The 72,089-nt window shown below is 40.3% G+C and overlaps 1 non-coding gene across 1 annotated transcript; it reads right to left on the bottom strand.

The window, feature by feature from the left end:
- Positions 1-37,990: 37,990 nt before the first annotated feature.
- On the bottom strand, positions 37,991-38,097 carry LOC138806757 (U6 spliceosomal RNA). Its single transcript, XR_011365976.1, has one exon. It is a non-coding gene; the product is annotated as a U6 spliceosomal RNA (small nuclear RNA).
- Between the last annotated feature and the right edge of the window lie 33,992 nt (positions 38,098-72,089).

Here is a 72,089-nt window from a genome sequence, read left to right as displayed (position 1 = left end):
TGAGTGCAGGGGCCGCACACAGAAGAGACTCTCTACCTCTGCTGTCACTTGTAAACTACTGTTGTACAACAGTAAGCAGCAACACATACATTTCTGTTCGTGTTATTTTGAACTCCATGGGCTTTGTCAAGGTAGGTAAAAATAAGTGAAGGAAACCTTTCCTTTTCATTTATTGGTTGTGATTGTAATGGATCTATCTTGCTGAGGACTTAAATCTCACACTCCTGTCATTTGAGTTCTCTCTGAACTACTTTTCAATTTGTTTTCTTCTTAGGACACACACACATACACACACACACACACACACACACACACACACACACACACACACACACACACACACACACACACACACACACACACACACACACAAATATCCTGAAGAATTTTAACTAGTTCATCAGACAATAGTTTTATTACCAATTCTTCTTGTCCACAGCAATTGTATCATCTACATAAGACAAGAGAATTACATTAGGCCACTGGCTTAACTTGACTAACAGGTCCCTGTGTCAACAGTCAGCCCTCCTGAAACCTGGGCACACCATGTCCCATGCTAGATTTGCCATGTGGTACTGGTGGTGTACTGATGGGTAGCACAGGCCCTGTTCTGGGTCCTCACTCCTGTCCCAAGGGGCTTGCATATTGCATGAAGACTTTGTCACTGTGCTCCTCTCCTCGGCTGGCTCCTCACCAATCTTTTCTTTCCTGTACCTTCCATTTTGAGTTCTGGCTTACACTATGAGCCCAGCCAACTTCCAACACACCTGATGAAGTCTCCACATCAAACTTTTGGTAACAAACATTTAAGTTAGAATGCACATATAAAGATTTGGCTTGGGTTTGCTCAGACCCCATGGACAAGTGAAGAAAAGATGGTTAGCTGTGGATGTTCCAGGTAGTGACCTTCTCAAAGTACTGACAACTCTATAACAGGGACTTCATACAAGGATGTTTCTGATCAAGAAACCTGAACAAAAAAATATTTAAAAGATCTTCACAATTCATTGAGGAAACAGAAAAGAGAGGTTAGGGTAACATGTTTCTCAAAGGAGCAAGAAAAATGTACACCTAATACTATGCTAATTATGGGAGGAAAAACAGTGGCATCTATCTTGGCTCTAGAAATTCTAAATTTAGGTCAACCTTTGTGTTTCTGTAAAAGAAGACAGTACACTTGTTCGAAGCCACATTATGGAAGATGGAATACTGCAGTGTTTATTACACAGCTAGAAGTCTGCATGCAGCCTGTTGTAAAAATGACTTGTAGTCCACAAATAGACAGCTTGGAAACAGGACAGAAAGGAAAAAAAAAAGAAGTAAAACAACACCAAGAAACCAATCAGCACAAAAAGAGTGCTGAATTGGCACACTATGATGACCAGAGACAAGCCAGGAGACAGGACACAGGACATGATCACAGAGACATGTACCATAGCAGCTAGTGCCACTGCTGGTCCAGCCTAAATAGGGCCTAAGCAGGGGGGAGGTCTACAGGAAATTCCCAGTCACTGGACTAAGAGATTGAGTAACATATCAACCAAATTCTCACCCCTGCTTCCAGGGAACCAGCCACACCTATCAGTTGGGTGGCAAGTGATGAGGAAGGTATTCCTTGCCCCTGCATGAAGACAAGATGCCAGACCCCACCATCCACCATGTGTCCAATAGGGCACCAGCCAAACCTGACCTCCTTACTTAATATGATTGAAATATTAAGTCAATTTATAAAATGTTACAGCTTCCTTATAATTTTGTAAACAGTTCAAGAATTACCTTTTGTAAAAGCCATTTTTCTTGAGCCCCATCTCTGAAACAATAATTCTCACATTCACCAAAAATTAAACATTCTTCTTTTGAATAGTTTATTTCTTCCTTCTTCCTCATTCCTTCCCTTCCTCTTTCCCTCTCTCACATCACTCCTTCCTTCCTTCTTTCTTTCCTTCTTTCTATCGTTCCTTCTTTCCTTCTTTCCTCTCAGGGCCTAGAAGTGATGCTGTAACTCAAGTGGCAGATGGTTTTATTTTTTTGTTAACTTCAATTTTTGTGAGAGGTTGATCAATATCTTTGTGTGCTCAATTATTTCCCCTAATATCCTATCCACTTTGGCCCTCTATGAGATAAACACAGGTGCGACACATCATCCACACTGGTGTTTTGTAATAGCTTGCTCAGCAGAACAACTAAATAGGCTAAGAGTGAATCAATCACAAGTTGCTCATCACCAATGATTAATTAAAGAAAAGAGCAAGCACTGAAGAGACTTTGGGGTTCTCCCCCAAGGCACAATGCAGATTCTAGTCTTTATTAATCTATCATATTTTTAAATAAATATTTTATTTTAAACATACTGTACAGATTGGTTATACCATTATGAGTTAGGTCATGAATACATTTCCTTTTGAGCATTGTTACATCTCTGAGAAAGACTTTACTACTATGTATGTACTGCAACAAGGACTGTCTTCCTTTAGATCTTTCATTCAAAAACTGAACTGGAATAAGTAAGTCATTTGTACTATAACACATGGATCACACATACAGAGGAAGACTTAAGGGAGCAGTAGAAATATGGTTGTTCTCATGTTCTTGCCTCCAATCATAACAGTATTTACTTATCTATTGTTCCCATAAGCATGTTGGAGATGATCTGAATCCAGTCCCAAAGGGCTAGAGCTCATATTTCTATAAAGAGTTTATCAAATAACCTTGACACACCATTCCTTAGTATAAAAGACACAAGTGAATTATTTCAATTTCTTAATTCCTTGTCGAGACAGGTTGTTTCTACATGCTTTGGATAATATTGAAGGACACCATCCACACTCAACATAATGACAAATGTTGGTTCAAAGAGAGCTGAAGAATGAAGAATGGTTTCCCATCACCCATAACTTACCTCTGCCATGAAGAATTTCTCTGTATAATTTACAGAGGTTTTCTGAGAAAGATTTTCCTACATTGGGTTTCTTTCCTGGATGAATATTTTAATAATTGCTGAAGATTGGCTTCTGGTTGAAAGACTTCCTCTCATGTTTATATTTACAGAAATTCTGTCATGTGTCCAGGTCTCTGATACCGGTACAGATTAGACTTCTGGCAAAATGTTTTCTATACTCATAATTTCTCTCCTGTGTATGATCTCACATATGATGAGGACTCAGTTCTGATTGAAAGTCATTTCACATATGTTCTATGCACTACTTCTTTTTCTCCTATGTGAGTCAGTTCTCTCATGAACACTGAGATATTCCTTTCAGGTCAAAGACCTTCCACATTTGTAATATTTTTAAGATTTCTCTGCTGTGTGTGATATGAACTTGGATCTATGAATACTTAGTATAGGACTTTCCACATTTGATATATTTGTATTTTCTCATCTGTGTCTGTCCTCTGATGCAAACTGAGTTAGGAATTTTTCTTGAAAACCTTTCCATTTTTTCCTACATATTTTTTCTCTCCTCTTTGTGTGTGAGAGTATGTGTCTGTGTTTCTGTGTGTTTTGGGTGTTCTGTGATGCACTCTGAGCTGTGTCTTGTAGTTGGAGGACTACACATCTGCTATATCATAAGGTCTCTATCCTGTATTGGTTCTGTATTGCAATTTCAATTTTCTTACAGATCAAAGACTTTCCCCATTTGGAACAATCCTAAGTTATTTCATTTGTGTGAATCAACTTCTGTGTGTTAAACTGTGAACTCCAGGTCTTTCCACACTGGTTGCATTCATAAGGTTTCTCTCCTTGTATTCTGTGATGGATGTTATGGTTTGCCTTCCAGATGAAAGAATTTCCATGCCTACTACATACATAATATTTCTCTCTGGTGGGTTTTTTTCTGATGGACAGAAAGGTGTATGTTCTGGGTGAAAGAATTTCCACATAGGTTACATTCATAAAATTTCTCTCCTGTGTGTGCTCTCTGGTGGACAGTAAGGTGTAGCTTCTAGCTGAAAATTTTCCACACATATGACATTCATAAGGTTTCTTTCATGTGTGTTTTCTGATGGACAGTGAAGTTTTACTTCCAGGTGAAAGCCTTTCCACACATGTTACATTAATAAGGTTTCTCTCTTGTGTGTGTTGTCTGGTGGCAAGTAAGGTATGACTTCTTGGTGAAAGACTTTCCATACGTGTTACATTCATAAGGTTTCTCTCCTGTGTGTGTGTTCTCTGGTGGCGAGTAAGCTTTGATTTCTGGATGAAACACTTTCCACACAGGTTACATTCATGAGGTCTCTCTCCTGTGTGTGTTCTCTGGTGGCTAGTAAGATATGCCTTGCAGGTGAAAGACTTTCCACAAATGTTACATTCAAAAAGTTTCTCTTTTGTGTGTGTTCTCTGGTGGACAGTAAGGTATGCCATCCTGGCGAAAAACTTTCCACACATGTTACATTCATAAGGTTTCTCTCCTTTGTGTGTTATCTGGTGGCTAGTAAGATATCCCTTGCAAGAGAAAGACATTCCACAAATGTTACATTCAAAAGGTTTCTCTTTTGAGTGTGTGCTCAGGTGAACAATAAGCTTGGATTTCTGGTTGAAATACTTTCCACACACGTTACATTCAAAAGGTTTCTTTCCTGTGTGTGTTCTCTGGTGTCTAGTAAGATATGCCTTGCAGGTGAAAGACTTTCCACACACGTTACATTCAAAAGCTTTCTTTCCTGTGTGTGTTATCTGATGGACAGTGAGGCTTGACTTCCAGGTAAAGGACTTTCCACACAAGTTACATTTATAAATTTTCTCTCCTGTGTGTGTTCTCTGGTGGGTAGTAAGATATCCCTTGTGGGTGAAAAACTTTCCGCAAATCTTACATTCAAAACGTTTCTCTTTTGTGTGTGTTCTCTGGTGGACAGTAAGCTTTGATTTCTGGGTGAAACACTTTCCACACATGTTACATTCATAAGGTTTCTTTCCTGTGTGTGTTATCTGATGGACAGTGAGAGTTGACTTCCGGGAGAAGGACTTTCCACATAAGTTACATTCATAAATTTTCTTTCCAGTGTGTGTTCTCTGATGTTTAGTAAGATATGCCTTGCATATGAAAGATTTTCCACAAATGTTGCATTGAAAAGGTTTCTCTTTTGTGTGTGTTCTCTGGTGGACAGTAAGCTTTGATTTCTTGGTAAAAGACTTTCGACACACCTTACATTCATAAGGTTTCTCTCTTGTGTGTGTTCTCTGAGGGACAACAGGGTGTGTCTTCTCAGTGAAAGACTTTTCACATTGTTTATATTCTTCAACTACAGAAGACACATGAGGACTATAGGCAGCACACATCTTACCAGGTTCACTGAAAACACCCATGTTCTGACATCCAGTGACCTTTTCTATCCTCATCCCTAAGGAGTTCCCATTAATCTTAATCAGTTCTGACTTCTGTGTGGAGCTCAAATGAAAACTTTTTATAAGTCTCACTTTTTCCTCCCCTGGGTTACTATTCATGACTGCCACTTCAGAGCGATATTTATTGTGACTTTCCTGACAGGTGCTAATCACATCCTCCATTACTGGGACATCTAAAATGAATAATAGAAAAATAGACAAAAACATACATGAGACCCACAAATTCCTTACGATAACGATATTTCCTCACATTCTGTTACTAGATTTTCAAATATCAAAGCATTGCTTTATGCAGAATATATACTTTTCTCTGCAATGCAGTAATTAAGAAAGTAGTACTGACATTTTACAATGCAAAATAATGTTTTTCTGTATTTCAGATTATTATATGTTGTCCCAGGAAATATTTCCTGAAATTATTCATCTCCATACTCTTAATGCTTCCATTCTGAATTGCCCTCTATGCCCAGCACCACTGATAAGAAATTGTCCCCATCAGAGGATAGCAGCCCTAGCATACTCCTATTTTCCTCCTACCTGCATAATACTAGTTTAAAAGAAAATGAGGTCTCCTTTCTACATTTCTTATTCTCTTTTTCTCTTTATGAATGACTTCTCTACAGAAAAACGGAATTGCTAACACTACCTACACTGGCACACCAAATTCAGTGTGTCTCCACATGAATTCTGGATTGACAATTCCTTGAGACAAAGGATCACCTAGTTCTCTGCCACACATGACTCAGGGGCACTAGGAATACTACTGCTCTGTACCGCTGAATATAAACAGACCCACTGGGCTCTGGATCCATCATCACCATTCAAGATGCTTTAACTCACCTGTAAAATTCTTGTCTGAGGCTTCTCTTATCCATGGTTCTGCACCTTGCTCCAGCTTCACAATCAACTCAGGTTTAGGATCACAGTGCCCTGTGAATAAGAAATAGTGGAGAACAATTGCTCTTGCTGGTTCATCATTAATGTAAGGTCACAGATATCCTGTTCACAAGGTTGCTCCTAAATCTGGTTTCTCAATTGTTTTTGTGGTGTCCGTCGAGTTGTGGGGCCTGAACTCTGGGCCTGGGAGCTGTCTCTCACCTCTTAAGCACAAGGCTAGCACTCTATCACTTGAGCCACAACACCAATTCTAGCTTTATTTCCCTGCTTATGTGGTGCTGTGATATCGAACACAGAGCCTCAAGCATGCAAGGCAATCACTCTACCCCTGAGCCATCTTCCCAGCCCATGGTTTCTTTATTCTTAATAACTCCATGGTGGAGTTTCCCCCAGCTTTGAGTTTATTGTGTCCATTGTGTGGCTTGAACTCAGCTCTTTTGCTCAAAGCTAGCATTCTACCTGTTTGAGTCTTGCCTACGATTCTAGTTTTTGAATGGTTACTTGGAGATAAGAGTTTCATGGTCACTTTACACAGTTGCTGGCTTCAAACCAAAATCTTCAGATTTCAGCCTCCAGAGTATCTAGAATTCCAATCTTGATGCACTAAACTCTGTGTCAAGTTTGGCTTACAAATACACACGTTCACCTACTGATTTCCAGATCATACTGTCAGTAGTAATGTATATTCTATCTAGACTGTAGATCCACCTATAATAATTACCCCAAGTCTGGGAAGTCAGTTTCCTATTATTGGATCATACTTTAGAACTTTTGTACAACTATTGATTAGAAATGTTAAAGATTGAGAATAAAATTAGCTCTTGAGTTACATATAATGAAGTTGAAGTTTCCCTTACAAAGAAATGACACTTCCCATGGACTGGAATCTTTTTTAGTTTTTTTGTTTGTTTGTTTTAGAAAATGATATGGTTCAAAGGCTTACAACTTTAATCCTTCATTGACGAGGTGAGATCAGAAGTGGCAGGCTTGAAACCAACCTGAGCATGGAAACCCAGAATATACCCCCAAAAAAAAGCCAAAATGGAGTTGTGGTTCATGCAGTAGTGCGAAAGGCAAACACCACCAAGCACCCAGAACTGAATTTGGCTGGCTTTTATACTAGCAGTTTTTTACCTGGGAGTGGACTGGAAGATTATACCTAACTAACATAAACAGTCAAATGTCTACTAAAATAAAAGCACTTGATCTTCCAAATAAAAGTGACCTTTGCTCACCCAAGGACATGAGGTTGCTATAGGTCTCCAGCATCACATCTCTGTGAAGGGTTCGCTGACCAGGATCCAGATCCTGCCACTCCTTCCATGTGAAGTACACAGCCACATCCTCAAATGAGATCAGCTTCTGTAATGGCACATTTCCATCAAGAAATTAGACCTAGGTCATGAGAATTCCAATCTGGAATTTCATTATGCTGCAGGTATGCTTTTGTCTTACATAAAATGTTTGCAGCTTGCTGTGTTATCTGTTCACTGGGAGAATTAAATAGCAAATTAGAAATATTGGACAATATATAAACCTGGTCATTAAAACACACAGATTGGCAGGGCACTGGTGGCTTATCCTCCTAGTTATTCAGGAGGCTGAGGTCTGAGGATCTAGGTTCAAGGCCAGCCCAGGCAGGAAATTCCATGAGACACTTATCTCCAATAAACCACCAGAAAACTGAAAGTAGCACTGTGACTCAAGTGGTAGAGCACTCACTTTGCCCTGAAGAGCTGAGGGTTAACAACCAGGCCCAGAATTCAAGCCCCAAGACCAATAAAAAATTACAGTTTCCCTAATGCATGCAAACACATTTCTGCTGCTAGCAATAGAGACAAGGTAAAAACTCTAAGGAGACAATAATCTGGCCTGACAACAATAAGTCTAAGGAGGTGTCTGAAAAATTATATTATCATTTTTTGATAAAATTTTTGTACATATAAGGGTAACAATGAATTAAACAAATATTTTTTCTGCATTTACATATACTGCTTCATCCTAAATCCTATTTAGACTTTCTATTAACAGGTACTCTCATCAGCAAGCAGAACACATTCAGGATATGACATGGAATACAGAACATAGAACATTACTAGACCTATGAGAAGCAGTGTCCACATAAATATTAAAAAATACTAACAATACTCCAGAAAATAGCTAATGATTTATTTTTCCCATATAAGATTTAATTGAGTTCACACATAAAAATATCCTAGGTTAACCATGTTTGGTTTAAATACTAAATATTGAAAAGTGGTCACAGATACCCTGATATTTACATCCTATGTAAAAAAGAACTGCTACCATGAGGTTTTGTAAACTTTGCCTACATTCTACAATACAAAATATATGTGGGAGGGGAATAAAATATTCTTTACAATATTTTCATATTAATAGGCTTCATGGAAGGTGGAGGAAAATGTATAGAAGCTCAAGGAATACTCAATATGACAAAAATGATGAAGATGCACAAATGCTCCAATGTGTCACATATTTCTGAGTCATTTCTCCAGTAGATCCCTAAGGATATATTTCTACTTGTGTTAGTTAATAGCAAAATTCCTCAGAGATCCAAATCAATTCCTGAGAAATCATCCGTGAGATTTTGCAACAAGTGATATTTCTAATAAAGAACACCTTGTCACTGTATTTTTTTTTATCAAAACCAGTTCCTATCCTATACTGGCAGTGAATTAAAATATTCAAAAGTAGTGGGAAGGAAAGACAAAACAGAATACCACATCAAATGAAGTTAGTCCAAAGATAACACAATCAGGAGAAAACTGATTTTCTTGTAGTTTATAAGCTGGGCGAAGGAAATACTTTTCTGTGGGGAACTCTGAGGTTGAGCAAGGGGGAAAAGGTTTGAGAGGTTGGAATTCGAGCCTGACCTCAATGAGAACACTGAGAGCTGGCCACAGAAGGGTTAAAAGAGAATTCTGGAGAGGGTTAAGAGACTGGAGGGCAGGCCTTTTCCTTACTGTTGGAAAGATAGCATCTGAAACTGAGCTGCTATTCACCTTCAAGGCTAGGTAAGGTGAACTTCATGTCTGCATTTTCTCTGGGCACCACTCTTTTGTCTCAGGAGAATAAGGAAACATGTTTTCCTCACAACCTGTTGTGGCTCTGATTGTACTATTAATATAGATACTTCATTTTTGCATGTTATCTATGGTAATCTTCCCTGTGTGCACTCAAGGAACTATGCTTGCTTGCTGGCACCAAGGGACCAAGTGCCAGAGAGCCTTGGAAGCCTGGTTTTCCCTAAGTCTATCTGTTTATGTTTTTGTGATTTTCTAAGTTTGTTTCTGGAATCCTGTAGAACTCTCTAGGCAACAATTTTCCTATATAATCGGTAAGAAAAATGTCAAACCTAAGAGCCATGTCAGCAAAGTAAAACTGATCACTAAGAAAAACTAGCTCCCAGATAGATCATTTGAAGAAAAGAAAAAACTGAGAGACATATGGAGGAAAGAGAAAATGAGAAAAGTAAGAAAAAATGATAGAAAGATAGATACAAAGAGAGAGAAAGAGAAAAATAAACAACACTAGTGAGTAGAAAATCAAAAATAGACAGATAAAATAGAGGAAAGAAATTTTGTGAGGATACTTTAGAAAACAAACAGGAATTTGTAGAAAGACCATAAAGTTTAGCAACAAATATAGCCTAAGTGTCAAGTAAGACCAAGACCATGAAGTCGTCCAAGTACTATATATGGAGAGTAATTTAAGTACATATAGGTTAATCATTCCTTAAGAACACATGAAGGTATGTATGACCACACTATTTCAGCAATTCCAGGAAAATTTCATTGAAATAGTTTAATGTTGCTCATGAGGATGTGATCTGTTTACAAGCTATCCTTCACCTTCCATAAGAAGTAACCTGCTGGGTGTCATTACATCACATAACAGATTTGATTACATTTTATGACAACATGAAACCTAGACATTCTGAAGCCAATCTGCATTCAACTTAGAAAGAATACAACCATTTAATCTGCTAAACCTACAAGCAATCTTAATCTGATAATCTATAAGCCATATGAATATGTTCCTGGGGCTGAATCTGTGTGTTTGGACTTGTTTTAAATTCTTGAACATCTTTAGGTTCATATAATGGAATAAAACCAAATGAGAAATAAAAAAACAACTCACCAGAGATCCATTCATTCTGTCTTGCTGCTGACAATGAGCAGAAGATTCTGGAAGCACGGCTGGGATACAAGACAAATGATGTATTCAGAAATGAATCTGTGAGACTTTCGGCCCAGAATTTCCCCTTGCAACATAATGGGCTGAAAAACGGCAAAGACTTCTTATAAGTGAAGAATCTTTAATGACTCAGGCAGAGCATTAAAGTCTACAATAACTACAAATCCAGTCCATTTCCTGGTAGATAGATATTATTAAACCAACTAATTTCTATGTTTATGTACATACTACATATAAAACTGAATGTTCCTACAAAAAATATTGACTAACTGAAAGCAAAAACATATCACATTGCCACTAAAAGTAATTATTACTGAATATACTTCAGGATGTATGAACTGCTTTTTTAATGCAAAGGTATCCTAGGAATCCATTGGAATTTGTTTTCTACCTCATTCATTTACATATATAAACATGATGGAAAGCATGTATGATGTAACTCAGTAGTTTTCACCCAAAGTTACAGAGGAAACTATGTACAGAATATATTTCTTGTGCTATACTATTTCAATAATGGTTGTCAAATGGCACATTTCACTGTATCATTGCAAACATATGCAATGATTTGCAATTTGCCATGTAACATGCTTTGGCCAAAGGAACATGAGTAAAAATGAGGTAAACCCAGGTTTGAGAAGTCCCTAATGTTCATTTCCCTAAACAGTCTTGGAAAGAACCTTGACTATCCTAAAGATACAACATAAAATACTCCATATAGGAGTGACACACCTGAAGATAAGCAAAACCTACAAAGCATACAACCTTGAGTAAGACATATTACCTCAAGTTTTCTTCTGTGATTTTTCATTTAAGGCCAAATGTCCCCGACCAACACTTTCTGAACTAGGAGGCACAGCCAACACATTAGAGCTAGCATTTACAAATCCATAGATGGGACATTTAAGATAAGTTTCAATGAATACATACTAAAAATTATAGTGGTAACACAGGCTGAATAAATTAGAAAGAAGAGGATTAGGGATTACTATATGAATAGATATTTTCAGTCATAACAATTACCCCACCTTCCCAAACCACTGTCTCAGGTACCTTCTGATAACTAGCCTCTGGGTTATTCCTCAAGCCAGCTCATCACGACTCCTAGAAATCAGCTTAAATCTTGCAACAACACAAAATGATTGAGAGTGATGTAGGAAAGAGTACCACGTGAATCTGGTGCTTAGGGAAGTAGCAACAATTTTTGCATAATGCAAGGGAAGCTAGCAACATCTTCCCCTTCCTGTGCTTTTCTGCTTCTTCCCTTTTGGGCTTCTCAGAATTGAAAAGGTCTGTCCATTTAGGAAGGAGATTCTTATTCATAGGGTGCTTTGCTTCAAACATTGCTAGGCTTCATTCCTAAAAATCCAGGACCAGCACTCACTACTCCAATATCCCATGTACAACTGTCTCTCGAAACAGGATGGTGAACAAACACCTGTGAAGTTAAGCCAGGAGATTAAAACCTCAAGCCAAAAAGATTAAAATATCTCTAGGAGAAACAACACAGAAGCCCTAAATACAACTTCCATGTAAGAGGACTCAAGGCAGGCACACACCTCACAATTTCACTAGAATTCTTCCTGTACTCCTCTTCCACCTGGGCAAAGCAAATAAAGTCACATGCATTAATAGAAGAATCCCTTGATCTTGGAGTACAAATGCACAGCTTTTGGGCTCTCCTTGTCTGCAGAATCACCAAGCTTGCTCTCAGACATTTGGGAACCAGATTCTTGCAGTTCAGGGCCCAGAAGCTAATGGCAGCACAAACTCCTGAACCTCAAGCAAATTATCAATCCCAGACTGGAGAAAAGCGTGGAGGGGAAAACGGGTGCTTTGGCTCAAGAATAAAGCTCTCCTCTTGAGCTGACGAGCTCAGGAACATTGCTTGCAGGCCCAGAGTTCAAGCCCCACCAATTACCAAAAAAAAAAAAACAAAACCAGAAAAAGAAACCCCTTGAGGATAGACTCCAGCAGCAATCCCACAGTTCCTACCTGACAGCAGTTCCAAAGCTTGAGATTCCTTCAAGTTACTGCTCCCAAGCTCCACTGCACAGAGCTGTGGGCCGGACTCCTGGCTCCCACCTATGGAAGGCCAAACTTTACTTCAGGGCACTTCCAGCAGCAAGGCAAAGGGAAAGAATCCAGAAGGGGCCGACTTAATAAGCCCAAGGTGGGCGTGGAGACGCATGTGCAAAAGGATCTCTGCGCCACTTCCGCCCTCCAAAAACAAAAACAACTCAGGACTTTCAAACCAAAAGCCCTCCAAGGAGACTACAATTCCCATAATGCTCGGCGCCACCTTGCTTCACCTCTGCTCATTAGAGTGCTTGGATGCATTGGGACTTTTCTCTCCTCGCTGTGGGAGCTAAGGTGAGTTTCTTCTTCAAAACCACTGTTTCCTTTGTAAAATATTGTAAGACCAACCAGAAAATGGATATATATGGGGAGAATTGGATGCATTGACTTTTTGGTACTTAGTTCTAATAATGAAATTGAGGTTATGAGACTGTGTTTCTCATACCTTTCTTTTTGTTCTATGCAAGTGTTCTGCTGAGTGTAAATTATATCTCTGTTTTGCTTTACATTGTTTAATACCTCCCCTCTCATCTTACAAATGTACTCATAGACACTGAACTTATACCGCATTTTCCATTAGTGTAATTTACACACTGGCATAGAATAAGAAGATGGTTATGTGGATATGCCTCATAATCCTTGTGTTGATTTAAGTTTTGCAAAATCAAACAATTAATTCTTTCAGAAAATCCCCAATTCTATCTATTAAATGAAAATGAGTTTTTGGCTGTTTCTGAATTTTGCTTTTCATTTAAGGGTTTTATGTTTTTTCTTTTTCTGTTCATCCTGAGGCTTCAACTCAGAGCTTGGTCACTGTCTGTGAGCATTTGCTGTGCTCTACTTGGATTTCCTTTAATAATTTCTTCAGGTAACTAGTGAAAAGTTTCCTCACAGGGATTCTTAAGAGCATGGCACATTTCCCTGCTTTTCCTACAAAGAAGTGGTTAGGGGGTCAGAATGAATGCAGGTGAGTAGAAGAGTGAAGTTTAGGCTAGGCTATGTTGATGTGAATCTTAATCATTTACAAACCAGTCTGCTTTTGTCTTCTCATTTTGCATGTGAAAATCTCTTTAGAATTCTTACCTCTTCTCTGATCCTAAAACTTCCTCTCAGTAGCTTTAGGCTACATATCTAGGGGACCTCTGACTTGTCTTCTCAGACCTTATCCATTAAACTGTGGAATAAATCTTTGCCTTCTGCCACAGTCGTACAGAGCACAATTAAGACTTCTGTGGGCCAACGGGATAATAATTAAGGAGACAGAGAGATGGCTGATGGCACAATTCTGCTATATTTCTCAAATGCTTGTGTAATATTGGTCTACGCCCACTGTGCCAAAAAGTGCAAACAGCACACACCTTTCCTCATTCTACTTCAATCTATCTTTTCCACCAAAGCCTCCCTTCACTTAAAGCCCCAGGCCAAACAGCTACAACACACACTTCCTCAAACCAAGAAAGGGCAAGGACTTGCAACCCTGAGGGTGGGAGTCAATGGCCCTGAAGCCTTTGTTCACAGTTTGCCTGCTCCTGGCAGGCACCCCAGAGTCTGCAACAGTCTCCCTCTCTCATATTCAGAGATCCTATACTTGTCTCTTAAATATTTATTGTGATTTTTGGTGATCCTTTACATACAATATAATTGAGATGGTTTGTATTGGAAAGTTTCATGCCTGGTTTTAGGTCTCCAGTGTATAGGTTTTCTATATCTCCTTTTTGGACCTAAATTATTCCTCATGAAAATGGAAATCAAAGGGCATATTTGGATTTATAGACTTCAACTTAAAAGCACCTCTAATAATATAAAGAAAATTTAATTTCATTCAAAAAAATTAAATTCCTGAGAGGCAAGGAGAAAAGGATCAGAAAGAATTGGAGTACTTCCAAGACTACATGTGAACTGTAGTTTTCATTGTTCAAGCCTGTATTTCTGGTGCATTTACTTATATTTTTATCCTTTTTTTTTTTGGTCGTTCATGGCACTTGTACTTTGAACCTGGGAACCATCTCTGAGCTGAAGTACTCTACCATGTGAGCCACAACACACTTCTGGATTTCTAGTGGTCACTGGAGATAAGTGTCTCACACATGTTGGTGGCCAGGCTGACTTTGAACTGGGATCCTCAGGTTTCAGCCTATTGAACAGCAAGGATTACAGACATGAGGAACCAGCACCCAACTTGCATTTCTTGTGTTTTATGTCCCAACCCTGGGGCTTGAACTCAGTGCATGGACACTGTCACTGAACTTCTTTTGCTCAAGACTAGCATCCTGCTACTTGAGCCACAATTCCACATTTTGCGTTCCTGTGTATGAGGTAGTGAGGACTTGAACCAGGGATTCATGCATGCTAGGTAAGCATACTACCACTGCTTGGGCCAGCCACAACACCAGCAGTGTTCCAGAAGAACAAGGGGATGATAATGGAAGAGACAGAGACCAGGCCAATGATGAATCTCTCTTTATTTCTGCAATATCTTTAGCTATAGACACTTTCTATATCTGTCTAGTTCTTGCATCACATTGTTCTAGGACTCAATGTGGCAACAACTGCAGATCATATGCATCCTTCCTCATTCTCGGTCAACCTTTGTCCACCAATCTCCTACAGGTAAGGCCCCAGGCCCAGAAGCTAAAAGGAACACTCCCTCCTAGGAAAATGGCAAGTACTTACAGCCCTGAAGGTTGCAGTCCATGGTTGTGGAGCTTTTGCTCACAGTTGACAGTCCTTGCACCTCTGAGTCTGCAACAAGTCCTCCTTTTTATTTTGTAAATTGAGCAAGTGTCTATCAGCTTGAGCCTAGAAAATGCAGCAGATCATACATCTCAATAAGAATGGAAGAAAAAGGAATACAAAAACAAGAAACAGGAAAATGCCTAAGAAATGGAAAAAGGATTGCTATTTCCCAGGTTGAATCCCTACAGATAATGGAGAACTGATGCAGCTAAGTCTGCAGGGTGTGCTACCTATAGGGTGGAGTGACCAATATCAGGTTTCTGACCCTGTAGCTGCCTAATGTCTAAGCTTAATTTATCAAAGGAGGGCTGTATGTGTGGCTCAGTATGGCTCAGTGGTAGAACCCTTGCCTTGCATGCATGAGGTCCTGAGTTCGATTCCTCAGCACCACATAAGCAAAAAGAAAAAAGCAAGAATGGCACTGTCGCTCAAGTGGTAGCCCGCTAGCTTTGCAGCACCCAGGCCCAGAGTTCATGCCCTATGACCAGATCCTCCCCCCCAAAAATTATCAAAGGTCCAGATTCCTCAAATATGTCACTGGATATTGGCCCATATCATATTGAGGGATAACACAGACGTACTAACCATTAGCATGTCACATCATTTTTAACCGTGTCTTTAGCACATCTACTTGATTATCAATATACATCATTGCTGTTTCCAAATCATAAAACGTATCACAATCTTATCCAAGCCCACCTGCATCCCAGGGCATCAGAAACATATCAAGCCAAACTATTAACATATTGTGTTGTATATATGGTTTGGATAAGGTTCACAGCAGAAGCAGTAGCACTAGCAAGAACATTTAGGGTAGCAAAAATGCTGGCAACCAATATTCCAAAAAATCTGCAGCAATGGCTAAGAGCCTATAAACCTCAATAAAAACAGAGACCCAAACTGATTATATCATAATGGTTATATCAACTGAACAAGCAACATAAGTTAAGGTGATTGCATAGTAATCTCAGAGTATTTATGCAGTTAGTGAGAACACAATTGTTCCTGATAGAGGCATCAAAAACTACCCCACCCAGCCGGGCGCTGGTGGCTCACGCCTGTAATCCTAGCTACACAGGAGGCTGAGATCTGAGGATCGCGGTTCAAAGCCAGCCCGGGCAGGAAAGACCGTGAGACTCCTATCCCCAATAAATCACCAGAAAACCGGAAGTGGCGCTGTAGCTCAAGTTGTAGAGAGCTCTCCTTGAGCTGAAGAGCTGAGGGACAGCGCCCAGGCCCAGCGTTCAAGACCCACGACCGACAAAAAAAAAAAAACTACCCCACCCTTGAAAACCATACCTAGCTCAGCATGTATGGATACATAACACAACATTGCACAGTAACTGATACAAAACCATGAAACAGGACATGTCTCTGATACAGAGGTATGGGATAGAGAGAGGCATTAGTCCAAAGGCCTCAGCAGCAGCCAGTTGCAGATGTCAGGTGAGCTTGTCAAAACAGGCTGACAAACATGGGGGCCAGCAAGGTACCACTGATCACGTCACTCCTTGAGCCCAGTTATGCAGTGCATACTGGGAGACTTCCACCAGTACAACAATAAACAAGATGTGAAATCCACAGGCTCTCCATAATCCACATGCCCTCCATGGTGGTGCATCATTGCAACCACAGGAATCTCCGGGCATAGTGGAACCCATGAGGGGTGCACCACATCTCCTGCCATAGGAATTCTAGAAGTGTTATGCATGAGCTCCATGTTTTCCATTCATTCACCTTTTCCTCCAGAGGACATCAGAACCATAATTTATCCCTGAATACCGTACCATACTTGTACCTTCTACCTCAGCATCTGGAACAGTCAATCATTGAGATGAATGAAGGAAGAGGATATAATATCTGTATAACAAATAATGAGACTTACTCTGTGAGCATTGAACAATTCAAAAATAATGTAGGAAGTGAATTCTATTTCTACTAGTACAATGAACATAATACTTAGAAATGAATGTTTCAAAAATGTACCCTTGAACAATGAAAACTATGTGACACAGCTAGTCTAGGAAGCACCCATTTATACCGGATCCTTATCTCTTTGCCTCTCAGGAACTTTTAACTTTTACAGAAAGAAAGTATTATTTTTCCTTCATATTTTATAGTTGCTCCAAAGTTGACGTCTATATATCCAAATGTGCCTCATGATCTCCATTTCAATGAGGAATAGCTCAGGTCCACTAAAAGAGGCATGGAAGGACCCATGCAATGGAGGACTGAATATCAGGCATGAATATTTCCTACACAATCCTTCCCAATCATGATGTGTGGAAAGGATCATCAACAATCACAACAAATCCTTAAGAGAAAAGCTTAGGATGTCTGACATGAGGGAGGGAGGCAAAATGTTTATTCCACAGTGTAATGGATACAGTTGGGAAGACAAGTCTGAGGACCCCTAGCACGCAGAAACTTCTAGGATCAGAGAACAGGTAGAAAATCAAAACAACAGGATCTGCAAAACAGAAAAGTAAAAACAGACTGGTTTGGATCAAGTTATCAAGCTTCACATGAACATAGACCTACCCTGAACTCTATCTCCACCCACATTCATCCTGATCTACCTAGACAACCATTTTTGAAAGAGTCTTGGAGGAGGAGTACCATTTTGTAAGAAACCCCTGGGAGGAAACTTTTCACTAGTTTCCTGAAGCAATTAATAAAAGAAAGGCAAGTACAGCACAGCAAATGCTCACAGACAGTGCCCATGCTCTGAGTTCAAGCCACAGGACCAACAACAAAAGGAGGGAAAAAATTATTAAAGAAAAGGCAAATTTCATATGCCAATAACCAAAAACTCCTTAAATTTTCATAGAGGGAATTTGGGAGTTTCTGGGAAAATAATGGGAAGAGTTTGACCAATGTATTCAATTCTAAGATTATAAAGTATGTCTACCTTAAAATTCTGCTATTTTATTCATATATATGTGTATATAAAATATATTATATATTACATATACATATATGTATTAGGGAAGGGGAAAATAATTCCAGAACCAATCAGCTCAGTGTATGGAAATACCTGATCTTGTGGCTTGAACTCTGGGCCTGAGCTGCATCCGTGAGCTGTTCTGCTGAAGGTGAGCTCTACACCACCTGAACCACAAGGCCACTTCCGTATTTTTGGTGGTTAATTGGAGAGAAAGCTCATGAATGTTCTTGCCTGAGTTGGCTTTGGAGCGGCATCCTCAGATCTCAGCATCCTTAGTACATAGGATTACAGGCATGAGCTACTGGCACCCAGCTGCAAATACCTTTTTAAAGTGAGAGGGGAGATATTCAAATTTTGAAGGCAAAACAGTGACCTAATTTATATTCAGAGGAACATACTTTTGAACAAAAACAAAATCAATAACCATGGAATCTCATAACCTCAATTACATTAATAAAACTACGAATTAAAAAGCCAAATTATCTAATGATCCTAATACATTCCTTTGTTTTGGTTGATCTCACAATGTTTCAGGAGGTAAACTGATTTTTCAAGAAGAAACTCACCTTAGTTCCCGCAGCTGGGAGAGAAAGGTCCCCATGCATCCATGCACACTTAGGACCAAGTGTCTGGTGCCAGTCCAAACCCTGTAACAAGCCCACTTCCTCTAGTTGAATGCATTGTGTTATGGGAATTGTAGCTTCTATTGAGGCACAGATCCTTTGAAAGAATGGAGGGCTGCCGGGGTAAGGCGCTTGAACCTGCTTGGCCACTGTTGATGTTTTTAGTTTGTAAATTCAAGTTTCTTTCCTTTTGCCTTGCTGCTGGAAGTGCTCTGAAGTACAGCTTTGCATTCTATAGTCAGAGCCAAGAGGAAGAAGCCCAGTGTCTCTTCTTCAGAGGAACTTGGAAGCTGTAACTTGAAGCAATCTGAGTCGCCAGCCAAAGTCTGCCCTTACCATCTTTCCCCAGTCTGAGGTTGAGGATATTTTTTGGCCTAATGGAATTGTGCTGCCATTATCACTTGTTCCTGCAGGTGCAAGAAACTGGCTTAGAATCCTCTGGTTCTCTAGACAAGGAGAGTCTAGAGACTGAACCTAGAGATTCTGGTACTCACCCATGTGGCTTTATAAACTTGGTTTTTGTGCTTTGAAGCCAATGAATGGTAAACATTCCTTGAATATGTCTTATATAAACATAGTGATCTTCTTTTCACCCTCTGCACTTCCTATGGTGTTTGAAAATTTCAAAATGCACGTGGCACAGATATACTCCAATTATTGTGTCCTTTCTTGACAAATTACAATTTCTCCATTAATATAATTAGTCTATTTTACATCAGTTAAAATGAGAGAGACTGGCTGGGCAGGTGGTTCAGTGGTAGAGTGCTTGCTTTGCATGAATGAGACCCTGAGTATGATTCCTCAGAACCACAGAAGCAGGAAAAGTTGGCAGTGCACTGTGGCATAAGTAGTAGAGTGCTAGCTTTGAGTTTAGGAGCTTAGGAACAGTTTTCAGGCTCAGAGTTCAGGACCCACAACCAACAAAAAAGGAGAGAGAGAGAGAGACTTCCTATCCATGTATTCCAATTTAATTGTTAAAATATAATTTGAATACAATACAATGACCTTGATATATGTGTGCTTGTCCTGATACTTGAACTCAAGGTCTGGAAAATGACCATGAAATTATTTGGTTCAATGATAATGTTGTACCACTTAAGCCACACCTCCCCTTCCAGCTACTTTGGCTATTTTATTGGAGATAAGTCTCAGACATTCTTTTACCAATGGCTTCATTTTGTGATCCTTGTAGGGATCCATCATGTGCATCCCAGGGGACCAGAAGCAAGCACAGGAGAAAGATTATTATAAGGTTTACTAGAAGGACCATATTTCCCAGGAGAGGGAGCACATGCATGTGTCTGTCTTCAGGTAGCCACAGGAGCTGGGGGCAGGAAGTTAGGTAGGTGCATGCTCAGCTAGGTGTGGGTAGAGGGAGGGAGTGGTCAGCAGTATGGAGGGAACTCTAGGTCTGGGAGGAGCTTGTCTTGGTGGAGCTGAGGAGCAAAGGTGGGGATAATATTAACTTTCCTCAGATCTCAGTCTTCTGAGAAACTAAGATTACAGCCATTAGACATGAGAGCCCAGTTACAATGTCCTCTTTTAAATTCAGATTATATTCTAATAAAATAAGATGAAATAGAAAACTTGACAATTTTAAGGCAGATTGTTCAGTCACTAATGTGGATGAGGACAGTCCAAATCCCCAAACACACAAAAATATCCCACTTTGAAATGTGTAACACTCCTCATCTTAAGTATTGTGAATGTGAACATTTAGGCTACAATAAATACGTTTTAAGTTTTCTCTTTTTTGGTGGGGGGTGTCTAGTCGTGGGGCCTGAACTCTGGGCCTGGGTGCTGTCCCTCAGTTCTTCAGCTCAAGTCTAGCCCTGTACCACTTGAGCCATAGTGCCATTTCTGGCTTTTTCTTTTTGCTTATGTGGTGCTGAGGAATGCAACCCAGGGCCTCTGGCATGCAAGACAAGCATCTACCACTGAGCCACCTTCCCAGCTGCACTTTAATTTTTCAAAGAAAGAAAATATTCTTATGATGTAGAAAACCCCAGTACTAATGTGCAAACACTTCTTTTAAAAGATTCATATTGTGTTTCCTATCAAAAACAACCTCACTGAAGTAAACAGAATAAAATTTTACTTTTTGTAAATGTCACTGTAAAGTTCATATATTTTATATTAACAATTACCATTGTGGGTAAATGTGGCAAAAAAAAAAAAAACAGAACGCAGGATAAAAGAATTTCCTGTGTCATCAACCAACAAGTATAAGCAAAAGCACATCCCTATATAAGTTGTTTCCTTTAGATTTTATGGATCTACATTTTGGTGTGTATTTTCTGTTAATATTGTTTAGTAACACAAAAGTTTAGTCTTCTGTGGATTTGTCATTACTGGATACTTTAATGTTCTACTTGATTCAGGAATGTTTCTTCTCCCAAAAGAAGGCTTTATGCTTTTCCAGCCCACCTATCATGTTCTGAGCAGGAACTTCTAGGGTAAAATCACACAGGTTCTTTCTGACTCTCATTTGGCTTCTCTCCAAGCCATGGTTCCAGAATCTTTATTCATTGTCAACAGCAAGAAAGAATGGCAGGATCTCTGATGAGATTCTTTTACTTCTCACTGATTGACATTCCATTTTATGAATCTAAGTGTTTACAAGATTGAAGACCATTAAAAAAAAAAAGATTCAGCTTCAGGAACATGTTTCTAAAAAAGCTAAAGATGGCTTGGAGATTTAGCAGATTATCAAAACTTGCCTTCTCAGTTAAGAGCAGATTTGCTTTAGTTTCTTTCTCATTTTTTAGTGTGAGGACAAAGTGGTCCCACTTGTTATGTGATTCAATGACACCTAGGAGGTAACTTCTCATGGAAGATAAAGGTTGGCTAGAAACTTGTCAGACATCACATCCTCATACACATTAGACTATCCTAATGAAGTTTTACTGGATTTGCGGAAATGGTGTGTTCAAACATAACTTTGATTGTTGTACAGGACTGAGTGTGTTATAAGTACTTCAATTGTCTCTGTAAATACACTAGGACTGCTTTGTGGTATTTGTCTTTCTTGAAACTTAGGCTGTATTTTTGATGGTATTTATAGAAATCTCTGTTTTTCTCTAAGGTATGTACAAGTGTAGAAGTGCTGGATCATATTTCAATGTAATTCTATATTAAGTTCTTTTTAGGACACTTTGCGCCATCTTTGATACTTTTACATACTTGAGAGAAATGCACCAAGGTTCACATTGTTGTCACAACTTTCCTAGCTTTTGTTGGAGTTTGGAAGGATTTTTGGTGTTTTTTTTTTAAACTATGGCCATACTAACATGTGTAAAATAGTTATTTTATTGTAATTTTGATTTGAATTATTCTCATGATGATTGATTCTACTTTTATATTTTAATCAGCTATTTGTGTATGTCCTTTTTAGAAAAGTCTCTTCAATCTTTTTCCTATTTTAAAATTAGATTTTGTTGTGTGGGGGTTACTTGTAGGATTTTCTTTATATTTTCTCATTCAGATTTGTTAGAAATCTATTTAAAGACATATGTAAATATTTTCTCCTACCATGCTTTTGCTTCTTCCTTGATAGTTCTTTTCATTATACAAGATTATGTTTGTGTGCACTTAATCTTGTTTGTTTTTTTTTCTTTTTTGGTTTTGTATTTATTTTTTAATTTTTACTTATTTTTTTTTTCTTGGCTTTGTTTTGTTTTGTTTTTTTTGGTCAGTTCTGGGGCCCGAACTCTGGGCCTGGGTGCTATCCCTCAGCTATTCAGCTCAAGGCTAGCACTCTACCACTTAAGCCACAGCACCCACTTCCGACTTTTTCTGCTTATGTGGTGCTGAGTAATGGAACCCAGGGCCTGATGCATTCGAGGCAAGCACTCTACCATTGAGCCACCTTCCCAGCCCTTATTCATTAATTTATTTATTGTCAGTCATGTGGCTTGAAGTCTGGGTCTGAGCTTGTGCCTCAGCCCATCAGTTCAAGCCTAGCACTCTACCACTTGGGCCACTGCACCACTTCTGGCTTTCTGGTGCTTCATTGGAGATAAGATTTCACAGGTTTTCCTGCCCAGGCTGGCTTTGAACCATGATCCTCAGATCTGACTCTCCTGCGTAGTTAGGATTCCAGGTGTGAGCCCCCAGAGCCTGGCACTTGTTTGTTTGCCTCTTTGTTGCATGAGTCACTTTTGGTGTCTTATTTAAGATTTACTGTCAAATCTAATGCCAGAAGGCTTTCTTCCTCTCCTGTCTTCTCCTCCTCCTTTCCCTTTTCCTCTTTTTGCCTTCTCTCCACTACTCTCTTGTCTCCTCTTCTTCCACCTTTTCCCTGACTTTTGGCTTCCCTTCTCTCTCTCCTCCACTCATTTTCTTTTCTCTTTATGTCTGAGATGAAGACTTGCCAGTTTTCACAACAATTAGGTTTCTAATTTAGAAACACATGTAATACACATAACTCAAACTCCACCATAGCTTTCTAGAGCTACTATTGGAGCTTGAACTCCAGGTCTCACAGTCAGTCAGCTTCCTCACTCACTGTTGGCACTATCACTTGAGTCTTACCTCTAACCTGTTCATTAGCTGCTTAATTTGAATTTTCTATCTAGGCTGGCTTCCAGACATCAGTTTCCTCCTTAATAGTTAAGATTAAATGACAGTCTTGATCCAGAAGTGCTTGTCTTGTTTTTTCTTACCTCAACATTTAACATTAACACTTAATTGAATACTACAATGAAACAGATTATTGTTATTGGTTTATGTAGAATTAATAGTCAACCTAAACTGAAATAGTTTATCTTTCCATTTAAGTGTTGCATTATATGTCTAATAATTGAAACTGTTCTTCTAACTATGGTAGATTTTGATCACCAAGCAAATGGTTTATGCTGGAGGTATTATTTTATTATTAATGTAATTTAATGTTATTATGGAGGTAATGCATACAGAGATTAATAGTTTTATTTTTATACACTGTCTTCCATTCCTTCACTCTCTCCCAATCCCTCCCTCCTATCTCTACTCTTGAGTTGTATACTATATTTTCATCTGCCTATATCCCTCAAATTCTGTGGCTCTGCCACACCTTCCAGAAGATATACATGTGAATACACCATACATAATTGAAAGCACTTGTATTATTTCACAACTGAATTAAGAGTGTGGCTCCCTTTAATATTCTATAAATCATAGTGATAGCATACATTTGTTACAGATCCATTCTAGTTTCCATCTGTTTGTTTGACTGATAGATTATTAGAAACATATTGTTGGATTTTATTTTGTTTATAACATAGATTTCTTTCTCATACTGATTTCTGAAGAGCTAAAGTAACTCTATTTTAAGATCAAGCCCCTTGAACTGTGCTGTGCTCAGAGTAACCACCAAAGAGAGCTGTGCTGCCAAAGGAAAAAGTAGTTCTCAGAAAAACCGCAGGTTGCCACCAACCCTGCCCAACCTTAATGAACAGAACAGTTGCCCAGGTGTTCCATCAGAAAAAGGGAAGTACAGTCAGGGTGTACTTAAACCCCCTGAACTTATGAACTTGCTTGTGTGGAAACCCCCCTGAACTTGCTTGTGTGGAAACGCCCTGAACTTGTGAATTTGTTTAATACTATAAAAGTTGTACTAATTTTGTGCTCGGGGCCTCTGAGCATTACCAGTTACTGAGTGCACGGAGGACCAAGCTCAAGCTTGCAATAAACGACTCTTTGCTGTTTGCATTGATCATGGTCTCTGGTGGTCTGTAAGGGGGCATCTGAAACCAGGTATTTCAAATTTCTAGACAATTTGTCTTCAGATCTATTCTCAGTGTGTCTGTCTTGGTAAATATAACAGCATAGTTCTTTATAAACAGCACTTAGATAAAGATAATGCCTTCCACATGTGTGTGTGTGATGACCGTTTATCTGGTTGTTCAGTCATTAAGAGGACTATTAGATGCCAGGCCCCGGTAACTCACACCTGTAATCCTAGCTACTCAGGAGGCTGAGATATGAGGATCACAGTTCAAAGCCAGCACGGGCAAGAATGTCCATGAGACTCTTATCTCCAATAAAGCACTAGAAAACTGGAAGTGGCAGTGTGGCTCAAGTGGTAGAGCACTCACCTTGATATCAAGAGTTGAGGAATACATGTTCCTGGATTGGCAAGATTAACATCGTGAAAATGGCAATACTTCCCAAGGCTATCTACAAATTCAACGCAATACCTATCAAAATTCCAACCTCATTCTTCAAGGAAATAGAAGAGGCAATCCAAAAATTCATATGGAACAATAAAAGACCCCGAATAGCAAAAACACTCCTCAATAGAAAGAACACTGCTGGAGGAATATCAATACCAAATTTCAAACTCTACTATAAAGCCATAGTAATCAAAACAGCTTGGTACTGGCATAAGAACAGACCTCAGGACCAATGGAATAGAATTGAAAACCCAGAAATGAACCTACAGACCTATAGCCATCTAATCTTCGATAAGGGAGCTAAAACAATAGAATGAAAGAAAGACAACCTCTTCAGTAAATGGTGCTGGCAAAATTGGTTAACTACATGTAGAAAACTAAAGCTAGATCCTTATATATCATCCTGCACCAGAATCAACTCCAAATGGATCAAAGACCTTGAACACAAAGCACACACTCTGAAAACATTACAGGATGGAATAGGAGAAACCCTAGGTCTCCTTGGCTCAGGACGAAATTTTCTGAATAGAGACCCGGAAACACAACAAATCAAAGAAAGGTTGGACAAATAGGATTGCATAAAGTTGCAGAGCTTCTACAGGGCAAATGACATAGCTAGCAAGATCAATAGAAAGCCCACGGATTGGGAGACGATCTTTACTAGCCATACAACGGACAAGTGTCTCATATCTAAAATATACTTGGAACTCAAAAAATTAAACCCCCCAACAACAAATCCTCAAAGAAACAACTGCCCAATAAATAAGTGGGCGAAAGACTTAAAGAGAAACTTCTCTGAAGAAGAAAGAAGGATGGCCAATAGACACATGAAGAAATGTTCAACATCCCTACCATAAAAGAAATGCAAATCAAAACAACATTGAGATATCACCTCACTCCAGTTAGAACGGCAAAAATCAAGAACTCTAACAACAACAGATGCTGGAGGGAATGTGGACAGAAAGGAACCTTACTTCATTGTTGGTGGGAATGTAAACTTGTTCAACCACTTTGGAAAGCAGTATGGAGGTTCCTCAAAAGACTTCACATAGAACTCCCCTAAGACCCAGCAATCTCACTTTTGGCCATTTACCCAAATGTTTACAAACAAGACCACACTAAAGCTACCAGCACAACTATGTTTATTGCAGCATTATTTACCATAGCTAAGATATGGAACCAACCCAGATGCCCCTCAGTAGATGAATGGATCAAGAAAATGTGGTATATATACACAATGGAATTCTATGCCTCCATCAGAAAGAATGACATTGCCCCATTTGTTAGGAAATGGAAAAACTTGGAAAAAATTATATGAAGTGAAGTAAGCCAGGCCCAAAGAAACATAGGTCCCATGGTTTCTCTTATTTGTAATATCTAGCATATATATGAGTCAAGCGGAAAAGGTCAGATAATGTGATGTCAAGAAAATGAACCCTTAGATATGTATTTTAATGTTTTTTTCTTTCATGCATGTGTTTCTAATGCATTTATAAGATTGTCTCTTTGTTGCTTTACAAAGTCCGTGCGGGTGGGGGGGGAAGGGGGGAAGGAGAAGGATTGGGATTGGGGAGGAGGGGGGATGCTAGGAAGGGATGTGAAGGGTAAACAAAGGAGGAGGCTGCAATGCTTGGTAAGAAATGTACACATTATCCTGCCCATGTAATTGTAACTCCTCTGTACAGTATGTTCACAAATAAAATAAAATTAAATTAAAAAAAAAAGAGTTGAGGGATAGCATGCAAACCCTGAGTACAAGCCCCACGACTGACAAAAAAAAAGAGGAGTATTAATTCTACAATCATAATTATAGATTAAAGAAATTAACATTCTTTGGCCTTTTAACCATACCTTTGTACACTACTTTTCAAAATAAAATTTTTATTATATAGATTGATGATATACCTGTTATTATCAATGCTCTGTATCTGTGGTAACGCAATTTGTGCTGATGTTTATTTCCTCTCATATTATCAGTATTTTACTTTTCATTATTGCTTTTTGCTTCAGGTATCATTATTGATTTATTTTGATTTCTTAATAATTAATGTATATTTCTTTGGATGGCTTATTGAGTTTTTTGAGTATATTTTCTTCAGTTTAAATCAGAAATTACCTGATATATTTAGTATTTTTAGATTATAATATAAATATGATTTCATTTTAGTAATTACTTTGCTATTTATTATATTTGCTATTTATTATGTCTCATCTGATTCTTCTTTCTTAGTTTGCTTTCATGTAACCTACAGACAGCATTCGATACAGTGCAAATCACCTGTAATATAATTTCAGGCAATCTTCTATACACTGCAAATCACCTCTGATGCCTATTACATTTTAAATCCTACTAAATAGTTGTTATACTGCATGGTTCATGATAATGCCAGTTTTTTCAAAGACTCCATGTTTACTATAGGTGCCATACTTTGTCAAGTATTTTGGTTCTATGGTTTGTTGAATCTGTGAAACAAACAAATATGTAAGGCCTAATATACTCCTTTGAAAATGCTACTAGAGGGGCTGGGAAGGTGGCTCAGTGGTAGAGTGCTTGCCTTTCATGCATGAGGCCCTGGGTTCGATTGCTCAGCACCACATAAACAGAACAAGCTGGAAGTGGTGCTGTGGCTCAAGTGGTAGAGCACTAGCCTTGAGCTGAAGAGATAAGGGACAGAGCCCAGGCCCAAAGATCAAGCCCCTTGACTGATGAAAAGCAAAAAGAAAAAAATGCTCTTATACAGTAGCTGTAACCTAATCTTGTAGTTTGACTGTTTTCTTTAATAAAGAAGTAACCCCAAGCAAATCGTTTAAATAGGGATGCCGGTGGACCCATTGCAACAATGAGATATACAAGTCATTATGTCGAAAAACAACCTTTACAACTTTGGTGGCAGGGGAGGATTGGGTAGGAGGGTCGGGGGAATGGGCAGTGATGGGAAGGGGAAACTAAGGAGGAGGCTACAATGCTTGATAAGAAATGCTCATTATCTTGCCCATGTAATTGTAACCCCTCTGTACAGTATTTCACAATAAAAAATAAATAAATAAAATCTAAAAAAAAAAAGAAGTTACTACAAATTTTGTGTACAGAATAAAGACCATCCTTAGGATGAAGCACAGAACTTCTAAATATGTAAAACATGCATCATAATTGTTGCTATACTATAGAACTGCAAGAAAGTAAATTTCCCAAACAGTCTGATTTTTCTTATGGTAGACATAGGTAGTTAAGTTACTGGAGGTACTGCATTGCATTATTACTAGGTACTCTAAGAGTTTACAATATTCTCACAATACTAGCCTATGACCTTATATAATATAGTTACTTTTCAATGGAATAATTCCATTGAAAATCTGAATCAATTACACTTTTTAATTTTTTGTTGGTATTCTTTGAACATTGGTCCTCATATTTGCCTGGCAAGTACAGTACCAATTAATGCATATTACTAACCCACATATTTTGTTTTGATTATACCTATTTATATATTGAATCTTCATGCTTTACGAATCATGAATATTGTGCTGTGTTTTCCCTTCACAAATCATTTTAGACAGATTACATTAAATATATGTTCTATACATTCCTTTATATTACCTACACATTTATAATTTTCATGTGTAGTTTCATGTTGACATCTTTCTTATTGTCTTGAAGCAGGATAAATTTCTTGTAACAGTTTTAGAGGGAGATGTGTTATTAATTAATAACCTTTCCTGAAAATACCCATAATCTGCATTTTTAGAAGTGTGAATTGACTAAGAAAGAAAAACTTAAACACAGAAAAATATTATTTTCCATCGTAAAATATCATTATTACTTTCATAATACCTTAGAGAGAAAGGCATATAATTCTCATAAATCAATTCCTACTTTGCTATTTTAAAATCTTAAATTTAAAAACATAATGTGTTATCTTTATAATGAAGAGTTTTTGGATATCAATTAAGTTTTTGTATTTTTTTTCCTATAAATCATTTTAGAGGTGCAAAAAAATAGATGCTGTGATTGTCTTTCCAGGATAAATCTCTGTGTGAAATAGTCACAACTACTGATACAGTTGAGGGAAGAGTGTGATTAGGAACAACTTTTATTTTGAGCTCAAAATATAAGGCAGAGCTGACTAGGACTAATGGGAACCCTGAAGGATGAGGACTAAGGATTTCAATGAACCTGATGAGATGCATGCCCAGGGTGTCTACTGAAGTCGAAGAACCCCACAGATATTTTGAGCATTTTTATCCAAAATTATGAGAATCCAAATGAGCTGCAACATTTGAATATGGTAGAGAACGGAAGGTAGTACAATAAGAGACCATATTCTTTAGACAGTATTGGAGGACACTCCAGTAACCATAATGAATATAGAGAAGAGTGTGATAATTCTACTGTCCTTGCCCAAGAAATATTTCAGGGAGGGAGGAAAACACCTGAATGTACTGTATGTGCAAAATCATTCCACTTAAGACCTACAGTAGGGATGGGAAGGTGGCTCAGTGGTAGAGTGCTTGCCTTGCATGCCTGAGGCCCTGGGTTTAATTCCTCAGCACTACATTAGCAAAAAGAAAAAAGCCAGAAATGTCACTATGGCTCAAGTGGTAGAGCGCTAGCCTTGAGCTGAAGAGCTGAGGGACAGCACCCAGGCCCAGAGTTCAGGCCCCCATGACTGGAGCCAAAAAAAATAATACCTACAGTCAGTTCACATAAAAAAATGTACACAGGAGAGAATCTTTATATTTGTACTGGATTTGCAAAATCTTTCAATAAGGACATACACCTAACAAAACCTCAGAGGATGTATCCACAAGAGAAGCTTGATGAGCATCAGCAGTGTCCAAAATCTATGTCTGAGAAAACAGAACTGATTTTCCCTCCACAAGAGCCCACAGTAGAGAAACCCTATAAATATGAGGAATGTAAGAAAATTTGATGTACAAGTCAGTTCTCAGCACGCACCACAGAATTCACACAGAAGAGAAACCTTATTTTTTATTTTATTTTATTTTTATTTATTTGTTTTTTTGGGTCTGGTTGTGGGGCCTGAACTCTGGGCCTGGGTGCTGTCCCTCAGCTCTTCAGCTCAAGGCTAGTGCTCTACCACTTGAGCCAAAGTGCCACTTCCGGCTTTTTTCTTTTTGCTTATGTGGTGCAGAGGAATTGAACCCAGGGCCTCATGCATTCAAGGCAAGCGCTCTACCACTGAGCCACGTTCCCAGCCCGAAACCTTATGAATGCAAGAAATGTAGAACTCACTTTGCATCAGAGAGCACACAGGAGACCAAAATTATGAATGTAACAAATGTGGAAAGTCTTTCCACCATTAAGTCAAACCTTCATGTTCATCAGAGAATGAACATACGACTATCAGGAAAGTAGAAAGTCTTTCAACTGGAAGGTACAACTTGCATTTCATCAGAGAACACATAGAGAAGAGAAACCTTATGATTGCAACAAATGTGGAAAATCCTTCAAGCAGAGGTCACAGCTTTGCAGCCATAATAGAATTCACACAGGTGAGAAACCTTATGAATGTAACAAATGTTGAAAGTCCTTCTCCTGGAATTCAGATTGCAACACACATAAGAGAATTCACACTGGAGAGAAACCTTATGAATGTAACAAATGTGGAAGTCCCTTCAGATTGAAATGAAAGCTTACTTTGCATCAGAGAACACACATGAGAGAAACCTTATGCATGTAAGAAATGGGTAAGTCCTTCACCCTGAATTCACACCTCCATTCACCTATGAGGATTCACACACCTGAGAAACCTTAGGAATGTAATAAATGTGGGAAATCTCACCTGGAAGATAACTCATTTTGCATCAGAGAAACCAAACAGGTTACAACAAGTCTTACAGCTTGAACTCAGAGAGTAGGCACTTTACGTTTTTTAATTGGGCTTGGGTCTTGAACTCTGGGCCTGGGCACTGTCCATGAGCTCTTCAGCTCAACGCTACTGCTCTACCACTTGAGGAGCCTCACCACTTCGGGTTTTCTGAGTTGTTTATTGCAGATAAGAGTCTCCTAATCTTTTCTTGCCCAGTCTTGCTTTGAAACATGATCCTCAGATCTCAGTCTGCAGAGAAGGTAGGATTAGAGGCCTGAGACACTAGTGCCTAGCAACACTTTCCTGAATCATTTCTTCTCAAGGCTAACAATGCTCTACCACTTGAACCATAGCTACACTTGCACTTTCTTGTGATAAAGACAAGAGTCATAAGCATTTGGTTTTGGATTAGGAACCAAAAGGACTTCAGTGCTTACTTTATATTTAATTAATCACTAGTGATGAGCCTTTTATGATTGATTCACTCTTAGCCCATTGTTTTGTTCTGCTGAGTGAGTTATAATGAAACACCAGAGTCGCTGATGTGTTTTCTTACTTTCCTAGAGGGTGAAAGTGAGTTCTCAGGAGGATGAACATCTCCCTTCCACCACTACTATTCCTTTCTCCAGCTCCCTTTTGATAGTTGTACAAAAACACAATTAAGACATAGTAGCAGTAAAAAAAAGTAATGTAAAATATTGGAAATATGTTAAAAATAAAGTGCAGAAGCTAGCTAGAAGATGGTTACAGGAATCCATAAATTGAGAGACACTAACAGATAGATGTAGAATTGTGCTTAGATATTCCATAGGTAAAATACAGGTAAAAAGTGATCCTCATCATTTTGTATTCCACAAATAGGTAAATACAGTATTTTGAAGTATAACTGGATGTTGATCCATCATGCCTACAATCCTAGCTACTCTTGAGGCTGAGCTCTGAGGATCACAGTTCAAAGCCAGCCTGGGCAGGGAAGTCTGTGAGACACAGATCTCAATTAATCACCAGACAAGCAGAAATGGTGCTGTGGCTCAAGTGGTAGAGTGCTCACCTTGAACTGAAGAGCTCTGGGACCACTTAGGACCTTTAGTTCAAGCTCAGGACCAGCACAAAAACAAACAAAAAATTCATTACTAACTACCACAAATAACATAGTACATGTAATAATATTTAAAGGTGCTGGACACAAGTGTCTCATGGTGGTAAACCTGAGATCTGAGGATTGAGCTTTCATCCAGCCCTTTCAGAAAAGTCAATGAAACTCTTATCTATAATTAATCGCCTAAAAATACAGGAGTAGAAAGAGTGAAAGAGCCTTAAGATAAAATGGTCAGAGATACCACCCAGACAATGAGATCAATACCTAATATTGGTACTTTTAATGTGATATATGGAAATAAATGCCAGTTTTAGTAAGTGGGTGGAATTGTGCAAAAATGCATACTGGCTCATGTAATTTTAACCCATATATATATATATCGATACGTGTGTGTGTGTGTGTGTGTGTGTATAAAATCTTCAGAAAAAATTTTTAAGAATGAAAAAACAACAGAAACATAGAATAAGTGCTCCTGTGGATGTAGGTAGCAGTTGGAACAGGGAGGGTGAGCAGACAGGGTAAAGGAGGTGAATATGGTTTTTAAAAAGTGTGTTTGTGTAGGGGTGTGTGTGTGTGTGTGTGTGTGTGTGTGTGTGTGTGTGTTATGTTTATCAATGAAACTTGCTGACATTGGTTTTTTTGTCTTCATTTACTCATTTGTTGTTGTTGTTGATGATGTTGTTTGATATTCCTGGGGCTTAAACTCAGGGCTTAAGAACTGTTCCTGAATTTTGTTATGCTGAAGACCTCCACTCTCCCACGTGAGCTACAGCACCACCTCTAGGGGTGTTTGGTGGTTGTTGTTGTTTATTAGATACTGAGAAATCAAACCCAGTTTTCCATGTATGCTAGGCAAGCACTTTATCACTAAGCCGTATTGCCAGCCCCAACCACACTATTTTAAGAAAGGGGGCGGGGCTGGGAGTGTGGCTCAGTGGTAGTGTGTTTCCCTTACATTCATCAGGCACTGGTTTTCATTCCTCAGCAGCACATCAGCTGAAAATTCATTGTGACATATCACCAATTAAATGCCAAAAGACTAGAAGTGCCGTTGTGGCTGGAAGTGGTAGCATGCCAGCCTTTAGTGAAAAGCTTAGGGAATATGTCAGGCCCTCCCTGAGTTTAAAGTTCTCACACAACAATTGAAAGAAAAAACAAATGGTCCCAAACAAACAAAAACCTAATTACTTGCTCATTGCCTTTGTTCTTCTATTTTTCTTTGTAGTTGTAACTGAATACTTCATGTCATCCCATTTTCTACTTTCTTCCTTTCACTTTGGGGGACTGAACCTTGGGAATTGCACATGGAAGGTGGATAGTACATACCAACACATTCTTTCTTCTTTTAACATAAAAAGTCAGCTTATAGGACAGGGAAGGTGGCTAAGTGGTACAGTGCTTGCATCACATGAATGAGGAGCTGGGTTCTATACCTCAGGTTCACATACCCAGAAAAAGCCAGAAGTGGTGCTGTGGCTCAAGTGGTAGAGTGCTACCCTTGAGCAAAAGCAGCTCAGGGACAGCACCTGGGCCCTGAGATCGAGCCCGAGGACAAGCAAAACAAAAAGTCTGCTCATTGAAATTAGTAAATGCTTCCTCTGCAATAAGTGGCTTTAGTTCACTTCCAATAGTACTGTCTTTCCAGTGATTGCAGGGGACACTCACAGAACAGACCTTATGCCTCTGCTGTCACTTATAAACTAGCTGTCGTACAACAGTAAGCATCAACAGATACATTTCTGCCCTTATTATTTTGAACACAATGGGATTTGTAAGGGTAGGTAAAAATAATTGAAGAAAACCATTCCTTTTCACTTATTTGTTGTGATTGTAATGGATCTATCTTGCTGTGCACTCAAGTCCCACATTCTTGTCATTTGAGTTCTCTCTGAACTACTTTTCAATTTGTTTTCTTCTTAGGACACACACAAACACACACGTCCTGAAGAATTTATACGAGTACACCTAACAATTGTTTTATTATGAATGCTTCTTGTCCACAAGCAATTGTATCATCTACATAGGACAAGACTATTACATTAGGCCACTGACTTGTCTTACAGGTCACTGTGTCCACAGTCAGCCCTGTAAGAAACATATGCACAACTTGGCCCATGCTGCAGGTGCCATGCTGTAGTGGTGATGGACTGATGGGTAGCACAGGCCCTGCTCTGGGCTTCTCACTCCTGTCCCAAGGGGCTTGCCAGACTGGTCTCTTGCATGAAGACTTTGGCACTGCCCTCCTCTCCTCAGCTGGTTCCTTACCAAACTTTTCTTTTTCTGTACCTTCCATTTTGAGTTCTAGCCTAGACCATGAGCCCAACCAACTTCCACCACACCAGATTAAAGTCTCCACATCAAACTTTTTGTAAGAAATATTTAAGTTAGAATGTTTTGGCTGGGATTTGCTCAGACTTCATATACAAGTGAGGCAAAAGATGGTTGACTGTGGATGCTCCAGGTAGTCATGTACTCAAAGTACTGAGACTTCTATAACAAGAACTTCATACAAGGGTGTAAGTGATCCAGAAAACTTAAAGAATAAAATTTAAAAGAAATTCAATATTCATTGATGGAACAAAAAAATGTACACTTAATGTTAACCTAATTCTGGGAGGAAAAATGACCTAGAATTTGAGAATCATAAAGATATAAGTGTTCAAGGTAATGCAAGGGAGTCTTGGGTGGTCCCTGAGGGTCTAGTGAAAATCCTATGATAGCCTTGTTCAGTATCCACTGTGCTCAGTATCCCAGCTTCTGTCCCTTCCAGTCACTCTGAGGTGCATCATTCCAGGTTAACCTGAGGAAGAAAAAAGTTTCACCTGACATCCTGCTCTCTCATTGGGGTCAAGATTGCTTGGGAACTGGAGGTTCTTGGATAAATACTTAGATCTCTGGAGAGCAGACTCTTCAGGGTCATGACTTTGGGTCATATTAACTGACCCTGATGATGATAACACAATTTTCTATAACATAAATATGATTTTATTTGTACACTTTATCCAGTAACATTCAATAGATGGCTGTTGAAAATAATCTAATTTAGAGCTGAAATCTTCATACAAAAGCTGAACTCTTCTAAGGCCTAACTTTGGAAATTACTACAGGATGAAAGTTGTGGTAGGACCCTTGACATTCTGAAAAATTATATAACTTAACCCACTCTTAGTGATTGGGTCTAGGGTGAATATGTACCCAAGTCATGGTTCACCACTTCTCTTCTCAGGACATAGGAGCTTGTAGAATGAGCTGAAACTAAATATCCTGTCACTCACCCCTTGGAGTGGCCTTGAAATAAAGTGCAATCAGAAAGGGAAAAACAACAAAAATGCTTAAATACATCTGACAGATCAGACTGAAAAGAGTATTTCTCCTGCATCTATGTGCACCTAGTACAAGACCACAGTCTTCTCGTTCAGATATATTGGTATTCTAGGATCTTAAATCAACACTATTTGCCTCCTTCATTTCTTATGATACTGTTTCAAGTATACTGAAATATTTGGCCACATTTTATATGTTGAGATCTTTCATTGAAGGTCTCATTCCACTCCATACAGACATGGACCACATTGTCCTACACAGTAACTTGAACCTCTGCAAGGACCTATGAACTAGTCAGAAACATAAAGGTATATGCACGTCCATTCACATGACAAAAGATACCCAAATATTCATGACAATCTATCATTACCCTGGCTTATAAGACATTTCAATATCAAGTTCAATTGAGGGACAATGACTATACCCTATGGAGTACATTAGGCTTACACAGGAATGATAACTTTTCTGCACAAGGGACAAAGAGCCCATTTTAAAAAATATCTTCCCTGGCTTTGGAGTTTTTCTACTCAGGCCTGGGTACTGTCCCTGAGCTTTTTAAATAAATGAACAAAGGTAATGATAGTCTATCAACTTGATTCACAGCACTACTTGTGGGAAATTTGGTGATAATTGGCGCTAACACCTTCACAGCATTTTCTACCTAGTTTGCCTTTCAATTGTTATCCTTAAAACTCATACTCTTGAGCAACTAAGAATTCAGATGTGTACCACCAGTGCCCTGTTAGATCAGTAGATCTAAACTCCTTGATTCTAGCAGGAATCATGGTTTCCACAGAATAGGACATAAAATTTATAACATCATATAGACATATGCAAAAGTCCTTTTGCAATCACTTGGTAAAGGACTGTTTACCTATCATTCTGTAAACCACATCCAAATTCTTCTACTAAGTATTTAGAAGAATGTATTGTTTGCACAGGTCATATTAGTAGTCCTCAGGTTGAATTCAGGGGGAAAATTTGTAAGTCTTCCTTTACCTTCCATGCCAGATGCCCTTTTGTACCACTCAATTTTCACCTTACAGTCTTGCTTCTCTGCCTGGGCATTTCTACACTAATTTTTATAATTACATGTCACATGGAGCAAACAAGATAGGCACATATCACCAGATCTACCCTTTTATTGATTAAGATACCATTTTCATGAAGGTTTTGCACAGGATGGCCTACAAATATTACCGTTCTAATTTAGCTTCCTGAGTAGCTAAGATTCCACACTTGAGGGAATGTAACTGGCTAGTTTTTAATTGCTGGTCTTACATTAAGTGAGCAGTAAGTCCCTTAAATTTTGAGCTCAACCAAAAGTATTAGCCAAGTGATAGTAATAAAAATGATTAAAGCAATAATTAAATGTTATCATCAGACCTATGTTGAATGAATGAGGTATTTTGGTTCCCACCTTTTACTTTCAGCTATATGACAAGCCTAGGTAAAAGGACTCCACTCTGTGAACCATCCCTTCTCAGAAAGCATCCAGTGTGTAAACATGGGAGAATGAGCTATTTCCAAATGCCTGGTATATGCCTCTGTGTGTGTGTGTGTGTGTGTGTGTGTGTGTGTGTGTGTGTGTGTGTGTGTGTGTGTGTGTGTGTGTGTGTATGTGTGCCACAAGTAGGAAGGCCAAGGGCACAAGTGCCTCCCAATCCCTCCATTTTTGTACTAGGCCTGTATAGACCACCAGAAGGGTGAACACTGTGAGGGAAGGAGTTAAGCTAGCAACCTAGCTAAATCTGGCAATGTGAAGTCCACTGTCCTTATCTTGTAAATGGAATCGTGGCCAGGATTTAAGGATTCTCTTTGAACAATAAAAACAAATACTGAAATTGTTGAAGGCACAGGAAGCCTGAGGTGAAGTACTCAATGAAACCTCTTGTTCCCAGAGAGAGAAGATTTCTTCAGAAAAGCCCACAGGGCTCATGCTTTGATTCCTAGCTTTTATGGAGGCCAAGATGAGAGAATCTCCTTTGAAGCCAGCTCTGGCAGAAAAGACAGTAGAAATATCTCTACTTAACCACCAAAAATCAAGATGTGGCACAAGTGGTAGAGTGATAGTGTTGCTTTAAAAAAAGAGAAAATAGGGCTGGGAAGGTGGCTCAGTGGTAGAGCGCTTGCCTTGCATGCCTGAGGCCCTGGCTTCGATTCCTCAGCACCACATAAGCAAAAAGAAAAAAGCCGGAAGTGGCACTGTGGCTCAAGTGGTAGAGCGCTAGCCTTGAGCTGAAGAGCAGAGGGACAACGCCCAGGCCCAGAGTTCAGGCCCCATGACCGGACCCAAAAAATAAAAAATAAAAAATAAAAATAAAAAAAGAGAAAATATCAAGTATGTTAAAGCAGTTCCTGAGGTGAAGACCTCATATTGTCACAAAAACATTTGTTCATGAAAGTGTGAAAGTAGAGCTCTTCATGGAAGCAAACAGCTCTGGACTTATCTAGAATGACTGGCTTATATAGGATCTGGAGTCTTGGTCTTGGTTTACTAATTAAGCACTTTCTGATGTAACACAGACATTTTTTCTAAATGCATCCAGGCTACGTTTAAATACGTAACTATACAGAGGGATCTATCTTGGCTCTAGAAATTCTAACTTTAGGTCCAACTTTGTGTTTATGTAAATGAAGACAGTATATTTGTTGTAAGGTGAATTATCCCAGAAGTCACATTTTTTTATTGTATAAATGATGTAATTAGGCTCTTGGTACGTTTAGAACACTATTTTGTAAAAATATGGAATGTTTCACGAATTTGCGTTTCATTCTTAAACAGGGACCATGCTAATCTTCTCTGTATCGTTCCAATTTCAGCCAATGTACTGCCGAAGTGAGCACAGAAGCCATATTTTGGAAGATGGAATACTGGAATCTTTATTACACCGGTAGCAGTCTGCAAGCAGCCCGTTGTAACAAAGTATTGCTGTCCACAAATACACTTAGACAGCTTGGCAACAGGCCAGAAAGGGAAAAAAAAAAAAAGAATAAAAACAATACCAACAAACCAATACAGCACTGAATTGGGAATTGGGACACCATGATTACCAGAGACAAGCCAGGAGACAGGACACAGGACAGGATCACAGAGACATGTGGCATGGTGTCTGGTGCCACTGATGGTCCAATCTAAATAGGGCCGGAGCAGGGGGCAGGTCCACAGGAAACTCCCAGTCCCAAGCACTGGAATAACAGATTGAGTAACATATCAGCCAAATGCTCACCCCTGCTTCCAGGGATCCAGGCACATCCATCATCTGGGAGGCAGGTGATGAATGTTGTCATTTCCTTCCCCGAGCATGAACACAAGATGGCAGACCCAACCATCTACCTTGTGGCCAATATGGCACCAGCCAGGCCTGACCTCCTTACTTAATATTACTGATTTTTTTAAATCACTTTATTAAATGTTACAGCCTCTGCATCATTTTCTAAATAGATAAAGAGTATACTTCTTGTCAAAGCCATTTTTTTACTTTTTTTTTGTTGTTGTTGTGAAAATACCAAACCCAAGGGCTACAATTACAGGAGCAAAGTAATGAGTACACTTCCTATCTAGCATTGTTGCCTCCTCCTTTGTTTCCTCTTACCATCCCTGCCCTCCCATCTCCCACACCCCCCACCAAACTTGTAAAATTCATTTTACAACATAACATCTTGTACTTTTCATTGTTGGAATGAGTACACCTATATCTCTATTTAAACAATTTTTCCCTTCCCCTCCACAAATTATATCAATATCAAATACAGTGAAAACAAGGATTATACCATGGTAGAAACATACAAAGCAACAAAGAAATCATCTTATATATATATATATTAGCAACAATAGGAAGCAAGAAAAAACATTGGTGTCCTTATCTTCAGTTTTATTTCCCCTAACATCAACTTATCTTACCGTTTCTGCTTGTCTCACACATATACCAGTTATTATAAGGGAAACTATGGGACCTATGTATCTTTGGGCCTGGCTTACTTCACTCAATATAATTTTTTCCAAGTTTTTCCATTTCCTAATAAATGGGGCAATTTCATTCTTACTGATGGAGGCATAGAATTCAATTGTGTGACACATTTTCTTGATCCATTCATCTACTGAGGTGCATCAGGGTTAGTTCCATATATTAGCTATGATAAATAATGTTGCAATAAATGTAGTCATTCTGGTAGCTTTAGGATATTCTTGTTTGTGATCATTTGGGTAAATGCCCAAAAGTGGGATTGCTGCATCACAGGAGAGCTCTATGTGTAGTCTTTTGAGGAACTTCTATAAATCTAAAATATACCTGGAAGACAAAAAATGAAATCCCCCAACAATACATCCTCAAAGAAACAACTGCCTAATAAATAGGTGGGCTAAAGTCTTAAAGAGAAAATTCTCTGAAGAGGAAAGGATGGCCAATAGACAAATGAAGAAATGTTCAACATCCCTAGCCATAAAAAAATGCAAATCACAATATTGAAATACCACCTACATTTTGGGGTGTATTTTCTGTTAATATTGTTTGGTAACACTTAAGACTTGACTCTTCTGTGGATTTGTCTTTAGTGGATACTTTAAAGCTCTACTTGATTCAGGAATGTTTCTTTTCCCATAAGAAGGCTTTATGCTTTTCCAGCCCACCTATCATGTTCTGACCAGGAACTTCTAGGGTAAAATCACACAGGTTCTTTTCTGACTCTCTCATTTGGCTTCTCTCCAAGCCATGGTTCCAGAATCTTTACTCATGGTCAATAGCAAGAAAGAAGAAAGGATCTCTGATGAGATTCTTTTATTTCTCACTGTTTGACATTCCATTTTATGAACCTAACTGTGTATAAAATTGAAGAACAGAAAAAAAAAAAGATTCAGCTTCAGGAACATGTTTCTGAAGAAGCTAAAGATGGCTTGGAGATTTATCCGATTATCAAATCTTGCCTTCTAAGTTAAGTACAGTTTTGCTTTAGTTTGTTTCTCATTTTTTAATTCAAGGACAAAGTTGCCTCACTTTTTATGTGATTCAATGACACCTAGGAGGTAACTTCTCATGGAAGGTAAAGGTTGGCTAGAATCTGGTCAGCCATCACAGCCTCATACATAACATTAGACTATCCTAATGAAGTTTTAATGGATTTGCTGAAATAGTGTGGTCAAACATAACTTTGACTGTTGTATAGGAGTGAGTGTGTTATAAGTACTTCAATTAATCTCTGTAAATACTCTTGGACTGCTTTTTGGTATTTGTCTTTCTTGACTCTTAGGCTGTATTTCACGGTAATTATAGAAATCTCTGTTTTTCCCAAAGGTATGCACAAGTGTAGTAGTACTAGATGATATTTCTATGTAATTCTATATTCAGTTCTTTTTAGGACTCATTGTCCCATCTCTGATAGTTTTACATACCTGAGAGAAATGCACCAAGGTTCACATTGTTGTCACATCTTTCCTAGCTTTTCTTAGACTTTGGAAGGATTTTTGTTGTTTTGTTTAAAACTACGGCCACACTAACATGTATAAAATAGATACTTTATTGCAATTTTGATTTGAATTTGTCTCCTGATTATTGATACTACTTTTACATTTTAATCAGCTATTTGCGTGTGTCCTTTTTAGAAAAGTCTCTTCAATATTTTTCCCATTTTAAATTAAATTTTTTTGTGGGGGTTTTACTTGTAGGATTTTCTTTATATTTTCTAATTCAGATTTGTTAGGAATCTATTTAAAGACATATGCAAATATTTTCTCCTACCATGCTTTTGCTTCTTCGTTGATAGATCTTTTCAGTATACAAAGTTTTCATTGTATGCACTTAATCTTGTTTTGTTTGGTATTTATTTTTTTTAATTTTTGTTCACTTATTTATTTACTGTCGCTCATGGGGTTTGAACTCTGGGTTTGAGCTTGTCCCTCAGCCCTTCAGTTCAAGGCTAGCACTCTACCACTTGAGCCATGCCTGCACTTCCACTTTCTTTGCTGATAAAAGCAAGAGTCATAAGCATTTGGATTTTGATTAGTAACCCCCAAAAGGATTTCAGTGCTTACTTTATGTTTAATTAACCACTGTGATAAGCCACTTGGATTGATTCACTCTTAGCCCATTTTGTAGTTCTGCTGAGTGAGTTATAATGAAACACAGGTGTTCCTGATGTGAAGAATTTGTGTTTTCTCACTTTTCTAGAGGCTGAAACTTAGTTCTCAGGAGGATAAACCTCTCTCTACCACCACTACTATTCCTTGCTCCAGCTCCCTTTTGATAATTGTAACAAAACACAATTAAGACATGGTAGCAGCACAGAAATGTAATGAAATCATTAGAAATATGTTAAAAAAATTGAAGTGCACAAACTAGCTAGAAAATGGTTACAGGAATCCATGGAATGAGAGACACAAAGAGACAGAAGTAAGATTGTGCTTAGATATTCGATAGGTCAAATACAGGTAAATAGTGATCCTCATCTCTTTTTTTTTTTTTTTGCAGTCCGGTCATGGTGCGTGAACTCTGGGCCTGGACACTGTCCCTCAGCTCTTCAGCTCAAGGCTAGTGCTCTACCACTTGAGCCACAGCACCACTTCTGGCTTTTTTTCTTTTTGCTTATGTGGTCCTGAGGAATCGAACCCAGAGCCTCATGCATGCAAGGCAAGCACTCTACCACTGAACCACCTTCCCAGCCCCATTTTGTATTGCATAGATAGGTAAATACATTATTTTGAAGTACAACCGGATGCTGATGGATCACGCCTGCAATTGTAGCTAGTCTGGAGGCTGAGATCTGAAGATCACAGTTCAAAGCCAGCCTGGGCAGGGAAGTCAGTGACACTCTTATCCCCAATTAATCACAGGAAAAACAAAAGTGGTGCTGTGGCTCAAGTGGTAGGGTGCTCACCTTGATCTGAAGAGCTCTGGGACAGCTTAGGACCATTAGTTCAAGCCAAGGACCAGCACAAAAACAAACAAAAGTCCACTACTAAATACCACAAACAACATAGTGCATGTAATACTATTTAAACGTGCTGGACACAAGTGTCTCATGGTGGTAAACCTAGGATCTGAGGATTGAGTTTTCATCCAGTCCTTTCAGAAAAGTCAATGAAACTCTTATCTACAATTAATCACCTAAAAATCTACAAGTAGAAATGGTGATAGAGCCTTAAGTTAAAATGGTAAGGGATAGCACCCAGACAATGAGATCAATAACTTACAGTGGTACATTTTAATGTGATATAGGGAAATAAACACCAGGTTTAATAACTGGGTGGAATTGTGCAAAAATGCATACTAGCTTATGCAATTTTCACTCATATATATGTATATATATAATCTTCACAATAATTTTTTATGAATGCACAAACAACAGAAACATAGAATAAGTTCTCCAGTGGATGTAGGCAGCAGTTGGAGCAGGGAGGGTGAGCAGACAGGGAAAAAGAGGTGAATATGGTTTAATAAATGTGTATTTGTGTGTGTGTGTGTATCTATGTGTGAGTGTTTGTGTGTTGTGTTTATCAATGAAACTTGCTGACATTGGGTTTCTTGTTTTCATCTACCATTTCATCGTGTTGTTGTTGTTCTTGTTTGACATTCCTGAGGCTAGAACTCAGGGCTTGAGAACTGTCCCTGAATATCATTATGCTGAAGGCTACCACTCTACCATTTGAGTTACAGCACCAGTGCTTCTAAGGGTATTTGGGGGCTGTTGTTGTTTATTAGGTACTGAGATTTCAAACTTAGTGCTCCATGCATGCTAGGCAAGCACTTTATCACTAAGCCAGCCCCAACCACACTGTTTTAAGAAAGGAGGTAGGGCTGGGAGTGTGGCTCAGTGGTGGAGTGCTTGCCTTGCATACATGAAGCACTGGTTTCTATGCCTCAGCACCACATCAGCAGAAAATTCATTGTGACTTATCACCAATTAAATGCCAGAAAACTAGAAGTGACATTCTGGCTGGAAATGGTAGCATGCCAGCCTTTAGTGAAAAGCAGAGGGAATATGCCAGGCCTTCCCTGAGTTTAAACCCCACAGCTAACAACTGAAAGAAAAAAGAAACAATCCCAAACAAAAACCTAATTACTTGCTCATTGCCTTTGTTCTTCTATTTTTTTTTTTTTTTTGGAGTTGTAACTGAATACTTCTTGTCATTCCATTTTCTACTTTCTTCCTTTCACTTTGGGGGGTTGAACTTTGGGACTTGCACATGGAAAGTGGATACTGCCTACCAACCTATTCTTTCTTCTTCTTCTTCTTCTTTTTTTGGGGGCACGGTCGTGGGGCCTGAACTCTGGGCCTGGGCGTTGTCCCTCAGCTCTTCAGCTCAAAGCTAGCGCTCTACCACTTGAGCCACAGCGCCACTTCTGGCTTTTTTCATTTTGCTTATGTGGTGCTGAGGAATCGAACCCAGGGCCTCAGGCATGCAAAGCAAGTGCTCTACCACTGAGCCACCTTCCCAGCCCCTATTCTTTCTTCTTTTAACATAAAAAGTCTGCTTATAGGACAGGGAAGGTAGCTAAGTGGTACAGTGCTTGCATTGCATGAATGAGGAACTGGGTTCTATTCCTCAGATTCTCATACACAGGAAAAGCCAGAAGTGGTGCTGTGGCTCAAGTGGTAGAGTGCTACCCTTGAGCAAAAGCAGCTCAGGGAAAGCACCTATATCCTGAGTTCAAACCAGAGGACCAGCAAAACAAAAAGTCTGCTCATTTAAATTAGTCAATGCTTCCCCTGCAATTTAAAAGACAAACTTACAAGTGACATAATTTCACTTTCAATAGTATTGTCCTCATTTCCAGAGAGTTCAGGGGCTGCATACAGAAGAGACCCTATGCTTCTGCTGTCACTTATAAACTAGCTGTTGTACAACAGTAAACATCAACAGAAACATTTCTGCCTTTATTATTTTGAACACAAAAGGATTTGTAAGGGTTGGTAAAAATAAATGAAGGAAACCCTTCCTTTTCACCTATTTGTTGTGATCGTAATGGATCTATTTTGCTGTGCACTCAAGTCCCACACTTGTCATTTGAGTTATCATAGAATTCCTTTTCAATTTCTTTTCTTCTTAGGACACACACATTCACACAGATCCTGAAGAATTTTTACTACTTCATCTAACAATGTTTTACTACCAATTCTTCTAGTCCACAAGCAATTGTCTTATCTACATAGGACAAGACTATTACATTAGGCCACTGACTGCTCTGACAGGTCCCTGTGTCAACATTCAGCCCTGCAGGAAACACGTGTGCACCTTGGCCCATGCTGCAGGTGCCGTGCTGTGCTGGTGGACTGAGGGGTAGCACATACCCTGCTCTGGGCTTCTCACTCCTGTCCCAAGGGGCTTGCCTGGTTGGCCGGTTGCATGAAGACTTTGCCAGAGCCCTCTTCTACTCAGCTGGCTCCTTACCAAATTTTTCTTTCCTGTACCTTCCACTTTGAGTTCTGGCATAGACCATGAGCCCAACCAACTTCCACAACATCAGATGAAGTCTCCACATCAAACCTTTGGTAACAAACATTTAAGTTAGAATGCACATATAAAGTTTTGGCCGGTGTTTTTGGGTCTGGTCAGGGGCCTGAACTCTGGGCCTGGGCACTGTCCCTCAGCTCTTCAGCTCAAGGCTAGTGCTCTACCACTTGAGCCACAGCACCACTTCCGGCTTTTTTCTTTTTGCTTATGTGGTGCTAAGGAATCAAACCCAGGGCCTCATGCATGCAAGGCAAGTGCTCTACCACTGAGCCACCCACCCAGCCCCAAGGCCAGTTTCTTAATGTTTGTAGTAGTTAAGGTTCAAACCTTGGGCCTCACCCATGTAGAGCACGTGCTTTACTCCTGAGCCACCATCCCCATCTCTAGAGTAGTAGACAGTAACGTTTTTAATATGGTTGAACAATTTTGTGTGCATTTGTGTGGCCTGCAGGTGAATTCAGGGCTTGAGGGCTTTCTGAGCTTTTTTTCCTCAAGGCTAGTGCTCTAATCCTTGTGCCACAACTCAGCTTCTACCTTGTTTTATAAACTCAGATTTTGTGCTTGTTGAATTTCCTTGCTCAGAACTCACTACCTCTTATCCCATGGCCACAACTCGGCTTTTTTGGTGGCTAATTGGAGCTAGTCTTGTAGGCTTTTCTGTCTCGGTGGCTCTATTCCTTGATCTTCACATCTCAGTTCATGAATATCTAGACTTAGAGGCAAACACCACCTTTGGCTGTTTCTTTACTTTTATGTCTGTTGCAGCATAAAACAAGATGAAATTTCAAGTGCTCAGCTTTACAAAAATATGTCTACTTCTATGTGGACCAGTATGTATATATAAAGAGGATACTAAGCACATTCCCTGGCTCACCATTGCTATGAGCATTCTTTACAATAACCTAGCAGTATTTTATCTATGTGCACATGTATGCATGCATGCTTGAATGTGTGGATATATACAAACATCCATATATGCACACAAACAGAAACTTAGTTTGGAGGCAGGATCTTAGTATGTAGGTTGGGTTGCTCTCAAACTAGCGAACTTCCTGACTTCACCTCTTCAATTAAAATTATAAGCCTACTCCATCACAATTGGTTTACTGTTATTTGAAATGAGTTCACTGCCATCCTCAAATGAATAGTGACTTAATGAAATACCCCCACAACCCTATTACATCTAAGAGCAATTCTTTTTTTTTGGGGGGGGGGTTCTGGTCGTGGGGCCTGAATGCTGGGCCTGGGCGCTGTCCCTCAGCTCTTCAGCTCAAGGCTAGCGCTCTACACTTGAGCCACAGCACCACTTCCGGCTTTTTTCTTTTTATTTATGTGGTGCTGAGGTATCGAACCCAGGGCCTCATGCATGCAAGACAAGCACTCTACCACCAAGCCACCTTCCCAGTCCCTAAGAGCAATTCTTAAAAGTGAATTTTGCCAGGTGCTGGTGGCACACACCTATAATCCTACTCAGGAGGCTGAGATCTGAGGATCATGGTTCAAAGCCAGCCAACACAGAAAACTCTGTGAGACATCCTATTTCCTATAAACCACCAGAAAATCAGAAGTGGCATTGTGGCTCAAGTGGTAGAGCAATAGCCTTGAGCTTAAGAGCTGCAGGACAGTGCTCAGGTTAAGTTCACGCCCCACAACTGACACATATGTGTGCATTTTACACATGTATACACACTATATTAATTTCTATACATCACAAACCTCCAATTTTAAGGCTTGAACTCATTGCCTCAGGGCTGTTCCTGAGCTTTTCCCAAGGCTACTGCTCTACCAGTTGAACCACATCTCTAATTCTATTTCCCACATTTGTGGTGATTATTAGGGGATAAGAATCTTATGGAATTTTATTCTGAGGCTGGTTTCAAGGCTCAATCCGCAGACATCAGGTTTATAGTCATGAGTCTCCTGTGATCAACAGCTTTAGATATTTTTACTTACATGTGTTAGGTTATTTCTGGTATTTAGGATGGGTGTGCATTGCCCTTCCCATGGACTATGAGAGTTCCCATGGTGTTCATTACACTGCATACAGCTGACATGTTGCTCATCATCTGATTTTTAAAATGAGAAATAGTATTTTACTGATGTTCCAATCTCAAGAAGCTATTTAAGTTTAGCTCGTTATAAATCATGTGCACATAGCAGAACCCATGTATACATTGCTTATTTATTCAGTCAATAAACATTCTCAGTCTCTTAGAAAGTGAGATGGTTATTTTTCTTTCTGTTTCTCTTTTGCTTCTACTGTGTGTCTGTGTTGTGTGCCAGGAATGGGACTTGAATGCATGGCTTGGTCACTGTCCACCCTCAGCTTTTTTCATTCAAGGCTGGCACTCTACCAGGTGACCCACAGACTCTACTTCCAACTTTTCATTGGGTAATTGAAGATAACTATCTGTCATTCTTAGGTTGACTGGCTTTGAACTGTGATCCTCAGATCTCATCAACAGGTGTGAATCACCAACCTGAGGGATGATTTATTCTTTTCTTGATCAATCCTGGGCTTGAACTTGGAGCTGGAGTGTTGTCCCTAAGCTGTCTTACTCAAGTGGTTTACCATTTTGAGCCACAGTTCCGCTTCTGGATTTCTTCTGATTCACTGGAGATGAGTTTCCTGTTCAGGATCATTTTGATCTGTGATCCATTGATCTCTAACTTGTTGAGTAGCTTGGATTCTAGGCACAAGTAATACTCTTTATTTTTTTTCCTTTTTTTTTCTTTTTGCTTATGTGGTGCTGAGGAATCGAACCCAGGGCCTCAGGCATGCAAGGCAAGTGCTCTACCACTGAGCCACCTTCCCAGCCCTTGCTTTTTGTTATTTTGGGACCTCAGAAATGACATCTACTTAATTTCTTTCTTTTGTAAACCAACTTATTGCTTGCACAGTAAATTACAGTCAAGGACTGCCCCAAGACATGGAGGTATGCTCACACCATTTAGTTGTAAAAACAAGATCTTGTTCCAGGTTTTTTAGGCTGAATTTACTCCAGATTCCTGATGGAGTGTGCATAGGACACGTGTACCGCAAAAGTGCCATGATGGGGTTCTAGAGCAATGATTGAATTGAAAAGCTCAGACATCCTGGCTCTTCCACCCACACTGAACATTGGTAGCTCTCCAGAGAGGCAGGATAGAGCCCTCATCTCAAATGGCCTAGCCTGCCAGTGTGGCTCAAGAGGTTCTGCAGGGAGGACATGGAGATGTCGGTTCCATAGGAAATGAATGAGCTGGGAGCACTGGCTCATGGAGAGCAAGATGGCTCACTGGCATCTTTATAACCCAACCCCACACAGAGTATCGCATATGAACCAATCAGAGAGTAGCTTCTGATAGGATTTCTAAGCTACAGCAATTACACCATGGTTGGAAGTTGCACTCCAGATTAATTCAAATAGTGGATTTAACCAAAAGTGATAGGATTAAAGGGGTGACAGTATGTTGGAAATGAACTTGACAACTTCAAGGTGGGAGTGGGAAGGGATAGTAGGAGATAAGGAAAGGAGAGGGTAATGATGTTCAACAATAAATGTACTCATTACTTTACACGTGTAACTATAACTCCTTTGTGCTGCACTTTTACAATACAATAAAATGAAAATGAAAAGAAGAGCACCCAGCCCAGTCTTGATATAGTCAGAGAAATAGCTATTTACCATAGAACCAAATAAACATAGTAAGAATGAGAAGGCACAGGCCATAGAAAGGTGGGTAACATAGCAGGAATTGCCAAAACTTTTCACTCCTGTCAATACTCAAGGACTTAACTCCCAATTAAATGAAAAAGATTGATAAGTTGAATCAAGAAACAAGAATCAAGAATCAAGAAACAAGAGGCACACCTTGCCCACAGAAATAAGTATCCTGAATGTGAATGGGTAGAATAAATTCAATCAAGGAAATACTCCCAAGCAGGCCAGAATAGCAATACTAATATCAGATAGAATATATTTCAAATTATAATTAGTAAGAAGACTAAGAAGGCCATGACATACCAATAAATGGACCTTTCCTATGAGAGGATATAATAATCCTAAATAGCTATACCCCAAATGAATACCCCCTTCATCAAACAGATACTACTTAACCCGTAATATGCACAGATCCAAACACATTGATTTTTGGCGGCTTTAACAGACCAAAGTCACCTACAGATAGATCATCTGTGGTTTCCAGATCATCTTTCCAACAGTGATATACATTATATTCTAGATTGTATAACCATTTACAATAATATGCTCAAGGTTGGGAAGACAGTCTTCTGGAATGCTACATCTAAATAACATAAATATTCATATATTTACGAAAAACAAAGCACATGACCTTACAAGTTAATGTGACTTTTGCTCACCCAAGGACACAATGTTACAGTAGATCTCCAGCATTACATCTCTATACAGGGTCCTCTGAGCAACGTCCAGGTACTGCCACTCCTCCCAGCTGAAGTCCACAGCCACATCATCAAATGACACTAGCTTCTGTAAGGACACATTTCTGTCAAGTAATTAGCCCTGAGTCATGAGAACACCAAGGCTGGAATTTCATTCGTCTACAGGTATGCATTTTATCTTATATAAAAATGTTTGGAGCTTGCTGTGTTATCTATACAGTGGGAGAAAGAATGATCAAAGTAGAAATGTTTGCCACTGTATTAACTTGGTAATTAAAATACAAGGTTTCCTGCTGGGAAGGTGGCTCAGTATTAGAGTGCTTGCCTAGCATGTATGAGACTCTGGGTTTGATTCCTCAGCACCACATAAGCAGAAAAAGCCAGAAGTGGCTCTGTGGCTTAAGTGGTAGCGTGCTAGTCTTGAGCTGAAGAGCTCAGGAACAGCACCCATGCCCAGAGTTCAAACCCCACAGACAACAAAAATAAAAAAAAAATAGTTTCCCAAAGGAGGAGGCTGCAATGCTTGGTAAGAAATGTATGCATTATCCTGCCCATGTAATTGTAGCCCCTCTGTACAGTATGTTCTCAAATAAAATAAAATCATATTAAAAAAATAAAAAATAAAAAAATAAAAAAAAATAGTTTCCCTAATACATCACCACACATTTCTAAGGAGATAATAATCTGGCATGCCCACATTAAGTCTAGGTAGTAAAAGAGTATGTTTAGCTTACTTTGATAAAATTTCCTATGTATCAGGGTGACAATGAAGTAAACAGGAAGCTTTTCTTGCATTTTCATATTCTGCCTCACTTAAAAAGTGCTCTCACATGGGCTGGGAAGGTGGCTCAGTGGTAGAGCGCTTGCCTTGCATGCTCGAGGCCCTGGGTTTGATTCCTCAGCACCACATAAGCAAAAAGAAAAAAGCCGGATGTGGCGCTGTGGCTCAAGTGGTAGAGCGCTAGCCTTGAACTGAAGAGCTGAGGGACAGCACCCAGGCCCAGAGTTCAGGCCCCATGACCGGACCAAAAAAAAAAAAAAAGTGCTCTCACATAAGCAAGCACAACACATTCAGGATATTATATCGAATATATACCATATTCATCAACCTATGAAAAGCAGTGTTCATGTGAATGTAAAAGAGAGTTAACAGTACTCAAGAAAGTAGCTAATGACTGATTTGGACATTTTAAGATTTGACTTAGCACATAAAAATATTTTTGTTAACTGTTTTTGTTATTAAAATTTTTTATAGTAGCATTGACTTTTATTTATTCATGTTAAGTCACCTGAAATGATATCTGCTGCATTTAATGCTCATTAATGTAAATGGCTGAACAAACCCACGGCTGCCCAATATCTCATGGTTATAGTCAACACAGCCTCATTACGACTCCCACAACAGTACTTTATTTTGTAAACTGTAACCTACTATTACTTCCTTTTTCCCTCCCCCCCACCCCCCAGCTTCAAATGCACATGATAAAGAGGTTTAGTTAGGGAATGTACATGGAAAATAATAAAAACAGCTTTCCATTTACAAAATATATTCCCCATACTGATTAATTCAGGCAGCTAACTGGTTTATGAAACTTTATTGAAGAAAAATAAATCAATTACTAGCAGAGCTATCCATCACTTATCTAGTAACAACTTGCATCATTTATTCAGTGCTATATTAAGCAGTGTATTGGAAGACCGTTTAACTAATAGCTCCAAGCCTCCTAAGAATTTAAATGAAAATTACAAAATGTTTGACACCCTATTTTGAAATACAAAGGGTGTTTGACTTCTAATTTCCACTCTCTGGAGAACAGCTCACATCTTTATTGATCTGTATAAAATACACCACATTTTCTGTTCTGCTGATACTATAAATTCAATATCAATTCTCCAGCCACATCAGTTAGGAGCATAAAGTACATGTAACCTCAAATCTCTAACAGTGGAAGGCTTCAACAAGAATGGATGCTGCTAGAATGTTGTTTCCTTTGATGTGACAACTGAGAATCCAGCTCCCGCCCCCTCAGGTGGCTTCTTCATCATGTTAGAGTAGTGAGGAATGGTTTGGTTTCATAATCAGGTTAAGAGTGAATATAGGTTGGGTGGGGGTTGGGGGGCAGATGGGAAGGGATGGGAAGGGGAAACAAAGGAGGAGGCTACAATGCTTGATAAGAAATGTATTCATTATCTTGCCCATGTAATTGTAACCCCTCTGTACAGTATTTTCACAATAAAAAAAGAAAAGCACAAAAAAAAAGATAAAAAAGAGTGAATATAGGAAGTAGTGCTGTAGCGCAAGTGGTAGAGTGCTAGCCTTAAGCTGGAGAGCTGAGGGACAGCGCTCAGGCCCAGAGTTCAAGCCCCATGACCGACCAAAAAAAAAAAAAAGTGAACATGCTGGCTGTATAATACAAATGCTGAACTTTAAAAAAATTTTTGAGTCTTGGGCAACTGCTTTCTTGTAACTACAGTTTAAGTCTACTCAGATGAGAATCTAAATGAATGGAGGGAGGGAGCTAAGTGAAAAATAAAATTTAAAAGAAAAGATGACATCTAATAGGGGAGCAGCCAGATAAGAAATCAAAAAAGGAACAGTAGTTTCAAGTTCATTCCAGCTATAATGCAGGTTATTCTGACTTTTAGGTATCATCACATGACATACTTTTAATTCTATTTCCAAGATACTCTGTTGTATTTGTCTCTGTCTGTTTTATTGTCCATGCAATCTCTAGGATCGGATCACATAGCAGTAAATAAATGGATAAACAAACTTTAGAAATAGTTAAAGCAGGAGACCACTGTGACCTTAGAATATCAAGACAAATACTGTCAATATTGTTAATATTTGGATGCTAAATTCTTGTTGTAAATGCAACCTCAGGTGGTTTGTTGGGTAGTCTGTAGGAAAATGAATTGTTAAAAAAATACACCTCCATGATATGGGCTGTCATCACATAACAGAATATAAGAGAACATTATTCCTTATTAATCCATGTAACACCATACTCTGTGCTTTTCTCCTGGCTCCTCACTATCGAAGGATCTGTCCCAAACTCTTGATTATCCAGGTGGCTGGGGAAAGACTATCTTCATCTTACACACTGGCTTTCCCAGACACAGGCACAGAGGGGCCAGGGGCCCATGGAGCAGTGGCCGCAGCCTCCTCCCCATGCAGCAGCTGATGCTTCCCCAGCCTGAAGAAATTCTAATGATTGAAATGTGGTCATAGATACCCTGATACTTCCTTCCTCTGTAAGAACTGCTACATGAACTTTTGTGAACACTGCATACCTCCTACAATAAGAAATTTAGGTGGCAGAGGAATAAAATGTTCCTTGACTACAATTGCATTTTATCAGTCTTTTATTGAAGGATGGAGGCAAAGGGCACAAGGCTTATGGAACATTAAAAAATGACAAAAAAAATTGTGAAATATGACCACAGCACAACAGAGAATAAAAAGGATAAAAAGTGATGCTACCTAAAACCTACAGAAGGAAATTTTAAAAGTTGGAATGAAATATAGTACTATTTTGTTTTGCAGAGGCTAAAAGGAAAGTCTTTTGATTCCCATTTTGAACCTCATTACAAAGGAAGAATAGCCAACGATCATCCTACCAATCCAGCCATGCGTGACAATACTAGTGGTGAATGCTGACTAGCACACAAAAAAGGAAATATATGTGTCAAGTGTTGAAAGAAAATAATCTTCAATAGATAATCCATTGGGTAGCGGAACTCTTCAGAAAATGTAGATTGGAGATATTTAAATGGAAAGATAATTCATTAATAACACATCTGCATTTTAAGACTGTTACAAAAAATTATCCTGCTTCAAAAGAATAAGATGCCAACATGCATGTACATATAGGACAAGGTCATTAAAAAGGAAATCTGTAGAACATATGTTAGATTTTAGGTAATCTTTCTGAAACAATTCATGGAAGAAAAACTAATTTATTAAGATTCAATATACAAATGCACAAGTGTATTATACACAAAGTATTTGCACTAGGCATATGTATCAATTAATACTTTACTTGCTTGATAAATATGAAGGCCTGAGACCAACGAATTAATTCTACCAAAAGAAAATAAAAAGGCAATAAATTTAGGGCTGGGAACATGGCTTATAAAGAGTGCTTGCTTAGCATGCATGAAGTAATGGTTTTGATTCCTCAGTACCACATGAACAAAAAAAGCTGAATGTGGTGCTGTGGCTCAAGCAGTGAGTGCTAGACTTCAGGGAAAGAAGCTTAGAGAGAATGAATGCCTGAGATCAAGGAACTGTGCAAAAAAGGCCACAGAATTGTAATTTTTTAATCTTCCATTACTATTGGAAAAGTAATACTCCTCTAATTTATAAACATCAGGACAAAACATCAGCAGGAACATACATATCACTGGCATTATTTCAAACTAAATGCTGTTTATAAAGTACTGCAGTGTTAATTTTACGAAGACTAAAACAATGAGAGTAATTCTCAAGACAAACTTCCTAGGAAAAAATGAGATATAAAGCTAGGTTATAAACACATTACAATTAAGTAATATATTTCTAAAAATCTATGAGTGAAATAAACACAGGGAAATTAGCATGGATATGGGAGAAATGTACATTATCACTATGTTTTATAGGCTATGAAAAGCAGTCACTTTGTTACTTCGCCTTTGCACTAAAAACAAATGCTTTTAACTATGTATGATCTATTCACAGGTATATTTTCTGGAGGGTGGGGGAAAGTCAGAACTCCAGGGAAACAGGGAAAAAGTACAGCAGTGGAATTCATTAGACACTAACAAAAATAAACTATACAACTCATGATTAGAGAAGGGAGGGAGGAATTGTGAGAGAGTAAGGTAAGGAAGACACTCTGTGAAAGAAAATATACTCATTACCTGACTCATGTAATTGTAATCTCTCTGTATCTCTATAACAATAAATTAAATTAATTATAAAACAATCCTTCCATGTAGTTGTGCTAGCCTAAACTGTTTGCTTAGTGAAGAAAATATACCAGTTAGAATAGTTAAAACTATTAGAAATAAAATACAAGACTTAATTTGAAACGTGAAATATTGGAATTGAGGTTGAATATTAATTCTATATAAACCAGTAACAATAATCTTGTTTTAGTATCAAATTAACTGTTAGTATTAAATGTTCAGGTAAGAAAAAAGCAAATCAAAACAAGTGCTCTAGCTCAAGACTGTTATCAGACCCTAGCTACTCAAGGAGGCTGCGATCTGGAAGCCAGCATGGTAGACAACTCAAATTCATTTGAAATTTTGGAGTTGAGGTTGAATATTAATTCCACATAAGCCAATAACAGTATACGCTGGTAAGAAAAACAAAAACAAGTGTTTCAGGAACGAGAATGTATCCTAGTTACTAAGGAGGTTGAGGTCTGGAAGCAGCCTTGGTGGACAACTCAAATTAAGTTGCTAAAAACAGATTGGAGGCATGGTTTGAATGAGCGTGTCAACAGCAATTGAGGAAGCTGACTGACTGAGTTCAAGATCTAGTACTAGCACAAGAAAGCATGGTTGGGGCTTTGACACTAATTGTGGCAACACAGTAAGTCCTCAGACATAAAGAGAAATGAAAATGAATGGGGTGGGGAGAGGAGAAAAAAGGGGCAGAGAAAAGAAGAGCTGACAAGACAGTAGTGGAAAAAAAGGGAAAAAGAAGGGAAGGGAAAGGAAAAGAAGAGAGGAAGGGAGGAAAGTTTCATGACATTAGACTTGCCAGTGACTCATTTGATAGGACACCAAAAGTGTTTAATACTAAACAAAATCAAATTTAGTGCATATAATTAAAACATTGTATATCAGAAAGCGTGATCAACAAGGAAGAGAAAGCATGGTATTAGTTTTTCTCTAAATAGATTACTAACCACAGTGAATTAAAAACATAAAAAAATGGGGCTGGGAAGGTGGCTCAGTGGTAGAGTGCTTGCTTTGCATGCCTGAGGCCCTGGGTTTGATTCTTGAGCACCATATAAGCAGAAAAGGCCGGAGGTGGTGCTGTGGCTCAAGTACTAGCCTTGAGCTGAAGAGCTGAGGGACAGCACTCAGGCCCAGAGTTCACATAAAACAAAATCCTATAATTAACCACACCGACCCCCTTCCCTCCCCCCCCCACAGAAAATCTAATTTAAAAATGGAAAAAACTGAAGAGACTTTTCTAAAAAGTATACAGGTAGCTCATTAAATATAAAAAAGTTCAATGTCAATAGTTATTAGAAAAATTCAAATCAAAATGAAATATCTACTTCTTCATACACACTTTTAAACAAAAACAAATATGTTTCCAAAGTCTAACAACTGTTGGGAAAGATATGAAAATAAAGTGAATTTTGATGCATTTCTGGCAGGAATGTAAAATAATCAACGATGGTATGGAGACTTCTAAAAGAACTAAATATAGAATTACATAGGAATATGGTCTAGCACTTCTATTTCTAGATTTATACCAATGGAAGTGAAAGCAGGGACTAGAACAAATATTTGGAGAATCACTACACAACAACTACTCACAATAACCAAAAGACAGAAGCCTGGAAAGAATAGATAAATGTGTTTAACAGGAAGAAAACTTTAATACATTTTACAGCAGGGATAAATCTTGAATACAATAAGCTAAATAAAATACACCAGGCATCAAGTATCAGCCATGCTATGATTTCCCTTACTGCTCTTCCATGGATCAACAAACTCACAGACCCAGTAACTATAATGGTTCCAAAGACTGGTAGGAGCTGTGTATTTAATGATTTTTACAGCTTCATTTATGGAAGGTAAAAAATGCTGTAGATGGATGGAAGGCATAACCATAAAACAATGTGGCCGTATGTAATGGTTAATGTAGCCAAAAAGGATGGAATATACCTATACTCTCTGAATTTGGGATTACCAGCCAGCCTAGGCTACATAAAATTTCAAGAGCAAGCTAGACTGCATAGCAAGACCTGTCTTCAAAGGGAATACGGAAAAATCAAACCATAAGAAAAATGTCAATTCTAAGAGCCAATGCAGCAAAGGAAAATTTGTAAGAAAAACTAGTTCCCAGACACAGCATTCGAAGAAAAGTAAAAAGTGAGAGACAGATGGAGGAAAGACAGGCTGGGAGAAAAAAAATACAGAAAGAAAAATAGATACATAAAGAAAAATACAAATAAGCAAAGCTAGAGAGCAGAAAACAAAGATTGAAACAAAATAGTAGGGGGAGGGGGGAATCTTGTGAGGACACCTTAGAAAAAATAGAGGGATTTCTAGAAAAATCATAGACCGTATCATCGCCTATAGCCTAAGTTTCAAGTAAGAAAATGACCATGAAGCAGTCCAATAAGGTATGAAGAGTAATTTAAGTACATATTGCTTACTTACTCAGTCCTCTAAAACATTCAAAGGTGTGTGTGACCAAAGACTTCATTAAGATAGTTCAATGTTACTTATGAGGATGGGATCTCTGACAAGTTGCTAGGGAACCTTCATCTTCCATTAGATATCACCTCCTCTAGGTTACTGAATCACATAACAGTGTGAATACTTTTTCTCACATAAGAAAAACTAGAAACAAGGTGAAGCAAATCTGCACTTAACATAGACAGAATGTCAGATTTTATAATATGCTAAACCTAATAGCCATCTTTATGTGATTTATGAACATGTTCCTGAAGCTGGATCTGTTTTTCTGTTTTTAAATCTTGGACACCTTTAAGTTCATAAGATGGAATGTAATACAAAATGAGAAATAAAATGCAACTCACCAGAGAGTCTTTCATTCTTTCTTGCTGTTGACAATGAACAGAAGATGCAGGAAGCATGGCTGGGAGAGAAGGCAAATGAGGTAGTCAGGAAAGAACCAGTGTAATTTTACTGAAATTTTCCTGCTCGAAACATTATACATGGGAGGAAAGGCCTTCTTATGGGAGAAGAATCTTTTATGTCTCAAGTAAAGCATCAAACTCTCCACTAAAGACAAATCCACAGTCCTTAGTTGCTAGATACTGTTAGCCCAATAAGCTTCTTTCCCATAGCTAAGCATGCTCCTTCCCCTTTCCACAGCTTGGCATGCTCCCTTCCTGGTCAACACTAGGCAGTTAATAATCAGCCTCCCTCCAAGCCCCCTTTATCTTGAGATGGCACTCTTCTGGGGTAGCTACTACGATATAGGGCAGCAAGAACTCCCTAGAGTGACCTTAAGGTCTGGGCAGCTGCAGAGCCCCTTATCTACTATTTGGGCAAGCAGCCATAAATCCTAGTCCACCATGATGGATCCCTTGGTCCACATGTCCACACTGGGGTCTCCACCTCCTAGCCCCGAGTTATATAGGTCACCGCAAACAATAGCCTGCACTTCTTCTCATTCTTCACTTGTGAGAAGGGGTCTTGCCAGTTCCACTGCTGTCAATAATACTTTCTTTGTTCTTTGTACCTGGATGTTTGCATGGTTCTCTTGCAAAGTCTAATATACCCTAACAGATAGTACAAAAGCAATTCATTTCTCCGTTAATGTACATACAGAATTAATAAAAACTGATGTTCCTACAAAAATAATTGAATAATCAAAAAGTCACATCTTCACTAAAACTAGCCATTACTCAAATACACTTAGAGATGTATGATCTATTATTCTACTAATGCAAAGATATCCTAGGACTCCACTGAGCATTTGTATTCTAACATTCATTTACATATTTAAACACCATGGAGAACACGAATATTGTAACTCAGTATTTTTCACCTAAATTTATAGAGGGAAAATGTACACAACACATATTTTTTGTGTTATACTGTTTCAATGATAATTGTCAAATGGCACATTTCCTTGTATCCAAATACTCAGAGCGCCCTCATGAGGGCAGAGAATCAAGGACAGTTATGATTCCTGGAGAGTTGTCAGATTGTCTGAAGAACTCTTGGGCTTTCAGTGACCTTGAAGGTAAATTAAAAAGGCTTAGGGACAGGCACCTGTGGCTCATGCATGTAAACCTAGCTGAATCAGGAGGCTGAGATCTAAGGATCATGGTTCAAAGACAGCCTGGGAAGGAAAGCAAGTGGAATCTTATCTACAATCGACTACCAAAAACCTGGATATGGAGCTGTGGCTCAAGTGGTAGAGCACGAGTTTTTTTGTGTGTTTTGTTTTGTTTTGTTTTGTTTTGTTTGTCGGTCATGGGGCTTGAACTCTGGGCCTGGGCGCTGTCCTTCAGCTCGTCAGTTCAAGGCGAGCACTCTACCACTTGAGCTACAGCGCCATTTCCGGTTTTCTGGTGGTTTATTGGAGATAGGAGTCTCACAATCTTTCCTGCCCGGGCTGGCTTTGAACAGTAATCCTCAGATCTCAGCCTCCTGAGTAGCTAGGATTACAGGCGTGAGCCACCAGCACCCGGCAGAGCACGAGTTTTGAGCCAAAAAACTCAGGGGCATCACCCAGATTTGAATTCAAACCCTAGGAATCACACACACACACACACACACACACACACACACACACACACACATACACACAATAGATCTGTCAGACAGTGACTCTCATTTACATGCCTATTTCCCTTCAATGCACTTCCATGGAGACTGAAGGAATGCAGGGGAAGAGGGATATACTCAGTGAAGTCAGTATGTGGACAGAGAAGAAGAATAGACAGCAATGAAGGAGTGATGCTTCCTCAAGGTTTCCAGGGAGTCCATGAAATGATTATATGTAAGGTGTAAGATGTTCCAGGGGATCAGCAGCAGAAGCAAAGTATAACGGGGTGATATGGGGTTCTGTGCAAACCTGAACTTGGAGAGCCTTGAGTTGCAGTGAACAATCTCCTCCTGCTGCCCTAATCCATTTGGTCATCCCTCTATTTTGCTTTCTCCTCTAAAGAAAGCCACAGGTGTTGAGGGCTGAGGAGCAGAGCCATGGAAATGGTAAAAGGGTCAGAGGGCATTGCTCAATGGGCATCATTGGCAACCAACAAGGCAGCAGTGGTTCTGAATCTACACCAGCCATGCTTCATGGCCTGCATGCAGAGGCCAAGAGAACAGAAACCATAGGAAAAAATTGTGCATGTGTGCCAATTCTGGGGCTTGAAGTCAAGGTCTGGGTCCCCTCCTTGATCTTTTGTTTAAGGCTAGTGATCTACCACTTGAGTGACACCTCCATTTCTGGCTTTTCAAAAGGTGGTTAATTGGAGATAAGGGCCTCACAGACTTTCCTGCCCAGGCTGGCTTTAAACCTTGATTATCAGATCTCAGCTGCCTGAGTAGCTAGGATTATAGACGTGAACCACTGGTCCCTGGCTTAGGAAGGAATCTTAATCACACTCAATCCTCTAAGTATTGATTAGTGGTATGTACTGTCACTTCTGCACAATGCAGGAATTTTTTTTTCTGGTCCTGGGGTTTAAAATCTTGATCTGGGTGCTATCCATGAGTTTTTGTTCTCAAGGCTAGCACTCTACCACTTGAGCCAAAAAGCTCCACTTCCAGTTTTACAGTGGTTCATTGGAACTAAGAGTCTCACAGGAACTTTCCTGCCCAGGCTGGCTTTGAACAGTGATCCTCAGATATCAGCCTCCTGAGTAGTGAGGATTACAGGCATGAGCAACTGGTGCCCAGCTAATGAAAGAATTCTGGAGACAGTAAGTAAGTGAGGAAAAATGACTGCTGTTAAAAGGTAGAGCCTGTCACAGGGCTCACACAGGAGCTACGATTACAGACATGAGCCATGGGTACCTGACATGACATGTGTATTCTTGTTTTGGATGTAAGCATATTTGTTTTGGTAAAATGTACCTTTCTCATTGGTGGCTTAGGCCTGTTTCTTAGCTACTCAACTAATTACCAAAAGGCCAGCAATGGAGCTTAGACTCAAGTGGTAGAGCATTAACCTTGGGCAAAAAAAACAAAACAAAACAAAAACAAACAAACAAAAAAAACAGCTTAGGGAGAGTACTCAGGCCCGGAGTTCAAGTCCCAGGACCATTAGACACAGACACAGACACACAGAAACACAAAATAACAATACTGCAAATGTACTCAGAACATCACTATTCTACAAACAGAAAAACTTGGGCTCAAAAAAAAAAAAATGGCTGGGAGCTGGTACCTCATACCTGTGATCCTAGCTACCCAGCAAGCTGAGATCTGAAGATTACAATTCAAAGACAACCTGGGCATGAAAGTCCATAAGACTGTTATCTTCAATTAACCACCAGAAAACCAGAAATGGAGCTATGGCTCTAGTGGTAGAGTAGCAGTCTGGAGCCAAAGAGCCCAGGAACAGTGTTCAGATACTGAGTTCAAGCTTGGCCAGTGGTGAGCAGAAGAGCCACAAGCAGGCACATCTCCTTCAGTGAAAGGCCCTCTGGCAATCCATAAATCCAGCTAGGTCCTGCTGATCCTGTTTACTGGATTAGTTGACTGAATAACTCTATATACAACATCCCCCCCCCCCTGTGACTTACAAAGCTGCTCTGGAAGGCCCCAAGGTCTGACCGATGTGGACCCCAGGGGAGGGTTAACAACTGTTGTCTAAGCCACTCAGCTTGCAAAGATGATCAGTTCTGCCCTTTCCATTGGGCAGAGCCACTCTACACCCAGCTTTGACCCTGTTCTGCATCTTGCAGGCTCCATTCAAGGCAAAAAGTTCTGGCAATTTTAGGAACATCCATTATCTCAGAATTTAAAAGCTGGGTGCCAGTGGCTCACATACACCTGTAATCCTAGCTATTCAGGAGCCTCAGATCTAAGGATCACGTTTCAAAGTCAGCTCAGGTCAGGCAAGAAAGTTCATGAGAGTTTTCAGTTTTTTTTTTGTTGTTGTTTGTGGAATTTGAACTCAGGGCCTGGTTGCTGTACCCACCAGAACTCCTATTCCTCAGGGCAAGTGGTCTACCACTTTAAATCACAGTAGGTTGCTAATTGGAGATAAAAGCCCTGCTCTGGCTGGCTTTGAACCTCAACATCAGATATCAAGCCTTTTGAGTAGCTAGGATTACAGTGTGAGCCACTTGAGCCTGGCCTAAAAAAACCGAAATGGAGGCATGGCTCAAGTGGTAGCATCAGCCTTATCTTGAATACAAAAGGAAGAACTCACTCACAGAGGCTGAGTTCCAGCCACAGTATCAGCATGTGTACACATGCGTGCAGGTGCATACATACACACACACACACATAGTAGTTTAAGAGTGCTTAAAAAAAACCAACAATGAAGCTGGGTGCTGGTGGCTCATGCCTGTAATCCTAGCTACTCAGGAGGCTGAGATCTGAGGATCATAGTTCAAAGCCAACCCAGGCAGGCAAGTCTGTGAGACTCCTATCTCCAATAAGCCACTCAGAAAACTCAAAGTGGCACTGTGGCTCAGGTGGTAGACTGCTAGCCTTAAGCTGAAGAGCTTAGGGACAGAGCCCAGGCCCAAGCCCCATAACCAACAAAACATAACAAAACAAAACCCAACAATGACAAATTATAGGTGAGTTGTGAGAGAACAAGTAAGGTAAATCTGGAGGCAAATGAAGCTGACATCTGTGATGGTTAAATCTTGAGGATGAACTTAATTGAGATCGATTGGTTTAGATGCATCCAGCTGATGAGTAAAGCACGCCTTTGTGTGTGTGGGGGGGGGGGGGGTTGGGCTGGATATCAGATTAACTGAATCTCTCCTGCATATAGGTCGCACCATTCCATAGGCAGGCTTGCCATATGAAATTAAAGTAGGGTGGGGGAGAGAATACTGCAATGCAGGCAGGCATTCTCTTTCCCACTCTTACCCCTTCCCCTAACTCCCTGGCTACCATGAGTTGTTCTGCTTTGCCAAGATTGCCTCTGACATGAAGCAAAAGAAATCCTTTTTCCCTTAGGTTATTTCTGTCAAGTATTTTGTCGCAGCAACAACAAACTATATTACTAACACAAAACCCTATCTTTTCTGCTTTTGTCTCTTACTTTTTCGCTAGTCTTGGGGCTTGAACTCAGAGCCTGAGCACTGTCCATGAGCCTCTTTGTGTTCAATGAAGCCTAGTGCTTTGGGGCTGGGAAGGTTGTTCAGTGGTACAGCACTTGCCTTGCATGCATGAGGCCCTGGGTTCGATTCCTCAGCACCACATAAGCAAAAAAGAAAAAAGCCAGAAGTGGCGCTGGGACCCAAGTGGTAGAGTGCTAGCCTTGAGCTGAAGAGCTGAGGGACAGCGCCCAGGCCCCAGGACCAGACCCCACACACACAAAAAAAGGCTAGTACTTTACCACTTGAGCCACAGTTCCACTTCCAGTCTTTTCTGAGTAGTTTGAGATAAAAATCTTGGCGGGCACTCGTGGCTCACGCCTGTAAATCTAGCTACTCAGGAGGCTGAGATCTGAGGATCAAGGTTCAAAGCCAGCCCAGGTAGGAAAGTCCTTGAGACTCTTATCTCCAATAAGCCACTAGAAAACTGGAAGTGGCGCTGTGGCTCAAGTGGTAAAGCGCTCAGCCTTGAGCTGAAGAGTGCAGGGACAGCACCCAAGTCCAGAGTTCAAGCCCCATGACTGACAACAACAACAACAAAAAAAATCTTAGACTTTCCTGTACTGGCTGGTTTGAACTATCATCTTCAGATGTTAGCCCCCTGAGTAACTAGGATTACTGGCTCCACCCACTGATACCTGGCCAACTTCCACCTCTACCTCTTCCTCTTGGTTCTTCTTCCTCTATCCTCACCTCCCTCCTCCTTCCCACCATGCTAAAAATGTACAGAATACCACTGAATGAGATACTCAGCCCAAGGTTGCCATCTTCACTCAAATGAACTATAAAGCTGACTTTAATGGGTGAACTTGGTAATAAATTATCCTAGTCTTACAGACCTGGCCACTGGAACACAGAACAAATGATTGGCCAGGGCCAAGATCATAAAACTTGAATCTTGGCCATACAAACATCTCAATCCATATTCAATAGTGAACATGAGACTCGAACCCAGGCACTCTCCTCACCAGACAGGGCCATGTTCTTAATCACACCTGTGGGTGTTGATTCCTTGGTACAGGAATATGATGGGATGACAAAGGCCACACACAAATGGAGTATTATTTGAGGGTGAGCTTTGCTAAAAGATAAAAGTCCCAGCTCTGGCATTTACTAACTCATGACATCATAGACAAGTCATTTTAATTTTTTTGCCTCTGTTTCTACATCTGTAAAATGGAGATAATCCGAGCCCCTTCCCTCATAGAAGAGCAGGTCTCCAGCAAGGTGCAGGGGCTCCTGCCTGTAATCCTAACTACTCAGGAGGCTGAGATCAGAGGATTGAAGATAAAGGCTAATGAGCAGCAAAGTCTGTGAGACTCTCAAATCTAATTAATCACCAGAAAACCAAAAGTAGTGCAGTGGATCTAAGTGGTAGAAAACTAGCCTTAAGCAGAAGAACTCAGGGTCAGTGCCCAGGGTCAGTGCCCAGCCTGATAACCAAAAACATCAAAAAAAAAAAAAAGAGCAGGCCGGGAGCTGGTGGCTCATGCCTGTAATCTTAGCTACTCAGGAGGCTGAGATCTGAGGATCATGGTTCAAAGCCAGCCCGGGCAGGAAAGTTCATGAGACACTTATCTCCAATAAACCACTAGAAAACCGGAAGTGGTGCTGTGACTCAAGCGGGTAGAGCGCTCGCCTTGAGCTGAAGATCACAAGGACAGCACCCAAGCCCAGAGTTCAAGCCCCACGACTGACAAAAAAAAAAAAAAAATGAGAGAGAGCAGGTTCCACTCATGAGTTTAAGATAGTATATTAAGTTCAAAGCAAGCCATGGCAGCTAAATCTGAGAGATTAATCTCCAATTAACCTGCAAAAAGCCAGAAGTATAAGTGTGGCTCAAATAATAGACCACCAGTTCCAAGCAACCACCCACTGCCTTTGTTCCAACTTGGCACAGGCCCAGCACAAATGGTCCAACAACAGATATTTGGTGGTGAGAAACTGAATGAGTGAACTTTACACCTCCTGCCAACCCTTCTTGTCCAGCCCCTCTCTGGCTGCAATGTTAATTATTCTCTCATTGTGTGAAAATAAGTACAGCATAAAACATGCTATACAAACCAAGTAGAAGTGGCTTTAAGTACAGTCACATTTCAAGCAACCTCACTGATACCAACTTCTAGAACTTTCTCAGTATCCCAAACTGAAATTGGGTACCTTTTAATTAGCAGCACCCATCCATGCCTTTTCCCAGCCTCTGGAAGCCCACCATTCTACTTCCTGAGGTTGAGATGAGAGGATTGCAGTTCAAAGCCAGCCTGGGCAGGCAAGTCTGACACTCTTACCTCCAATTAACAAGAAAAAAAATCAAAAACATAAAACAGAAATAGAGATGGGGCTCATCTGGTAGAGCACCAATTGTGAGGGGAAAAAAACAATAAAAAATATGAGGTGGGGCTGGGGATTTAGCTCTTGGAGAAGCCTGTCCTGATAAGTACAAGGTCCTGAGTTCCATCCCCACCTCTGACGTGATAACAACAATAACAACAACAAGTAGTACACAAACTATTTATGCCCAGAGGCAAGCTTTATGATAAAAGATAATCACTACTTCATCCTTCTTTACAAATATGAGCTGGGACCTGCTGGCTCATACCTGTAATCCTTGCTGCTGCTACTCAGGATGCTGGGGATCACAGTTCAAAGCCAGCCTGGGCACAAAACTCCATGAAATTCTATCTTCAGTAAATTACTCCGAAAAAGCTGGAAATAGAGCTGTGGCTCAGTGGTAGCCTTGAGAAAAAGACTCTCATGGATATTTCCCTAGTTCCTGAGTTCAACCCCAGCATCAACAACAACAAAATAGAATATGAGGTCCTGTGTTTAGGCAACTACACAAGCACGTACAGACACAGACACACAGCATAGTGCCAGCCCCAACCTGACCAACTAAATCCAAGTCTCTGGGCCTGCCTCCAGGTGGTTTTTGCATTTTAGCCAGCTAAGCCAGGTGCTGGTGGCCCACATCTGTTATCCTAGCTATTCAGGAGAGGCCGAGATCTGAAAATCATGGGTCAAACCAGTCTGGGCAGGAAAGTTCATGAGACTCTTACCTCCAATGAGCCACCTAAAAACCTAGAATTAGAGCTGTAGCTTAAGTGGTAGAACTGAGCAAAAAAGCTCAGTTTATAGTACCCAGGCCATGATTTCAAGCCACAGCTGGCACTATAAAGTACATAAAGACCCACCAGTTAGTAAGCAAAAGAGCACAACTGCATTCACTCCAACACCAGTCTCTCCATGGCTCATATAGGTGGAAAAGAGAGTGCGTTTATTTGTGCCAGTGCTGGAGCTTGAAGTCTGGGTCTGTGTGCTCTCTCATAACCTTTTCTCTCTAGGCTGATGCTCTACCACTTTAGCCGCAGCTCACTTGCAAGGAAATGAAAGTTAAATTAAAAGGCTGTACATGCCCAATAATTAGATAGCCTTGGGCACAAGTCCAGGAAGGCCAATGGTAATCTAGCTCATGGTAGGGATCTTAAACAAGTTCAAGCCCCACAGAACCCTAGTTTCCTTATAGGTTTCTGGAATGAGAGTCCTACTAGCACCTAGAATTGCCAGCCATAGCATAGAGTAACTTTGTGTTTCAGTTTTGTTTTATTTTGGGGACTGGTCCTAGGGCTTAAACTCAGGGCCTGGATCCTGTCCCTGAGCTTCTGTGCTCCTATCACTTGAGCCATAGATCCACTTTGTGGCTTTTTAGTAGTTAATAGGAGAGCAAAGTTTCAGACTTTTCTGCCAAGGCTGTTTTTGAATCATGAGCTTAGTTCTCAGCCTCCTGAGTAGCTAGGATTACAGGCATGAGCTACTGGTGCCCAGCTAACTAACTATATTCCTTTATTAACTAGCACTCTGGTAATCCATAAGGCCAGGGCCCACTGAGAAACCTTGGAGCTAGGCTCATACCTAGGACCCATCACCCTGAAGTGGGGGTGAGCTTCTCTAGAAGCTCCTGAACCTCCCCTGCTGCCAGCTCCATTCCTCCAGAATAAGGCCAGACCTGCTAATCATCCCTGCTGAGGAGAGCTTAACCCTGCCTGCAGGCCCTGGGCTAGTGTTAGCAGCTCTGGAGCTTAACCCTGCCTGCAGGCCCTGGGCTAGTGTTAGCAGCTCTGGTTACCAGCTTTCCTTCAGTTCCCATATGAAGTTGGGAAATAGGAGAGGTCTCAAAGAGAGATCCGGGCTAGGTTATCTGTGGCTCACCTCCTTTCCCCACTCCACTGCACATGCTACAGAGGCTCCCTCCATTCCCAGTTCCATTGTGGTTGTTAGGAAGCAAGAGTTTCATTTAAGTCCTTGTCTTTCTGACTCTGACACATGTATGAAATGCAGAGGGTCCGGCATATGCAAAATACAGAACACACAACTCACACAATTCAAACACTGACAAGGGCAATTAACTGCTACAGGACATACTTCTAGCTGCCAAGTTAACCTCAAGGTATTAACTAGAGCATTTGCTAATCTCCACTGATTAGCCCTGTGGCAAAGAGCCCTCTGTACTCAACACACCAGAATGGCCAGAGATCAGCCAGAGACTGAGGAGAAAGGAAAAGCATCAACCTCAAAAATTCAGTGGTAGAGTGCTTGTCTTGCATGCATGAGGCCTTGGGTTCCATTCCTCAGCACCACATAAGCAAAAAGAAAAAAGCCGGAAGTGATGCTGTGGCTCATGTGGTAGAGTGCTAGCCTTGAGCTGAAGAGCTGAGGGACAGCACCCAGGCCCAGAGTTCAGGCCCCACGACAGGACCCCCCCCCCAACAAAAAAAAATTCAGCCTCTTCCTTTGAGTCCAGCCAACAGTCAGTCAAGTCAGATCCTGATACACAAATTACCCACTTCTTATGGGACCAGGAAAAATCCCATAAGCAAATCTGAAATGCCCCACTATAGGAAGCAATTTAAGTACCCATAGACTTGCTAGGAGATAAGGGAGTTGGAATGATGTGAGGGAGCAGTCAAAGCCAATGGTTCACACATGCCATCCTAGCTACTCAGAAGGCTGAAATATGAGAATCCTTGTTCTAAGCCAGTGAAATCTGTATGACTTATCTCCAATGAACCACCAAAAAGCCAGAAGTGGAGCTGTGGATCAGGCGGCAGAGCACGGGCCATGAGTGAAAAACACTAAAGGACAGCACCCAGGCCCTGAGTTCAAGTCCCAGGATCTGAACACACACACACACACAGAAAAATGCAAATTTAGCCTAATGCATGTACACAGGTACAGGTACATGATTAAGTTTCAAAAAGGCAATAACAAAAATGATCACAGTTTGAAATGCAAAAAATACCAAGTCCCGTCAATTCAGAGGAGAGGAGGAAGGCATGTGGCATTCTACCCTCAAGGAATTGTGCTTTGGGACATTTTGGGAATCCCTCCACCAGGACACTTCCATACTCCTGGAGAGTTAAAGGTGGCAAGTTCCTCAGGAACCAGAAACTCACCTTTAGCCCTATCCAATGCACCTGAAGCTCCAAGAGGATCTCTGTACTCACTCCCCAAGGAATCCACAGGATCTGAAAAAAAAAAGGAATGGGGAAAGCCAAATAGGGAGAGGGGAGCAGGGAGGCCCAGGGGCCCCTGTGCAAATGGTAAAATGAAAAAGGGACTGACCTGAGCAGAAACAACAGGATCAGGTGAGGTGGGGGGTGGGGGATGAGGGAGGAGAGCAGAGATGAGGGAACCAGTCCTACAGAAGGCATGATACCCTGGGATACAGGGTTCTCTCCAGAAAGAGAACATTGGATGAGGTCAGGGGACGAGAGAGGGCAACAGAAAGGAGGACTGACTGTAAAGCATGGAAATTTGAAATAAGAGTCCCAGACTGGGGCACCAATGGCCCTGGGTTCTAATTCTGACTCAATTGAGTGGACACATTTTCATCCTTGGAGCCTCAATTTGCCCCATCTGGGGGAAAAAAGTGGGAAAAAGTGCAGACTTTTCCCATGCTACCTCTGAGGACTCCGACAGGAGGAGAAGGAGCAAGAAGGGGCAGTAGAAAAGTATTTGGAGAAGGGGGGGCGCAGCATTCCATGCCATACCGGACCGAGGCACTCACCTGCCCGCAGCTAGAACCAGCACTTTTTCTGAACCCCCACGGGTGCCACCGAGCTGCCTCTCACGGTCCAAAGGCCACGGCCCCACATTGGGCAGGAAGACCAGGGCCATCAGTACCACCGCCTGAAAAAGCCCCTTCAGAGCCCGGCAGCCCTGCTCCGCACTAGCTGTGTTGTGAGCTATCCCTGAAGCCACATTCTGGAATATGAAATACTGGAGTCTTTATTACACAGTTAACAGGCTGCAGGCCGCCCGTTGTTACAAAGGCCCACAGCCCCCCAAATACACATAAACCAGCTAGCAAACATGCTAAAGAGGAAAGAAATAAAACCAATACCAACAAGGCAATTCAGCTTCCATGGAGATCTGAATTACCATGGCATGATGACCAGAGATGAGACAGGACCCAGCACTCGACTAGGGAGACACACGTGGCAAGACTTAAGCTGGTCTGGGCCTAAAAAGATCGGAGCACAGGCAGATCCACCTGAAATTCGCAGTCCCAGGCACTAGACTGACAGGTTCAATAACCTATCAGCCAAGTGCTCACCCCAGGGATCCGGACACGCCCACCACCTGGCCTAAAAAGATCCGAGCATGGGCAGATCCACCGGAAATTCCCAGTCCCAGGCATTGGACTGACAGGTTCAATAACCTATCAGCCAAGTGCCCACCCCTGCCTCCAGGGATCCGGGCACGCCTCTCATCTGGGAGGCTGGTTTTCCTCCCCCAGCATGAAGATTACATGCCAGACTCTACAATCACCATGTGGCCAATATGGACAGTCAGACCTGACCGTGTGTCCACGTGGTGGCAGCGGCAACAACTAACCAAACCCAAGACAGCAATGGCGCTGTCCCCACTCTGACTCTATAGCATTTCCACCGCTGCCTGACTAGCAAGCTGGGCCATACCACTGAGTCACAGCTGCAGGGTAAGTTGGCGCCGCCAATGCAAGTGTTGGGCACTGTGAAGCCACCACAGACCCATGATTCCCTATTCTACACTTGCTAGCAAATGCTTGTATCACTCGCCTTCACCTTCGCGTGCAGATTCAAGTCTATCTGGGTGCCAACTGTGGGTCCAACACTAGAGGTCCTGTTATACCAAAATTCGGGGACCCCCAGAAGAGCACCAGAGACCACGATCAATGCAAGCAACAAAGAGCCAGTTTATTGCAAGCTCGAGCTTGGTCCTCTGGGCACATGGTAACTGGTGACACTAAGAGGCCCTGAGCCTCAGGGCCGTTTTTATAGTATTGAACCAACAACTTTAAGGAACTTTTACATAAGAAATTACATGATTGGTTAACATTTACATTTAAAGCAAGCTAAACTGGGCAAATAATGATTGGTTGACCTTTACAGAAAAAATGTCCTTGGTCCATAGCTTGACCGAAAAAGGTTACGTCACACCCGGACCAACAGAATGCATGGCATGCCTTGCCCCGGGCACTGAAGAATGAGTTGGTTAACAACTCTTAGTCCTAGGTGGGTGGGGGGCAACACCACTTGGGGGCTAACACCTGCCTTAAGCAAATGCCATCTATGGCTCCAAGGATTGTGCATGGCTTCTGTCATAAATTCCTAGCATTAGGGCTAAAGTGGATCACGAGTCAAGTCGCAGAACTGAGATGGAGTGTTAAACAAAAATGGAGTTGCTTAGGTTTCTTAAAACATTATAATTCTTCCCTAGGGCTTTACTGCCTCAGCCTCCAGGAGGGGCGTTGCAGCTGTGGGGATAATTCTGAGGACTTTGCCCCTTGGTCAGGGCTGTAAACCCTTTGAAGTCTTTTACTAAGCAACTCTAGGCTCCCAGGCTGACATTCCACTACTAAGTAACTAAAACCAGTCACAGTTAAAATCATACAAAAACCATACAATCATCCAGTACAAAGCAATTCATACAGAAGCAAAAATGGCTGTTAGGTGCTGTCATTATATATATATATATATATATATATATATATATATATATATATATATGATTTTTTTGCGTTCTTCAGTCCCTCTTCTGAAGCTGCGACCGTGCATCCTGCTCCCCGGTAGCTCCCTCACCCACTGGGCAGTGAGAAAGAGGCGGAGTTGGGTTGTTGGGAGCTAATTGGTGCTCGCTGGGCATTGGTGCTCCTGGTGCATTTTGGTGCAGTTGGAGTGCACTCCAGTCTGATCCCTGCCTCCTCTGCTGCTGCTAATGGTCACTGGAATCGAGTTCCTTGGGCTTTGGAGATAATGCTGGAGTCGCACCTTTGCTCAGCCCCCGGGGTCTGGGGCTCCCCTGAAGGCTTGGGTCACCTTGGCTCCAGTGCACATTCCTGGGGATGACACACAAGAGTTAATGAAATGGGGGGGAAGTAGTAGCTCATGCCTGTATGCCTAGCTACTCGGGAGGCCGCGATCTGAGGATCAATCTCTGAAGCCAGTCTGGCAGGAAGTCCATGAAAGTGTTATTTCCAATAAAGACTCAGAAAAAGCCAAAAGCAGGTCAGGGCTGTGGCTCAAGTGGTAGAGCACTAGCCTTAAGCACAATGAGGGTCAGGAGCAGGACCCAGGCCCTGGAGTCAACCCACAGGGCTGGCCAATAAAAGTAATCAAACTTCTGCTGTCTTTTCTGCCCTTCCTCATCAGCCTAGGGCTGGCTTTGTGTGCTCTGCTCTGCCACAGTGCTGTTGCACCCAGAAAGCTTGCTCTTTCTCACCCGCACTGACCGACTCATTCTCCACTCGAAGTTGAATTTTTTTTGCGCAAGGCTGATATTCTACTGTTGAGTCCCACTTCTACTTCTGACTTTTTGGTATAATTGGGTTAAGAGCCCCAGAGATTTTTCTGCCTAGCCTGGCTTCAAGCCTCCATCCTCAGTTCTCAGCCCACTGAGAAGCTAGTATTATAAATGTGACCCATGGGTACCCAGCAAATTTGACTTTTATTTATTTATTTTTACTATTGTTTAACTATGGATGTGGAAACAAATTGTCATTTTTTATATCTGGTTTATTTCACTTACAATATATAGATTCATTCATGTAGCATGGGTCCGAATGCCATTCCTTTTTAAGATTGAATAGTATTTCATTGGATGCATAGATCACATTTTGTTTATTCATCCATGGACATTTGGGTTGCTCCTACCTTTCCACTACTGTGAATGATGCGATGACTAATATTATAGTTCTTTTATATTGGGCACACTGCTGTAACAGAGTAGCCAGAGGAGCGGCTAGAACCCCAGGTGAACTGTGGGGACTCACCAGTACTTTTCCTTCACATTAACAATCCACAAGAATCCTTACAGCCTGCAAGGTCCATATGATATGACCGATTTACACCTTTTGCTTTTCTCCTAGTTAGGCTGATCTTGCTGTTTTCCTAACTAAATAAATACCCAAAAAGTTAACAAATCAGGCAGGGCCTTTGCAAACTTCTAGAAATTTCTTCTCTAAACCTTTGTGTGGACCTGGATACTTGAAGGCTTCTGCTACTCAGTAGGCTGAGATCTGAGGATACTTGTTAAAAGCCAGACTGGGCAGACAAAGCTGACAGACTCCTATCTCCAATAAACTAGCAAAACACCTCAAAGTGGAGGTTTGGCTCAAGTGGTAGAGGATCTGCCTTGCACGAAAAGCTAAGCAAGGGCATGAGACCTGGAGTTCAAGCCCCCTGGCATGCATACACACACACACACACACACACACACACACACAATAAACCTTTGTGTAGTTCTCTCCATTTTCTCAGGAACAGGAGCAGAAGTTCTACCTCAGCAACCCCTTCCCTTGCCTGCTGACCTAAAATATTCATTTTCTCACTAGTTCTTTGATTTCTCCACAGAGCAGGTCTCAGTTTGGGCCTCCCTCCTGAGGATGTGAGCTCCTAGGTCACAAACTATTCTATACCATCCTTATCTCTAGCAGCACCTGCTACTGTTTATT

This window comes from Dipodomys merriami, unplaced genomic scaffold, assembly GCF_024711535.1.
Source record: "Dipodomys merriami isolate MVZ:Mamm:240054 unplaced genomic scaffold, mDipMer1.0.p SCAF_407, whole genome shotgun sequence".
NCBI classification, from domain to species: domain Eukaryota; kingdom Metazoa; phylum Chordata; class Mammalia; order Rodentia; family Heteromyidae; genus Dipodomys; species Dipodomys merriami.
This window is presented reverse-complemented; position numbering and strand designations above follow the sequence as displayed.